This window comes from Wolffia australiana, chromosome 3, assembly GCF_029677425.1.
Source record: "Wolffia australiana isolate 7733 chromosome 3, ASM2967742v1".
NCBI lineage: Eukaryota > Viridiplantae > Streptophyta > Magnoliopsida > Alismatales > Araceae > Wolffia > Wolffia australiana.
This window is the reverse complement of record NC_135837.1, coordinates 5289277-5361365: the sequence shown is the minus strand read 5'-3', so window position 1 is coordinate 5361365 and position 72089 is coordinate 5289277. Positions and strand designations below refer to the sequence as shown.

Here is a 72089-nt window from a genome sequence, read left to right as displayed (position 1 = left end):
AAAAAAACCGTCCAGTCCAATAACCTCAGGATGGTTTTTCGTCCCGTCCAGTCCTCCCGAGATAAATTTTTGTCCCAAAATTCGTACCGAATGAAAAAAATAAATTTTATATGTTTAATATATTACAAAATATTATAATATGTTATAAATTGACCTAACGAGACCACGTGGCAGCATCTCAACCATTGGATGTGAATCCGTTAGTTTTCCGTCCAGATTCGTCCGTCCATCGTCCGAGCCATCCAGACGGACAGTTTTTTTGTCCCCCTGGATGAAAGCCGTCCCATCCAATGGTCCCTGGGATGAATTTTTGTCCAGGACTTCGTCTGTGCCCCGGACGAGATGATTTTTTCTTCCTGGGACGAAAAAACTATTCCATCTGCATCCCGGATCTATAGTATGGGGGCACGACACTCTGTGAATGATTCCCTGCTTTTTTAAGATTGAGTGGAGAGACTGGTACTCTCTTCCCCAATCCGACATGAAACTTTTAGTTTTAGTGGAAATTTGATTTTCCACTAATTTCTGAAATTCTAGAAACTTATCTATCACTTCATTCTTCCTTTTTAAAAGATATGACCAGGTATATTTACTGTAATCATCTATGAACACCACATAATATGAAAAAACAAGATTGATAAAACTGGAGAAGGACCCCATAAATCAGAATGAACAAGTTCGAGTGAATTTTTAGCACAATTTTGGGTAGAATGAAGTGGTAGTCTATGTGACTTTGAAACTCTACAAGCATCGCAATCAAAATTGTTTTAAACTATCTGAAAAGAGGATTCCAAATTTTTTGATAATTTTACTCAAGACTTGAAACTAAGGATGACCGAACCTTGAGTACCATGTTTCCGGATTTGCGTTTTCCCCAATTAATGCCAAGGGTTGATTCTTCTGCGATTCCAGACTGTACAACCCTTCCCTAATTGTTCCCCTTAGCGAAATGTTGTTGGTTTTCTTGTCCTTCACAAGATAACAAGAGGGATGAAATTCAACCAAAATGTTATTGTCTAAAGTAAGTTTGTGAATAGACAATAAATTTTTAGTAATTCCAAGTACGTGTAAAACATCATTGAGAAATAACCTTTTATTATAAGTTGAAATTTTAGATGAACCAATAGATAAAATTTTCAAACATGTTCCATTACCCATTTGTAGATGCTCGCTTCCCTGATAGCTTGTTGGATTTGAGACCAGGCTTGAGTCAGATGTGACATGATGTGTTGCACCACTGTCTAGAAACCACAAATTATTTTTAGAGGAACTTATAGTGCAAGCTTGTGCAGTCAGTTGGTGGCTAATTCTGCTCCCAATTTGTAGCTTTGTGAACTCTTGGCATTCTAAGGCTCTATGTCCATATTGAGACCAAATCTGGCACCTGGGTTGAATTTTTTTGTTCCTTCCTCTCCCTCCTCGACGGTTGTAATGTGATCCTTTTGATCGATAGTTGTCTCTGCGTTGATTCTGTTCTGAACTTTTCTGGAATTTGCTATAGTTAGCCATCGGAGGGAAGCCACCTGAGCTCGCCTTTTCTTGATAATCAAGATAACTTAAGGTTAATTACAATCTCTTCAAACTCCATATGAGCAAGATTAGCACTAACACAGAGAATGAATTTACTGTATTCAGTTTCAAGTCCTCTAAGAAATGTATAATTCTTTGTGTCCTCATAAATCTTGGCTCCAGCAGATTCTAATGAATCCACAATAAATCTAAAATGTTTCACATATTCATTTATTATTTTTGTACCTTTTGAGATAGTGTGGAATTGTCGATGAAGATCCATGACTCTAGCTTTGCTCGTGCTGGAAAAAGTGACTTCGAGCAAATTCCAGGCTTCCTTTGTGGTCGTGGCTCAGCTGATACACGGAACTACTGATTCGGACAGAGTAGAAAGTAAAAATCCAAGCGCCTTTTGATCATTCCTCCACCAAAGTTTGTAATCCGAATTCTCCACAGAATTACCCTATGAGTCGACTATAGACAAGGAAGGAGGATCATCTTGAACAAAAGAAATCAAGTCATAGTCATTCAGAATTAGGACGACCAAGCTCTTCCATGCTTGGTACTTTTCATCATTAAGCCTAACAAGAACTGAGGATCCTTGCGGAATATTCACCGGGACTTGTCCTTCGGTGATGGCGATTCTTGCAGCAGGGGGTAAGGCTAAGGTTGACCCTCCAGCAGAAGCATTCTCGGCCCTAGTGATCACTTTCTCTAATACCATGTTAAAGTTCATGGTGCCTTGAAAGAAGGAGAAAGAAGAGAAAGAGTAGGAAGAGAAGGAAGAAGAAGAAGACACAAGAAGAAGAAGAAGAAGATCATTATTTATTCTGCAAGATTTTCCAATGTTACATTGGTTGTATTTATATTACATATAGAGTAGTTTTAAAAAGAAGTGCCGTTTCATATATCCATTGTAGCAGTTCTGCAGCGGATCTAAAATGTAGTTTTAATCCCAACCGTTATAACAAGTTGGGTGCACCTATCACAGCCGTCGATCGGTGCTGTAGACCCATCTGTTATAATGGATACCCTATGTTTAAATCTAACCGTTATAACAAGTTGGGTGCACCGATCACAGCCGTCGATCGCTGCCGTAGACCCATCTGTTATAATGGATATCCTATGATATAATCTCAACCGCTATAATTCTTGATGGTTCCATCCTTGCCGTCTATGTTGAATCCTAATCTATCTTTGATCCTAACCATCTGTGTTTAATCCTAATATATATTTGAACCTATATTTAATCCTATCTTCTAAGCCTCGAACGAGTCTATAATATTCATTCATTTTACTACCTAATCTTGTTTATGTCCCTAACAGGAAGTCAATGGCGAGGTCAATGGTGAGATCCTAGCCGAATAAAACTCCTCTTTAACAGTTCTCTCTCTCCCCCTCTCCCGTTGTCTCTCTCGCACGCTCTCCCTCTCCCGTTCTCTCTCTCTGGCACGCTCTCTCTCTCTCTCTCGCACGCTCTCGCTCCCCAGATCTCTCTCTCCCTCTCCTGTTGTCTCTCTCTCTCGCTCTCCCGTTGTCTCTCTCGCACGCTCTCTCTCCCGTTCTCTCTCTCTTGAACACTCTCTCTCGCCCGTACTCTCTATCTCGCGCGCGCTCTCTCTCTCTTCCGTACACTCTCTCGCTCACACTCTCCGTCTCCCGTTCCTTCTCTCTCTCATGCTTGTTTTCTCTCCCGTTCTCTCTCTCGCTCGCGCTTTCTCTTTCACTCTCTCTCTACCGTTCTCTCGTGCTCATGCTCTCTCCCTCTCACGCTCTCTCTCTCTTCCATCTCTTTCTCTCCCATTCTTTCTCCAGTGCACGCCCGCTCACTCTCCGTCTCATGTCCTCTCTTTCTCTCCCACTCTCTGAGTCCCTCTTTCTTGCTCAACCTTGAGAATGTTTAGTTTATCCTTGTTTCTTTCTCTTCTCCAACTCTGTTAAGTTTAGTTCATTGCATTTCAAGCTATGTTAGGTTTCTCCACTCTACGCTCTACTCTGTCAAGTTTTCTTTATTTATTTTAGTCTTCTTCTCTTTTTATTTTATTCTTTCTTTTCATCATCCTTTTTCTTTTATTTTATTTTTCTCCACTATTTTATTATTCTTCTCTTCTCATTTTGTTATTTTTTCCATCTTCTTTTCTTTTTACTTTATTCCTATTTCTTCGTCTTTCCATTTATTTTCTTCTTATTTTATTCTTCTTCTTCTCCTCCGTTTCCAGACTTTTTTTACTTTTTCTTCTTCGTCACCTTTTTCCTGTACTTTCCTTATTCCTCTTTTTCCTGATTTCTTATTTCTCATTATGTTTCTTTATATTCTTCCGTTTCATCTTCCTTTCTTCTTCTTTAATTGTTCTTTTATTGTTCAATTATTGTTATCAGCTACAACATTACTTAGTGGAACAGCATGGTAATGGTGAAAATATCATTAAAAAATGTTACCATGCATCATTAGCATGATCATTATGGATGAAATATCGTGAACTTTAATACAAATGAATGCACAAGATGCATGTTATCAGCTACCACATTACTTTTACCTTCTTTGTAGTCAAATAAAATGTAAGTTAAATGTGCATTAACCATATGGCTCTTCTAGCTTATTTTGGCTGAAGATATCTTTAATATTGTACTGGTCCTAGTGGATGATAAAAGGCATAGATGTTAAATATGGACAGCATTTCTTTTCCTAACAAGACACTACTAGTTAATTTAAACTTATTAGCAGACTTAACTTGATACTTTTAGGGAGAGCGAGGTATAATATGGTACGGTTTTTCCATTCTGATGGAGAACAGCCCCTACATTGATATCAGATGTATCAGTTATAAAAGGTAAGGGAACATTGAAATTTAGTAATGGAAGTACTGATGTAAAGCTTATCTTTATTTATACCAAATGATGTTTGTGTAACAACATTTCATGCGAAAACATTATTTTTAGCCATACAATTCATGGTGCAGCTTTCAAGGAGTAATGTTTGACAAACCCTTACATTTGGTTAGTCCCAGAAACTCATACAATGTGTTTTAGTTTTTGTGGAGCTCAAAAACTCTACATTCATGCCGGGAATGCTTTATGAGAAATCTAGTTTGCCAGGAATTCTAACTATTAACGTCCAATGTGATACTTCTTTAGATTTCACAAAGATCGTGCCCAGTAAGAACATCCATTTTGATTTTATCTACCATTACCTTGATTAAAATCAAATTCCAAAGGTTCACACATGATCTGACATGTATTTAGGTTAACATGAAATTCTAAGTGCCTATGTTTCTTCTCAAGATCCCCCATGATTGATTAAAAAATAATATATCATCCAAATTACTAATAATACTGTTTGTGAAAAAGGATGTAAAAAATTTGATTCATCAAACATTGAAATATAGCTGGGATATTCCTCAACCTAAAAGCTGATGGATATTATGTGGTCGTCAAGCCAAGCACAATTTCATGTTCATTTAAGTTCATTGAATAAAATATTTACGTTCATTATTATTCTGTGTGATGTTTATAATGAAGTCCCTGAATACGTGCAATGACTTAGTGAATTATGATGAGATCATAATACATTGATCACTGGTCTTTAAACATGTATTCTGAATATTCATATTTGATAGATAGTTGAGATGGACATCAAATTATCTGGATAGAATAGCACTAGCTGATCCTACTTATACGATAAGTATAGCTGGTCATGCGGTTATTAGTTTGGCAACACTAAGGACAATAATGGGTGCTCTTTGGAGAAAGAGTTCACTGAATTGATCCGTATGAATCCTTGAATGGTACTATACCTAAACATCAATCAGGTTGATTCAAGTCTTGGTTGTATAAGTGATCCACTGTCCTAAGACACAAAGGTCATCTCATGAGTGGACGACAACATTTTGGCTATGACTTACAAGCCTCTAATCATGTGATTCAAATAATTTATAGATCGGATATAGTAAGAAGCTTACTGAGATAATTGAGTGGTCACGATGGGATCATTTGCCCTTGATATAAGAGGAGATTGACTCAAGGAAGACGATGCAGAAAAAATCCCTGGCCAGGGTAGTAAGGATATTGGATAAGGCGTTCTCTAATGATATTTGTAGCGCATCAGTACTAATCGAATGATGAATTAGGGTTTGACGACAAACCATACCCTAAGTTGTTCAAGAGTCCCGCGCAGATGATGGATTATACATATAGGGTAATCGATGATGGTAAAGGTTCCATGAGAGAGTTACACACTACTCGGTATCTTCTAGAGCACGAGGTGTAGCTTGGCACCCCATGGGCTGGAAACTGAACCTATCGATTGGGTAAAATCAATCCTTATTTATTTTAATCTGTATGTTGATATAGTTAATTAATAAGTTTGGTCAATAAATGTTATTGGACCATTAAAGTTGTTAACTAGAACGATACATGGGCCTAGAGGGTCACACGCATAAGGCCATAAGGGCATCGGTGGATATATTTTACTTAGGAGGGTTTTTGAGAAAAATCTTAAGTGAAATATAAAGAGGGAAAGGGTCTCATTTTAAGCACCCATACAAGCCTAATTTGAGAGCCTCTCCCCTTCTCCACTCTCTTCTCCACTCATCCAAGGAAGAGTGTCTTCATGTTGAGGAGATCTTCTAGATTTTAAAGAAGAGTTGAAGAAGATGACGGGGAGATCCAAGCGCCGAGTGATCGCGTGCATACTTCTAGAGGCCGGACGCATGAACGGCTTCTAAATGATCTCGGAATGGTAAAGTCAAGGGTGGAAAGAGTTCCCCAAAAGGTACTTTCAATTTTTGTTTTAAAGATCGATTGAGAATTGATCTACCATGCTTCCGCATCCAGGGAAACGTGATTACCATGGACGAACCAAAGCATCGAACCCAACAAAAGCATAACCTTGAACTCAGAATGCCCTGCATGGGTTGTAAATATTGACTTATAGACCTCTTATTACTTTGTCCTTAGGTTACTACAACCTCGTATCTCTTATAGCTTTGAGAAGAAAGATGCACTGTGTAGTTTTTCCAAGTATTCTTCCAGTGTATGAGTTGGGTAGTGGCTAGGTACTTTTATTATATTCAGTGATATACAATCAACACATAATCCCTACACACTATCGTTTTCTTTACCACAGATTCTAGGTTGGCAAATGAGCTTTGCAATCGTTTGGATAACTCTGACTACAAGATCTCATTGAAAATATATTAATCTTGTCGTTCTGGACATATGAAGATTGACAAGAAATAAGAGTTACCAATTCTGACTGTTATAACAAAGAATTTTGGTAACTTTTTCTTGAGTCTCACACTAGCTCTGATGTAACAGGACGAACGTCGAGATTGAACAGCTCGTGTTACACCACATGAAGGGTGGGGCAGTCATGTTATGTAGCGGAAATGAATAATCTTGGTGATAATGCAAATGATAATGTGACGATGAAATCGATAACGAATATAAAACCAGGCGCTGATCCACACCAACAATAATTAAGTCACAAAAAAGCCAGACCTAGGAATGCCACTTGGCTCTCGATGACCCGAACAACAGGTTGAAGGCCAACGGTGCGAGCATGGCTATTATCCTTAGTGCGTGCACCTGTGATAGACCAACCAAGGTCATACCGATAGAAACCTATCCAACTGTATGTTACTCCTATCTATCACTAACCTAACCCAGCGATGAAAAGTGTTCAGAGGCATTCAATGAAATAATCTAACGCCGAAAGGATGATTATGGGTTTATCTGTACCGGCGGGGCACGAGTCCATGCATGACTCGGTAGTAGTGGAAGGTGAGCAGCAGGTAGGTGTGATGGTGGCACAGGTAAGCGCAGCAATGCGGGAAGGCCCAGTGACGCGGGTAGGCGCAACAACAGTCGCCGCAGTGTGAGTAGGCATAGCCGCGGTTACAGCGACGAGCATGGTGGCGGACATTGTAGTAGGCATGGAAATGGGTGCCATGGTAGGCATGGCAGCGTTAAGGCAATGGCCGCTGCGATGGGCCTGGCAGCGGGCAAGCCAATGCGTGGCAACAAGGCACGGTGATGACAGGGTGTGGCGGCAACAAGGCACGGCGGCGCGGCCGCAACTAGGCACGGGTGGCAGAGGCAGCGCGGGCAGCTGTGGGATGGGGTGAAGGGGCAGGCAAAAGCTTCGGCGGTTCAGATGGCCGCCATGGGGGTGCGGGCGGGGCTGTGGCCATGAGGGTAGTGGCTGCAGGCTGGTCCGCGACTGCGAGGGCAGCGGCCGATGGTAGGGCCGCGTGGTTGGCTGATGTAATACACTAGAAGCCTGAATCGTTGGCGCGTATTACACCACAAATGACGTCAAATGTAAGGGCTTTATCTAGATTGTATGATGCAAATTTGGAAATTTAACCACAAGTATGAGGAATTTAACTAACAGAGTTGGAGGATCAACTAAATTGGTGAAGTGATTAGACACGATCGACTTCCTAATGTCCCTTTGGACCAACTAGACGTGTAAGATGAGGGGTAGTCGGACTACCCGTCGGCGTCCAATTATCCAGTAAACAAATTGATGCTTTACCACAAAAAGAATCTTTTATCTCTCTCTGCTAGGAATGAGTCGGGTTAACGAGGGGTTCCAATCTCTCAAGGCTTGGAATATAAACCGACAAGATACTCCAAGGAAAATAAGAGAGTATAATGGAAGGGAACAGTAGAACCTTATGGGGTGATCCCCATTGACTCGCGCAATGGCCCCAAGCAGATATTCAGATTACGGGATGCCACGTCAGAAGAACAAGTGCACGAGCCAATCACTTGGTAGGCTGGGCGTAGACCAATCGATCGCCTACAGGGCTGAGCGGTGCTGCATGTCTGGTCGGCATTGACGTGCATGAAATAGCACACGCATGTCAGGTGGCACGGGCGAATGGAGGGAGTCGTTCACACAGTCGACTCAAAGGGCACCCAAGACAGGGTGTGGAAGCGCCGAATCCCAGCAAAGAACTTCTTCAATTCCTAGACAGAAACTCAAGAATTATTTTTCTTGTTCTTTCTTGCACTCGGAGATACCAAGAAAGGGTGTCTTGTTCCTTCCAAGAGCAAAGATGGATGGCCAATCGATGATCCAGTGACATCAAAAATGAGTGGAGGTGGAGAATTATCAACGTCACAGGCCTATATCAATATGGTAGTCGACAAAGGATTCCACCAGGCATTCCAAGAAAAGGTTTCTTGAACGCAACTCTGAGTAGTGATCTTGATCAGGAGAGGAGTTCCTGGCTCCAATACAATAGAGATGAGCACCAATTGGAAGGCTGAAGAGGTCGACCATGTTCCTTATTGTGGGCGAGGACCACGTACTCCCACATTCGCCATTTCAAACTGCTAAGCCTATCTGAACTTTCTAAAACTAGACACTAAGACTACAATAAAAGAAAAAAAACAACACTTTGATGTCCAAATTCCAGTCTCCTTGTCCTCTTGGGCATGATGTCCTTATATAGGGCCATGGGCATGCCCAATTGGGCGTAACTGGAGGGAACCATCTCGAGACGAGCGGTTCTCTCAAAATGACGAGGAATTAAAAATTGTTCAAAATGGACAAGGCCAAAACACGAAAGGCCCGGTCCATTTCCATATTTTATTCAAAAATCTTCTTCTACCTCTTCCGAATTAATACACCCCCCCAACCTTTTTATAGGGGTTAAATATGGTCCTTCACCCTTAGAAATAAAGGGGGGACACCCAATTAAACGGTCCTAGGGGCCCCTTTTAGGAGAGAGGCCCACTAACATGCCCACACACTGGCCAACACATGCACAAATATGTAGGTCTGTACAGAGGCCCAAACACATGCAAACAAACAAACAAAAACACATAAGCGGCCCTTATGCAAGGCCTAGAAAATAAGGAAAAATAAGTGAAAGATAACGACAAGCCTTTAGGGCTCAGTGAGAAGGCCGAGTGCTTTGAAGGAGAGATGTGTGGGACTAACTGGTCGAGACAAGATCTTCGAAGCTAGATGGTCCCCTGTCATGTCCTTACCATGAATGGACTTGAGCAGGATGATACTCTTATCAAAGTGATGTGATTCTAACATCATGGGTGAAATTTTCTTCACCTCCATATCACCCTAATTCATGTTCATGTTTGACCTGGAAATTTATATGTCTTTCTAGGTCACTACTTCACCTTTTATACACTTTAGAAATGTACCATTCAAAGGGATGTAAGTCTGTGATAATGAATATAAGCATTTGATCCCTAGTATCCAGGCCATTCTTCCCAATTGAAATGGTAAAAATTCAAAGATCAATTCAATGCACTGGAGTGAATATTTCACTCTCACACATAATCCCTGACCTGATGAACGTCTCCATGGCCCAATGTAACCTCAAAAAGTACACATGGATTTCTGATGAACTAAAATTCTTCCACGAGTTATGAACAAAACAATTTATGCAAAGAACCACTATGAATTTACATTCTAATTTCCTTTTACCTACAACTCTCCTTTCAGCTTGATGGATCTTGGGTGTGTGAGAAATATGTGCTAAAAATACTTCTACTCCCAGTGGAATACATGTTCTAATAATAATTGTGATAATCCAGCATTCACATATCTCTCTTTTGTATGTCTTCCTTTATTCTTCACACACATTCAAGGTCTTCAGAGTCTTCCTACATACATGCCTTTGACTAAATTTGTGATTACAATGGTAAAATAATTATTTCTCTCTACTTCCACTGAATTATTCAATGGATGACGATGATATTTCATGTTAATGACACTCAATCTTTCATTGATTTGAAACATGAAATGGTTCCAGTCTTCAAAGTATTGAAATATGGAGTCCACAAAAGCCAATGTAGGCCCGGCTCTTCTACGTAGGGTATCACTGATGTGACATAATCTTCAGCTGATATGGTATATGCCTTGAAATAATTATCCATTCATCTGATCCACCATTCAACATCTTCCATTTTGCGATCAATATGATATATTTAATCTTATCCTTTGACTTTCTAGTAAGTTTCTCCACATGTATTTTCTCCTTTAATTTGAGTTAGGTTTTGACCTCTGTTGTGTATCCCTTTGCTTAAAAATAATTTCCGTAATTGAGAGGGCCAATGCATGTAGAGATTTTTTACATCATGTTTTTGCTAAATGCTTCATTTGTTGGGTTCTTTGGCACTGATCTTGATGAAACAAAATGTTTTCATGCAATGGAAGACTTGGACAAGAATCAAAACAAAATCTACAAAATATTTTCTCAAAACACCTTGGCACATATCATATTCATGATTTCTTGGATTCTAGCATGAGATGTGATGACCAGTGCAAGTGGGTTGCCTCTAGACATCTATATGAACCCCAACATTTTGAATTCCCTCCTTCCCCTTAGTGAGCCTCATTCATGTCCACCTGTTACGCCCTCCTGACAACATTGGGAGCAGAGAGGATCCATGGGAAGAAGTGGTAAGAAAGAGAAGAGCACTTAACATGCTGCCCCTTTGTGTGCAATCTAGAGGATTCATGTATTTTGAAACCCAACCAAATTTCAATTAATGAGCCCAGCATGTGATCCCAAAAAGGAAATGATGTATTTTAATTTGATGTATCCAGCCGCACAATGTTATATGTTTATAAATTTCACTATTTTTTAATGCTTTTATTCAGAACCTCTTACAGGGTGGAGGAGGGAATAAATTGATATTGCCTATGGCTTTTAAGGAGGTCCGCCTCCTATAAAGCTTGTCTTTATGTGGACACTGTTGTTTTGGGCACTGTTGAGTTCTGGGTCATGCTTCCATTATAGAAAACTTGTTTCTATAAAGCAAAAGCGATTAATGGATTCCAACAAACCTTTAAATTGGCACATTATATGTAGCTTTTGGAGAACTTGTTCCACCCTTGACTTGCTCACTCTGAAATTATTCTGAAGCCATTCATGTGCCCGATGTCTAGGAGTATCCACACGATCACGCTGCTCTTGGATGTCCACTTCTTCTTCATCTCCAACCCTTTTAGAAAATATTGACGATCATCTTTCTATGAAGACTGTCTCCTTTGTAGACTGAATAAGTGCACAAATAGAAAAACAAGGGAGGGGACAGGGGGGAGGGTGCAGCTCTGGCTGGTTTGGGAGCCTAAAATGGGTGCCCTTCCCCCGTTTATGTCTTACTTAAGTTTTTCTCAAAAATACCATAAAGTAAAATATAGTCACCAATGCCCCTAGGATCTTATGCGAGTGACCATCTAGGCAATCTATCATTCTATGCATTATAATAACTCTAGTGGCCCAATAAAAATCATACGCCAACCTAATTAATTAACTATGTAATTAGGTACCAAGCTAGAACTCGTACTCTAGAAGATACCAAGTAATGTTCCAACTCTCACATGTAACCCTTACCTTCATCTGTTACTATATATATAATCCTTCAATCGAGTGAGACTCTCAAACAACTTAGGGTTTGGTTCATTACCAAACCCGAATCTGTCATTCCATTAGTACTGATGCATATCAGGGATCATTCGAGAATGGTGGCTCCAATATCTTCGCTACCCTGGCTAAGGATTGATTTGCAACATCTTCCTTGAGTTAATCTCCTCTTACACTGAGGGTGATGATCCCCTCTCAACAACTAAATCATCTCCGCCAGCTTCTTACTATATCTGAATAATGACTTTTTTTACTCTTGTAGTTAGAGACTTGAAAGTCATCATCAAAATATAGTCGTCCATTAAAGAGATGTCCTTGGTGTCTCAAGTTAATGCATCACTCATACAATCGTGACATGAATCAACTTGATTGATGTCTAGGTATAATACCATTCAAGGATTCTCCAAAGAGCACCCACTATATATCCCCTGTGTCGTCACACTAATAGCCACAGGATCAGAAAGTTTATTCTATCCGAATAATTCAATGTCTGTTCGACTATCCATTGGATTGGAATATTTATTATACATGTTTACTGACTTATTATTACTGTATTATGATGTCACCATAATTCATTATGTTATTTTATATATTCATGGACTTCACTGTAAACATCACACTAGAATAATAATGAACGAAATTTTTTATTCAATGAAGTTAAATAAAACATGGTGGTGCGATTTGGCTAGAAGGTGACATAATATCCATCAGGCACAATATTCAAATAAAAATGTTGATTTATCCTGTTGATTAAATTTCTCAATAAAAAATAGAATTATGATTTATGATGGCATAAATCTTTAAGGACTGATTCTTTTATAAATGCATCTTCATGAACCGGTTACATTGTTCTCAATATCTAGTTACTACTTAATCGTATAAGGATTTTTTGTTCCATGTCCCCATTCAAACAATAACATCGCGTTATTTGTTTAAAAGTATAATCAGATTTTTATCAATATACCCTAAAGGATTATTATTTGCAAGAATCTTGATGATCGTGGATTGTTTAAAGATTACGATATTAAATCTTTTTAGTATGCTCTTGACCTCGTGGAAAAGAACTATGTATGGTATTTGTGTGTCTTGACCAAGATATCAGATGTCAATATTGGGACTAGATATGAGAAAAAGGAAATTCAATAACTATCCTCACTTTCATTTGGATACCAGTTGCTGCAGTTGCAATATTTAATCGGGATATCAGCATATGTTTTCATTTCAAGGGCCGGATAGCTAAATTAGATATTAGTGTCAGATCTTAAATTTTTTATAATTAAATATACAAGTTGATGAATTCAAATTAATAGTATGTGTTTGAATAATAGAAAATCAAAAATACTCAGATAGTGTTTAATTGGAGTTTAAGAATTTGTTTTCCTGTCTGACATGTTCTATGTTCAATTATTATTTTCATCCATGAACACTCAGTTCTATTCCTAATTTGGGATAAAATTTTAATCTAGCTTTGGACTCAACTGGCTTGGTTCCATATTTAATTTCTAAAGATATTTGTATAGACTCTTGAACGATATTTAGCCCTTAAGTTATTACCTTTAAAGCTTCATATTTAATTTCTATTCCTTTCACTCTTTTTGTACAATACTATCATGACATTTATTTGGAAATTAAACCTTTGCCTTTTTTCACTTTGAGTCCTCTATGCTGTTAACCAATCCTTCTGTCCTGATATTACAGTTCTTTAAGATTTTATGTCTCTAGTCCTCAATTGAGAACTCATGAGATAGATATTCCACACCTTAGTGGTTCAACTTTCAATGTAACTAAGATAGTCCCTATCCACACTTAAGATTCATTCTCACCTGAATGCTGGAAGAACTTTTTTCAGAATATCGTAATTTAAATGTACATAAATGTTTTTATATATGGTTCTAATACTTCAAATTCAGAAATATTCGAGGTGATACTGTTGAAAACCTAAAAACATGATAAGTACAATACAAACATCATGAATCATACATAAATATCTGCACAAAAATTATTATGTGTTCATATTATCATGTTTATAAAGTTGTTCATATAGCATATGTGTAATTTCCAAATGTGTTAGATTTTTGGTATTTTACCAATTTTTGTGACTTGAGATTTGGGATAGAATTAGTTCTACGTGTAATATTTACATGTGTCAGAGTATTAAAGGTATTGATTAGTTTTTTCTATTTTTCTACATTTTCTTATATTTTTGCAGCAATGAAATTGAATAGGAAAGTAAAATTTTAGGCGTGAAATATTATTTCTTCATAAAAACTAATGGGTGACGGGGCCCCACGAAACAATGTCACTTTTTTTTCAAATAAATTCTGGCAGATGAATTAAGATTAAGTGAATCCTGTTTGTCTTCCGATGAGAGAAATGAAACTGAGGGCGTCTGCTTATTGAACTATAAATCATGTTATCACAGGATCCCAGTACTAAACTGAAGTAAAACTCTCAAGGTAGCTTCACTTTTTCACCGTACCTCCATTCACTAGAAGAATTGTATTAGGTCATGCAAACATGGGGTGAAAATCACTTTAGTCCTGCTCTAATGTGTTTTTGCTAAAAAGCCTATTGAATGGTCTGGAGGTCACATTTTACTGCAGCCCTCAGATTTATTGCGTATATTTCTTCATCATATTATTGTTCTTCGCTTGATTCTTTTCTTCTCTTCTGCCAAAATAATGGACATGGGAAACATAACCAGGGTATAGAATATATCACGAAGTGAGAGCATCATCATCAATAATGACTATGTCAAAAAAATTCAAAATATTAGCTACTTATTGCAGATTGATTGGAAAAACTTTAGTTATTTTATTCCTCTGGTTGATTTGTTTTTTCTAATTTATTCCATTGATCTTCAGGTTATTGGTTCCCACATGTGGAGAAAGATTAATAGATGTCCATCCATCAAACCTTTCCTCCCATCTCCGTCTTTGATCTTTTGAGATTAATCAAATCTTAGCTTCTCTTCAGCATTCTCAAGATGAGTTGCAGCTCCGCTGGAAGCCCCCATCTTATGGTACATTTTTCTTCTCCATCTAAAAGATTGTCTGTTTTAGCTAAAATTATATATACTATATTCATAAAAAATTCAACATTTTATATCTACTTCACCCTAGGGATCCCGGCCATTCTCACCCTAGATTACCTATAACTTAACAAAGGGAAATCTTAGAATCTTAGAATCCATTGTCTACCTCAATTGTTCTCATAATCATATAATCATAGAATACAATGTCACAATTAAATTGAAGGTTTCAAAAATTAACTTTATGCCTACCTCAATCATTCAAAAAAAAATATAGTCTATGATAAGCAAAAAAGAGGGGTAAATTTTGCAATTTTATAATCCATTGTTGTTGTCAATTTTAGCTTATACAATAAAATTTCTAAAACCCTAACTTAAGATGTATAGTAATAAATAAAGGGCATCGTCCGAGGGAAGCTAGTAAGTTAATTCAATTGACGATCCACTTGAATAATTTGACACTAATTAAAGTTAATTTGATCTTCAATGAAGATCAAATCACCCTATTTAAATGAGGGATCTAGAAAGGGGGTAGGAGAGATGACAGGAATAGAAGAAATATGGGCTCTAAATTGAATTATTTGATCCAATTTAAAGGATCAGAGTAGTCAATTAGAGGGATTCAGAAGGAAATTTGATTGTTTTTTGGTTAGTTTTGTAGGTTTGATAATTCAGAAATAACTACACTATTAGATAATAAAAGGGGGTAATGTAATCTCCTAAAAATTAAATATTTTTTAATATATTTTTTTTATGGGTACTTGTAATAGCTAGGTAAATCTCTCAGTCTGTCCTCTCAATCTCAGTAAGGGCTTTTACATTTTGGTCAAGCCTGGAGGTTTAGAAGTTCAGACCAAGTTCAAGAAGAATGATAAAGGAATTTATCAAAAAAATTATCCAAATACACCAAATATTCAAATACAAAGAACAAAAAGGCACCAAACAGGTTGGTCCAAGCTGGAGCTCCTCTCTGTCTTGCAGTTGTGATAGAGCACCATCAAGAATCACCCCCTCCTCTCAAAATTCTGCTTTTATACTTGGGTTATATGGTAAAAATTACCATTATACCCCTTACTAGTAATTAATTTTTATCCATAACTGTAGGCTTCATCTGAATGATCAAACTGTACAGATTGAAAGAGGGGATCAAGACGAGCAAATCCATAAAAAACCATCTCAATCAAACTTTGGGATTAAAAAGTTATTAATAAATGAATTTAAACCAATTTTAACCATTGGATCTAAATCCATTTATTTAATTATTTTCTTTTGAAACACACAATGACGTGTCAATTCTTTCATTGGATGATGTCGTTTCTTTATCTTCTTTTGGGTTGAATTTTCAGCCGCCACGTACCCCCTGGCAAAAATAAAATCCAAAGGAAAAGATTTCATAACACGCATCTAAGCATGCGCTCTTCACAGAACGTGCCAGTAAAATGATGGCACGTCACCACCCACGCGTGCACGTTGCATGCGCCGAGCTGGCGGTGAACTTACCTCCCGGTGGTCCTCTTCGTCAAGCGCCATTGAATTCTAATCCGACGGCTGAAATGAAGCCACGTCCACCCCCAGAAAATTTCTCTGCCTGTTTTGCATTAAAGTCCTTAAAAATAGAAAATTGCCGCCTCATGCCGCCAGAAACTAATTGAGTATATACTCCTTCCGCATTCTCTCTCCTCTGATTGGTGGAGATTGCACGATGAAGATTGCACCTTCATGGCGGTTGGAGTAGCAACCGCTGGCACCCTCTTCTTTCCCCCACGATTCCCACTTTCTTCTTTCCCTCTATGGATCTATAAGATCCCAAATCTTTCAATGTTTTGGAGGGCGATTTTAATTTGAAGAAAAGATTACTTCAGGAAATCTCGCCCATCGGTTTCTCCTCAGCAGCCGCTGTCGCCGCCGGAAGTGCCGCTGCCGCCGTCGTTGAGGGGAAGCCCTCCTGCTGCCATCTTCATTGATCTTTAGCTCTATCGGGCCGTTCTTTCTCCTCCGACGGACTGTTTCTCCCTCTCAATCGATCTCTCTTTCCCCGTTAACTCTCTCAATCCTCCCTCTTTCTGGGTCCCCCTCTCATTCACATTCTTATTTCCCGTCTATCTCAAAGTCGTCTTTCTTCATAGTTCTTTCTTGTTCGTCCTCTCCTTTCTGCTCTCTCTCTCAATCTCTCTCTCTTTTCCCGTTGTCTCTCTCAATCGCTCTCTCTCTTTTCCCGTTCTCTCTCTTATTCGCTCTCTCCCTCTTTCCCGTTCTCCCTCTCAATCACTCTCTCTTTTCCCGCTCTCTCTCTCAATCGTCTCTCCTTCTAGTTATTTCCCAATCGCTCTCAATTTCCCGTTATCTCTATCAATCGCATCCCGTTCGAGTTGCCCTCATTTATATCGTTATTTCTCCCGTACGTTCCCTTCTTGAATCACGCTCTCTCTCTCTCTCTTTACCGTTCTCTCTCTTCTTCCCTACGATACTTTTTGTTTGCTTTCTCTCTTCTTTGTTTCTCTTTCTCTACCGGGCTCTCTCTTAATTTCCGTCTCACTCCTTTATCTATCGGCAATCTCCTTCCCTCTCTCCATCATTCATTCGCTCTGTCATACCCCCTCTCTGAATTGTTTCTCTCTTACTCCAGTTATTTCTCTCAATCTTCTCTCTTTCTAGTTCTCTTTAGATCTCTCTGTCCCTCTCGGCGAGTTCCCTCTCTGACGTTATCTCTCTATCACGCACCCCTTCTCTCTCTCTCTCCGCTTGCTCCCTCTCCTTCTGTCGCCTAATTCTTCTCTCGACCACACGCCTATCATTCACACTCTCCTTTATTCTCTCTCTTTCTATCTTCTCTATTTTCCATCATTCTATCTTCTCTATTTCTCTCGTTATCTCCCACATCCACGCTTGTTATAACCAGACCTCTCTCTCTTTTCATTTTTTTCTTTTTTTTCCCCCTCTCTCATTAATGCCTTCTTTCTTCTTCTCACAGTAGCACTACTATTCCTCTGATTCTATCTTTCTTTCTCTCCTCTTTCCCTCCTCTTTCTCTCTCTCGGGGCCACGTCTGCGGTCCGTCCTGCATCACTGATTTTTCCTGAATCACAAAAATATGCAGCCAATTTTCAAATAAATCCCTGCCACTTTGACATTATGTGTCTATGACACTACCGAGAGCTGTTTTTAGGGATATGGTTGCAACACAAATTTATGAAAAGCCCCTAAAAGTTCACAAACTACTTCAAAACTCATTTTTACCTTACAAATATATCCTTTTGCTCTTTAAAAATTTATTTCTTCCTCAAATAAATCGTGGAAAATCTTAGAAAATTTAGAAAATTCTTGAAAATTCAGTAATTCATCCCCACACTAACTAATCTAAAAATTAAATTTTAAACCTGCCATTTTCATTTAAAAATAATTGTTTCAAGCTTAAATAAATCCCAGAAAATTCATAAATGTAACAAAAAAATTAGGGAAAGATCAGACATCACTTGGAAACATTAATTGCATAAAATATATGATACCAACCACATTTAAAACTCTTTAAATGCATTAAATTGTGCTAACAACATGAAATAAAGACCAAATTTAGGGTGTTATCATATGCCCCCCTACATAGACATTGCTATTCCCTAAGCAACATCTAGGCATTTTGCCAAATTATCATTTTTTCATCCTGTTGGTCAATGAAACGAGTGTTAGAAGTGGTAAATGTATCAATCACAAGTTGAGACAAGACACGAACTGACAGTTTGAGCGTTAACCCTTTTCAGGAATGTGGAGTTCCTCTCTCATTGGTTTGTATGCCTCACGTTGATGAAAAGGAGTGTACTTACTGCTAGGTATGACAGTATACTCCTCAGGTAATCTCAATTCACTCATTTGATACTCGCCTCACATCTCTCGCAAGCAAGATCACTGTCTCCCGGGGTGGCGGCCACCTAGTACTTGTCTCTCCATTAGCTTTCCTCCTACCCAAGAATAGAAGAAGCCAATTTCCTCCTCCTGTTGAGCACATAATATGGATGATAACAAGAAGATTATATGGCAGAATTGCTGGGATTGTGATACGACAGATGGATATAACATGAAGGGTATGGAGTAGGTGTTAACAATGGGATGAGTTTATGGTCAAAGGGAGACGTTGCTACCAAACATAACTTACTCCCAAGATTTTAGAAGAAACGGGGGAGATAGAGAAGATGGGACCATTATGATGATACAACAATGTAGAACAACATGACCATAAAGGGAAATTTAACATAAGAAACTCGTACACGTTTAAGCTCGTCCTTCTTCTTCTATTTATTCTTCTTCTGCTTCTTCTTCTTCTCATTCTTTTCTAAATTTTCTTATATGTTTTTTTTTTCAATGTTAACAGTTTTTTTCCTTCTTCTTCTTCTTTTTTATTTTCGAATAGAAGAGCTTTCCAAGCATCTCATCACAACTAGCATGAATGACATATCAATCATGTTGGTCAAGAAATAATGGACAGAAGAAAAAGATTGAGATAATGCAGAGCGAATCCTAGACAGAAAAAGAGGTGAAGAGACGATATCCCAATGATACCGTGGAAAGGAAGATAGACGTACTTGGTAGATAGGCGTATCCGGTAGTGGAATCAAGGTGATGATCGGTAGATAATTGTATTAAATTATAGTTAAATTTATTTTAATCAGATAATTAGATTTTTAAAAGTGAAATATGAATAAATGGGACTTATGTTAAAAGTTATTATTGTATAACACCCTGATTCTTTCTTGTCATTGTATAAAAGATTGAGAGAAGAATATCATAATAAAAGGAAGCTACAGAAACTTGCAGAAATCATGGTTTTGTTATCACTAGAAAATGATTATGATTGTATCATGATCAAAAGCATTGTAGAAATCAGATTGTATCACAGTCAAGAATTACAAAACTTAGAACATATCACGATATGTTAATGAATGTGATGTTTTCAAAAAATAATCAAAATCATATCACCATCTTATAAATGTTAGAACCAGGGATGTATCAATAGAATGTTATTGCCTCTCATGTAATCTATCAAATGAAGAGACATTAATATCATTTGCACTGACTGGAGAAGCATCCATATGAATTCTTGATTTTCCCCCTTACCCGATCAAATTTTTATAAAATATGAAATTGTTGGATGTTTTATGCAAGTTGAGCTATTGTGTCTTTAAAGGCTATATTGGTTCTCACTAATTTAATAACCACTTATATTCTATATTCAAATGGTTAAGTAAACCTAAAAAAACTTTCGATTAACTTGACTCAAGTAAATATATCTTCATGCCATATTGTTCATGTTTTATTGAAGAAAATATTAATCAAAAATATTTTTCACAGTATGGACTAATTTATACAATACGCATACTCAAAATTAAAATATAGTAATAAAGACCCATAATATCTTGAAACTTCAGTAGATTAAACTTTTGAAGCTCTGAAACCTTTAAATACAAAATCTACTTGTTTTTTGTCTTCAACCATGTACGGAGTATTAAATTTTGCAAAACTCTGATTGCCCCATCAAAAATCCAGATCTTCCTCATTCCAATGACAACGACCTTGCAAGGACCATTGCTCCCCATAGAAACCACTCCTGAAGCACTCGAATAAGAGTCAAACTAGTCAGTGTGAAGGCATGAATGATAAGAGCAACCAGAATCCAAAATGCACAAGTCTACTAATTAATCAGCCACAACCAAGGCAGAATAGACATCTCCATCGCTATCATGTGCAACCCTTGTGATGTTAGTACTCGTCTCACTAACAGCCGTCTTCCCATCACTCAACTTCGAACAATCTATCCTTAGATATCCTTTCTCATGACGCTTGTGAAATGTCACATTCTTCAACCAATTGGTCCAAGACTTTGGCCAATGGTTCTTCTCTCCTAACTTCCTGATAACTTGCAAATTAACATGATTAAATTGATGAATTTTACATTATATTTATGTGCTTTAATGGCCATATTTGCATGTATCATATAAAAATGAAGATAAATGACTTACACTTTGATTTTACAAATATTTCTAATTTTTTTTAATTTTTTACATGGTATTTAACCTCATTTCATTGAAGAAATATTTTTTACAGGGCCTTAAATGCTTAGCTTAAGGTTGGTAAGAGCGTTCCTAATTTTTATGGAATTTTTCCATATTTTTATATAATTTTTTGAACAATATTTAGCCAAGAAATTATTTTTTTCTTATTTAAATAATACATATTATATTTATATGGCATTTTAGAAAGCCTTTTTAATACGTTTATATATATATTAAGTGGCACCCACGTCATTCACCTGAAAGTCAGGCGAAGTGGATGAATAATATTTAAATAAGATTAAGAAAGAAAAAAAAGAGCATTATTGGCTCATTATGGCATCGCGAATCGCGATGCCATAATGAGTGAATGATTGCTCTACAGACAGTGTGGCACGGGCAGCGAGGTAAAGGTAAGAATTTATGTTTTCTTTTTTAGTTATTTTCATGCAATAAATGCACGCGGAGAATCGATCTCCGCGTGCATTTATTAAATAATAGTCTACCTCGTACATTGTCGTTTAGCCGCGTGCATTCAATGCACGCAGCTACCGACACACGTTTATTTAGAAAAAAAGAAACTTTTTGTTGGCACACGTAATTGATTCGCCGCATGCATTTAATGCACGCGGCGGTCAAAAAATGTGTGCGCTAATGATTAATGAATGATTACGCATTTTTTCTTTTTTAAAAAAACTGCAGGGCGACGTGGCTTCTTTTTAGCCGTTTAAAGAGAGGAATCACTCTCCAATGATTGTGCACCATGGACGCGCACAAGGACATGTCAGAGTGGGATTGGAGAAGGCGGAAAACGAGAAAAAAATGCCATTTTTTGAGATATTTTGAAGAGAGATAAAAGATCCAACGATTGAAATTAAGCGCCAGTAAAACCTTCATATCTTGAGATCTAGACGTCCAATTGGGGTGAAATTTTGAGGGCATGTTTTTCTTTTCCCCCTCTACATTCCCTACGTTTGGATCTTTAAATAGACGTCTGGAAAAGGGCAAAATTTACGTTTTGAAGCTCTCCCCAAGGAATTGGCCAGAAGGACACAAGAGCTTCTTTGGAAGTCGACACATCTTGATCCTGCATTCAAAGTTGGAAGTTTCTGATTTGTATTTTGAACTTCTTCTTGAACGATTCTTAAATGCCAAGGCATGGGTGAAATGTACATGCCCTAGAAGTGGTTTTGAATGAAATTAACATTGCATTTTTTATTCTGATTCAAGATCTGGCTTTGAATCTCTTGTTCTACATCAATTTTTAACATTTCTACATTTTTAGAATTTTAATTTAGGATCAGATTTCCCTCTTTTCACAAAATTCTTCACTTTCTCTCTCTAGGTTTGATCTCTTACTTTCTCTCTCTAGATTTCAATTTTTATTGATTGGAAATTTAATTCAATATAAATAAAATCTAAATATAAAATTTCATAAAAATTTTCGTTCATATTGAAGCCCAATTTCAAAATCTCTTTTTTATTATTATTAATACCCAATTTTAATGCATAAAAAAAATTAAAATTTAAAATAATTGGGAAATTATTAATCCGAATTAATTTGATCTGATAATTAAAAATATCCTATCTTGAATATTTTTACAGAAATATGAAAAATCAAAATTAAGTTTTTACTTAATGTTGATTAATTATAACATTGTTAGGTATAATTAAGGTATATTAATTGCAAAATTAATTCATCCTTGAATTAATTCATTAAAAATTGGACAAAAATTCTTACTTGCTGCCTCCCTGTGGTTCGACCCCTTATTGCTCTGTACTCTGTATTTAGTGATTCAGGGTATTTATAAATTTTATTGTATAAGTCTAAATGCTCAATCAACGGCATATATATAGACACATTTTTAGGCTTATCACTTCCCCTTCTCCTTTTTGTTCTTCACGTAGACTGCTTCACCAAGAGTATCTTCTGCTCCTTTCTTCTGCTGATAATATTGTATCAAGGTTCTAATAAACTTCCTCAAGACGTTTATTAAATGCATCAAGACGTTTATCAAGGTGCTTTGCTTCCATGCAACAAGGTCGTCTATATTCATCAAAGGGGTAATCAACTGATTCATCAAATGTGTAATCAACTGATTAAAAAAATCAATATGAACATATAAATCAGTACCTTCGCCATATGTAGCCATTGCTTGATGTAGCTCATGACATCCTGTGTGCCCATGGTGGACCCTACAAAATGAGAAGAGTTTCATCCTTTCCATATCTCACGTTGTAAGTATGATATGGTAATCTGTAGATAGGGGCTAAGCTTAGAGCATGTTAACGAGATAAAGATATTATCAAAACACTCTAGCAGTGTTAGTGTATGGGAATGGAAAATTGGATGCCAATGATAAGAAAATTGGCACCAACATTTTGTAGCTAACTCTATAGTTTTGGATCGTCCCGGACGTGGATGATGGATGGGACGGGATGAATTTTGTCACGTCCAACGTCCGGAGTCAGTTCAGGGATGAAGGACGGGATGGTTTTTTCGTCCGATGATTTTAAAAACTGTCCCATCCAGTCCTCCCGGGATGATTTTTCTTCCATCCAGGAAAAAAGAGTCCCATCCCTTGTTCCGGATGAATAAAAACCGGTTATATTTTATTAATTTAGTAAAATGTCTTTTGAAACAAGGTCGAGGGACGCCCGCCTTAGTTGTTTCTTCCTTTTCAATGGAAGAACAAGACCAACAGCAGTTTGCAGCCATCCTCCTCCACTTCCTCCGATGCTACCAGTGTACCACTGGAGGTCCTTGTCGGCGGCAATCGTTTCTCCGACGCCTTCCTCGCCCGTTCTTCATCGTCAGAGATTGCTTCCCTGATGGACGACTCGAAGACAGCCGAGGTATGTGCATTATCGCATTCTGGTGTGATTCTCGCATTCATTACAGCATGATTAAATGTGCATTTCTATGTCATATGGACATCTGTCTTAATCTCTCAATCTCCAATTCTCTTGTTATGTTTCTTATTTTTCTCAATCTTTCCACTCTCTCACTCTCCATCATTCCCACTCTCTTAGTATATGATTCTCTTGCATTCTATCTCTCTTATATTTTTTGATATTTCCTTCTTCACTCTTCATATTTATGAATATCTCTTTCTCTTGATTTCTATCTTTCTTGATCTCTTTTTTTATTTGCTTATTCTCCATTCCTTCCCATCTCTCAATAATGTCTTTATTTTGCTTTCTAAACTGTGAATTTTCTCAATCATTGCTTCATTCACTCGCCGTCTTTCTAAATATCTCTTTCTGTTGCTTCCTATCTTTCTTAAATCACTTGATCCTTCCTTCTCTTACTCTTCATCCCTCCCAATATTGTAATCTCTTGTTATCCTGCTTTCTACTTCTCTGAATCTTCTCAATCTTTCCTTATCTCACTCTTCATCTGTCTTATTTTCTCTTTCTCTTGCTTTTTACCTCTTTTGATTTTCTCCCTATTTTCTTCTCTCACTGTCCATCTGTCCCAGTATATCAATATCTCTTTCTTTTGATTTTTACTTCTTCGGATTTTCTCAATATTTCCTTCTCTCACTCTCCATCTCGTTCAATCTCTCTTTCTCTTGCTTTCTATCTTTATCAATCTCTCAATCTTTCCCTCTCTCCCTCGCTCCCTCTCCATTGCTCCTAACAGCACAACATCTTATTATCTTGCTTGCTACCTCTCTGAATTTCTCAATATATCATGTTCTCACTCTCCATCTCTCTAAATCTCTGCCTCGTGCTTTCTATATTTCTCTATCTCTCAATCTTTCCTTATCTGACTCTCAATTGGTTCCAATCTCTCACTCTCTTGCTTGCTATCTCTCCAAATTTTCTCAATCTTTCCTTCTCTCACTCTCCATCATGCTCAATCTCTCTTTAATTTGCTTTCTATCTTCCTCAATATGTCTGGAATTGTTCATATATATAATTTTACCTCAACATTATTGGATTTTAGAGAAATCCACCCCGCATCACTGAGCATGTCCCTACTGCCACTACTGAGCAGGTCAAAATATAACTCGAGTGTAGGCACCTGATCTCGTCCGTCTTTGTCGTCGACCCAAAAGAGGTACATTGTGTTAATTAGATATATCTCAATTTGGTGTATGTGTTATGTGATTAATGTGTAAGAGTCAATCATAATTGTTTTGAATCTGTCAATCTATAGTTAGTTCAATCGTTCAAAAATGTTTTCTTGATTATCAATGGTCATCACTAAATGGAATCGAGAATACAGAGAACAAGAAATGGGTTCTGTCCACCCATCTTCCTTGTCATATGCACTATAATGGATCCATCAGTCCATTCTACTTAGTGGCCTAGGATTCGATCAGTCCATGGAGTAAATGTGATTGATGGATGGTTTGAACCAATTGATTTTTAGTTTTCGTGAAAGAAAACTGTGCATCACACGCACTGTAAGAATGATTGCATCTTGTGAATTAATTTGGTAGAGTAATAGAGTCCACATCCTTTACTACTCCAAAATCGACGGCTAGAGCTACACCGTCAGTGTCCGCGGAGTACTCCATGTAGAGGTTGATGCTTCAAAATCTTGTGCCATGAAAAAACAAATGATTTTCAGATCAGCATGTTTCCTATCAGAAGTCTATACGCATGCTGCTCAGATCAGAGTTTCTCAGGAGCTGGAGAAAAGTATACTGGGTTTGGCGTAGATTTCTACAATTTTGTGTGAAACATGCATGTTTTTTGTATGATTTTGTGTAGACTGATCGTTCATTTTTCTTAAACTGGTCATTCTCTCTCTTTATTTATCTCCGTCGATTTTTTTTCTGTGTGCCAATATTTTTTTAATGGGTGATGTCTGCCCCCTTTTACGTATTCATTTAACCAATGTTAGAACGTTTCTTTTCATGTCGGTTCTTTTTCTATAATTTTCTCTTTATGGTTGGTGTGAAAGAGAGCTCAGTTTAAAATTGCATGATTTTACTGAAGCCCAACTCCATATACATATTATCACAAGGTAGAGTCCATTTGTCTTGAGATTTATCTTAACTCCATCTATGTTTCAATCAAATGGATGAGGTTATCTAGTTATTGATAAATTTTGGGAGGTGAGATCTCAACGGAAACTTTGATTACACTGAGATTGATTTTGATGGTTGTTGAATAATGACAGCAGGCGGTTGATATGCTTTGGGTTTTTTTGTTTTTCATTTTAGACGTTGACATTCCCCAAGATCCAATTTGGGTCACCAATCCAGCACATCAGAAGTCTTATAATTCCATGAAATTGATTTTATCCAGCACTCCAGAAACCCTGAGTAGAAAATTCCTTCACATATTTTTTAAATATGTGTGCTTAAGTGGTTGAGAGAAATAGTTTAGCCCTAAATTAATCACCTTCTATTTTGGATTAGATAAAGAAAGTAACTAGTAGTATGTAGATGACTATACATGTAACAGTAACTACATATGAACTAAACTGTATCTATAATCAAAGTAACAAAGGATAAATGGGATATAAAATCTGATTATACCCTAGTTATCGGTTAAATTATTCATTTAGCGTGATTAATTTAAGCATGGAAATACTATAATAGGATGGTAATGGCATGCATAAAAATAAAGTATATTCTTCCATAATAAGGGATTAAATATTTATTTCTCCTCATTCTCTTGGAAATCCACTGAATTTTATGGCAATTTAATCTACGGATTAAAAAAACTTAATTATCTGATTTTCCCCATTATCTGTTACATTATTCATTTTACGCGTTGAGTTTTGAGTTAGTATTCTAAAGTGATAATTGCATGTCTACAAAAAACATTAAAGTGGTATTTAATGTGGGGATTGATTAGTCAGTTTGTACATTTTTTTACAAATCTATTGATTTCTTTTAATTCAAATCTGATTGCATTTCTCTGGAATTGTATTGCATTTTAAGCAAATTTAATCAAAGGATAAATGGGATATATTGCATTCTTTTATGGAAATATACATTTCTGTGGAATCTTATTGTATTGTTTCCAGATTTAATCAAATGGTAAATGGGATATAATTCATTTTTCTCTGGAAATCTACATTTTTATGGAAATTTAGTGCCTTTTTTTTGGAATTTAGTCAAAGGATAAATGGGATATAAAAATCTGATTTTACCCTAATTATTTGTTAAATTATTCATTTCAAGCAATAAATTGAATCATGGAAATTAATTTCACATAATTAATTTAAGTATGGAAATTCATTTCATGTAATTATTTTATGCATGGCATTTTTAACCCACTATTTGTCCCTCCATCCTCTGTGACCTCCGGATGAAAACCGTCCCTTCCGGTCGTCCACGGGACAAATTTTTGTCCCGTCTTTTGCCTATACCCTTGGCGGGATGGTTTTTTCGTCCTCGGATGAAAAAACCGTCCCGTCCAGGTCCCTGCATTATAGCCATCTTACTATAGAAGAGGAGGTGTTCCATAGTCTTAACTTGAAGAGAGACAAGGTAACAATGGCAGCGGAAACGACTGGAGTGGCCAATACAAGTCACCCAATCATTATTAGGTAGAACATGGTGCATGAATCTCCAAAGGAAGAATGAGGCGAGGGTGATAATCGATGGGTGCCAAATGCGTCAACCCCAAGCATGCGTATGGAATCTCTCTCGAAAGTTATTCCAAGAGTGTCAGCAGGACAACCTCTCATTATGGGCAAGTATCCGAATGGATGATCAGGGAAGAGCCCTATCTCAATGGCCATAGCCTTCAGTAGGAAGTCTAACAGAAGTCCATGTTGCTCCCATAGGAGTCTCGTGATCCTTGTCAACAATTGAGCCATAGTCAAATGAAGTCAGTTATGTAGAAAAGTAGTGTGGGGAGCTAAAGCAGTATCAGAAAACCAAATATCATACCAGGCATTAGTTGTCACCATGGATATCTCAAGCCATCGCAATTGAGCAACAAAAACTATGAGATGAGATGGGAAATATTGGGGAGGAAATACAAGAAGTTCAGAATGATGAAAAGGGGAACCTTTTAGAGCAGCCAAAGGTCAGCTTAAATGAAATAACACAACAACATGAGCTCTTTCTTAAGCAAAAGCAAAAAACTGCATTATCCATACAAGTTGACGAGAAAGGAGTAGGTGGTGGTATTCAAAAAAGTAAGGACCAAGGGTATCCCTGGAGCAAATAACGTCGGCAAAATGGTGAAGAAATCAAAATAGAGAATATAGAGGATTACCCAAATCATTGGTTTTAATATATATGCTGAGGCTTTCCTTCCAATAAAAATCTGCCATGTGGAATGGAAAAAATAAACGAAAACATATTTCAGCACATTTAATTGGAAAAATTTTCTCGTTCACCTCGCACATGTCAGATTACATTTATCGTCATTTCAATATGTCCTTTCTTTTTGTTTTGCCTATAACCAAAGTCAAATTTGTATTAAATGCATTGATTGGCATCACAAATCAATGGTTTCACTGATTTATTAGCCATAATTGAAATGAATCGGATTGCAACAGATTGTACTGCATATTTAATGAAAATAAATGTATTTACTGCCATTGTTATAATGAGACAATCAACAAAAATAAAACTTGACTAGTATTAATCTAAATTAGTTTTATGTTGTAATAATCTTTCAAAATTTCAGATCACTTAGAAAATCAGAATATTGTTTTTAAAATTGTAATAATTTGGTTTAGCTAAAAATTCATCCATTGACGCTAATTTTAATGAAACAACCTAAAATGTGTGATATTGTTGATAGCGTATTACTTGTGAGTCTTGCTTAACTTTAGTTTTGAATTGAAGATTGCACAATTTGATCGACTAAAGTGTGGAAATAGTTAGAATATCTGGAAGCTCTGAGCTGAGTATGACTTTGTGGGAAGCCATAAATCTATCAAAAAAGGATCAATCCAATGAAAATTTTGGTTATTTAATGATTTTGAACTGCTTTTAGATTATTTAAGATTAGTCATTAGAATAGAAACTAGTGCGGATTAAAGATCAATCCTAATTTATCGCAATGTTATATGATTTCTCAAAACTCTGGTAACCCAATCTTTAACTAAAATATGATTTTTTAGTTGGATTTTCTCCTGAGCCCATCCAAGAAAATTTCCAATAAAAATATGGCTGAAAATAATTATTTTAGGAATCTCTTTAAAATAATATCAAACTTATTTGCTAAGCAAAATTTGAAACTTTTTGCATTGAATATGAATAAGCCTCTGTGTATAACTGGATTGATTTGATGGAACAACAATGATTATATGGATTTTATCCTCTACCCATGATGTCCCATATCTGTCGACTAATGGTTATGGAGGCCAGATCATCAATGCTGAGAATTTTTCCATTTGTATATGATTCAACTGTTATCTCAAAACCTCTTTGTATGATAAGACATCTATAAATTTGGTGCCTATCCTACACTCTCTTCTTTTATTACAATACCCAAAATAAATATCCATTATGCCACTTATTCACTACCTCTCATATTTATAAAAGATATGAGAGTGTAGGATAGGCACCAAATTTATGGCTATCTTACCTCTAGATTTCCTACTTCTTCCTAACTCTTACCTCTCATTTGTGTTTATTTCTTATTTTCCACCTTTTCACTATCTTATTTATGATCACTTCATTTTTATTTCATTATATTATATAACTATTTCATCTTATTATCCTTATTATCATTTTATTCTTCTAAATCCCAACTCATGCATTACATCTATCTCGAAAGAACAGTCCTAGTGGAGACGACCACACTCCCACTATACATATTTGAGTGAGTTTATATGATTACAAGTTTTATTTGACCTAAGGCAATTTGAATTTACAACACCCTAGTTTGCCTTCATCATGGCCACATAATATCCATAATCAACTTTATTTACAATTATGTATAAGACCATTTAGATATTCATACAGATTGAGTCAGTGAACTCTTTCCCCAAATAGAATCCATTCTTTTGTCTGTCGTGTTTTTGTGCAAATGGTATGAGGTCGGACATACTTATCATATGAACATGACTAGACATTTTTCTTTTTCTAAATATTTTAATGTCAATCTTGAGTATCATTTCAATATGAACATTTAAAATACGCTTAAAGACAAGTGATCAACATAGTATCATCTCATCATAATTCACTAATCCATTCCATGTATTCATTGATTTCATTTATAAGTTTCACACCTGCAGGATAATGAATATATTGCAAAACTGAATATGACCAAGATATGGATTGTTTGATTAGCTTGTAGATTGCGTATGTTTATAATATTATTGCCATACTTGAAGACGTGACTGCATCAAAGCAAGCCTAAGAACACAGAGAGCTTCACACACAATATCTTGTATCCCATCCCTTTGCTCAATGGGCGACAATGTGTCTATGTTATTTATATCCCCATGTAGGTGGGTTTAAGTGTGCCTACCTATACAATGAGCTATGTGATTGGTAAAGTCTTGGTTGAGCGAACAAAATCCAAACATAATGGATAAAGGATGTTGGGCCTCATAATGAATGGTTATATTGTTGTGTAATGGGGAAATCACATCATTACATTGTTGTGTAATGACCACTCACCTTTGGAAGCAATTAATGCAAGTGTCTTCTCAAGCTGCATGACATACAGGCCTAGAGTGTGTGCAGTAAGGAAAGGGATCACCGAGCAGAAAGAGAACAAGAGGCAGAGTAGGACTATAGGAAAAACAGTAGTCATGGTAAGAGAGACAAAACAAGTCCATGATTGAGCTAGGCCGAACAGTGTGACCTAAACCTTTGTAGTGAGCTGGAATGGGTTAAAAATGCCCTAGAAGTCTAGATTTTTTCTTTTGTCCCAGAAATTGGACGGTATCGGGACATCATGGCTAGACAAAATCCAGAGGGTACAGTTCTTGGACAGACAGTTTTGGATAATCCAAAAGATGGGATGTGGGAAAAGTGTGATAACTATCCCAAACCCTGCTGTTGTCCTGTCCCAGATGATCTCGCATTACATTCTGGATGGCAATTTTTTTGCTCTATGACATGAAAACTATCCTGTCTGTCATCCATTATACCAAACGATGGTCTCCTCCATTGTCTGAGTTTAGCATTAACAATGGTGACGATAACTGAACTATTATAACAATATGATTTGGAAATGATGGTGAGTTCTTGAAAACAGTTAATATCGACAAGCTGCAAAAAATGACTATATGATGATGATGATGAAAATAGTGTTGGCAGTGATAAATCATGGTAATCCATACATCAAGGATGTACTTTTTTATCATCCATTAACCCTTTTACACATCGCCCGTCACAATGACCAGTGGTCAATGACATTACATCATTGTCATTGTCACCCGCTTGCAACGACTCATCATTGTCGTCATCACCATCATCATCATCCAACTGTAAGCCTTGATGTGGCCATCATGATCCTCATTCCTCCTAGTCACCAATGGGAAATAATGAAAAGAACGTCATGAAGGGATGATGATGAGGAATATAGTAAATGTAGCACACCTGCTCATCATCACAGAGTTTCTTCATCGTCATCGTCACCCTTCTACACCAACCAAAACCCTAGTCCAATGCTATTTTCTTAAAGGGGGGCCCCACAGTCCAACAATGAATTCACCACAGCTACTCATCATCAAAGAGTTTCGTCATCGTACACGAGTTCCTTTGTCGTCATCGGCATCCTCCAACCCCAATCAGAGTCCTAGTCCAATCCATTTGTCTTAAAGTGGGCCCCACACTGATAGTCCAACTGTCCCTGCCGGACCCACCAATCTGAGTATAATTCCGGATTGTCCGGGACGTGGACGATGGATGAGACAGGACAAAATTTGTCTTGTCCTACGTCCCAATATTTAGAGTTTTGTCTTAATCATCCCGTCCAGGGTCTGTCCCGTCGCATTTTTTTTTTCGTCCACGTCTCATCCTGTCCAAAACTGTTCTGTCCAAAACTGTTTCGTCCACGTCTCATCCTGGGACGAAAAAGGATGTGCGTCAGCATTAGACCACTCAGAAATTGACACGTCCCGCAGCACGTGCGTCGGCCAGCTGGACCTGTCAGGCGCATACTATACTCCCACAGGACGCAGAAACTGTCCCGTCCCCCATCCAAGGCCCCAGATGGGACGGTTATTTGTCCATGGACGAAGCAATCATCCCCTCTAGGGACGGGCAAAATTAGGCAAAATTAAGCAATCTTCGTGCCGTCAATCATCCAAGACCCTGGAGGGGACGATTTTTTCGTCCACGGCCAAAATTAGGCAAAGCAATCGTCCCGTCCGGGTACGGGTGGATGATTCTTCATGTCGTCAGTCCGAAGTCCTGGACCGGACATTTTTTCGTCCACGTCCGAAATTACACGAAGCAATCGTCCCGTCCGGTGACGAGCGGATGGTTCTTCGTGCCGTCAATCGTCCGAAGTCCTGGACGGGGCGATTTTTTCGTCCACGGCCAAAATTAGGCAAAGCAATCGTCCCGTCCGGGTACGGGTGGATGATTCTTCATGTCGTCAGTCCGAAGTCCTGGACCGGACATTTTTTCGTCCACGTCCGAAATTACACGAAGCAATCGTCCCGTCCGGTGACGAGCGGATGGTTCTTCGTGCCGTCAATCGTCCGAAGTCCTGGACGGGGCGATTTTTTCGTCCACGGCCAAAATTAGGCAAAGCAATCGTCCCGTCCGGGTACGGGTGGATGATTCTTCATGTCGTCAGTCCGAAGTCCTGGACCGGACATTTTTTCGTCCACGTCCGAAATTACACGAAGCAATCGTCCCGTCCGGTGACGAGCGGATGGTTCTTCGTGCCGTCAATCGTCCGAAGTCCTGGACGGGGCGATTTTTTCGTCCACGGCCAAAATTAGCAAAGCAATCGTCCCGTCCGGGTACGGGTGGATGATTCTTCATGTCGTCAGTCCGAAGTCCTGGACCGGACATTTTTTCGTCCACGTCCGAAATTACACGAAGCAATCGTCCCGTCCGGTGACGAGCGGATGGTTCTTCGTGCCGTCAATCGTCCGAAGTCCTGGACGGGGCGATTTTTCGTCCACGGCCAAAATTAGGCAAAGCAATCGTCCCGTCCGGGTACGGGTGGATGATTCTTCATGTCGTCAGTCCGAAGTCCTGGACCGGACATTTTTTCGTCCACGTCCGAAATTACACGAAGCAATCGTCCCGTCCGGTGACGAGCGGATGGTTCTTCGTGCGGTCAATCGTCCGAAGTCCTGGACGGAGCGATATTTCGTCCACGGCCAAAATTAGGCAAAGCAATCGTCCCGTCCGGGTACGGGTGGATGATTCTTCATGTCGTCAGTCCGAAGTCCTGGACCGGACATTTTTTCGTCCACGTCCGAAATTACACGAAGCAATCGTCCCGTCCGGTGACGAGCGGATGGTTCTTCGTGCCGTCAATCGTCCGAAGTCCTGGACGGGGCGATTTTTTCGTCCACGGCCAAAATTAGGCAAAGCAATCGTCCCGTCCGGGTACGGGTGGATGATTCTTCATGTCGTCAGTCCGAAGTCCTGGACCGGACATTTTTTCGTCCACGTCCGAAATTACACGAAGCAATCGTCCCGTCCGGTGACGAGCGGATGGTTCTTCGTGCCGTCAATCGTCCGAAGTCCTGGACGGGGCGATTTTTTCGTCCGCGGCCGAAATTACCGTCCCGTCTGTGTCCCTGCGCAGTATTATCCCAGTCACCCTTATTATGCATGCCACGTAAGCCGGGCAGTTGATGCGCTTAAGGGTGACGTGGCGGTACACCGTTATCTCTAACTCTCTTTCTATATATATATATCCTCTGATCTAATCAGACTGGCTTTTCACAGATTTTCTATCTGTTTAGCGACTCGCGAGCTCTGCTCTTCTCGGCTATGGCGAGCGGAGATTTGCAGGAGAAGATGGAGATTTCTCAGAGAAGGATTGCTTGTATCGCAGGTCATCTTCTCTCTATCCCTTCTCCGCAGGCTCCGTTGCTTCGGCGATCTGTCACCTCGGCCAATGTCGACAGCTATCGCCGCGTCCATGGCGAGGTATCGAGCCACGACGCCGTGTGGAGGCCTGCCGAGGATGATGCTGGAAGGCCTTTCGTGGACATCATCTACGAGAAGGCCGTCGGCGAGGGCATCGCCAAGGTATACATAGATCGGCAAATGTGTTAATGTGTTGGTTTATAGATTGGCCTGCAGATCGATATGAATGTAGGTGGATAAACAATTCGATAGATTTTTTAATAGACCGATAGGTAGACATATTGATAGATTGATAGAAATCAGTAAATAAGTTGATAGATGGATAAAGATAAGTAAATGAGTGGATAGATTGACAGAGATAAGAGAATAAATGGATATTGATGTATTTAGATTAGTAATAAATGGATTGATTGATTGATTGATTGAAAGATAGAGATTTATGGAGATGAATAAATAAATGGTGCTTTCTTAAAGATTGAATTGGGGTTTTGCGATAGGTCACAATCAACCGTCCTGAAAGAAGGAACGCATTCCGACCACAGACAGTCAAGGAGCTTATAAGAGCGTTTACTGATGCTAGAGAGGATTCTTCAATTGGGGTTATCATTTTGACTGGGAAGGTAAAACATATTATTTACGGCTGTTTCCCCTAACTTTACTCGGATACACTCTTCTATAGTTGTTATGTAATTTGTTTGACAAGTAATATCTGCAGAAAATAAAATATAGATTTACCCATGGATTTGGGGAATGTATTGATCGTTTCTTTTAAGAAATGGATCTAATGATCATCATAGGTGATAAATCGATGGATAAGTGAACTGAGAGCTGTTTCTGACAGGGAACAAAGCGTTTTGCAGTGGGGTGACCAGGCACGGAGGAACAAAGATGGATACGTTGATGATCATGGGAATAGCAACCTCAACGTTTTGGATTTTCAGGTTTTTACACTGAGCTCAAATATGGCAGAATGTTATAATATTGACTTCTTTTTAGACTAACGTTTACAAATGTTATTAAAGAAGCCCAGAATATAGCAAACGCAGAGGAAATCTCACTAATTTTCACTGTAGTTAATCGTCCCATGCTTTTATAAAATCATACCGGACTCGTTAAATCAATAAGAAACAGCCTATATTTGGGCTTTTTAGAAGTATTGATTTATTTAACTGGAGGAATCCAATAGTGTTTATGGCTGAAATGAAAATCTCAGCTATCCAAAGTGATGATGAATCGAGTTAAAGAAAACTCTGATGAGGTTGAAAAATTAATACTACACCTGGTCTCACTTGGAATAAATAATATGAGAATTTTCTTGAGAATTAAGTTATTCGTTTACGCTCTTTGTTTTACTTCGCATAAAGGAGGACTAGTTTTTATGATCCTTATTGTTTGCAAATAACATAGGACCGTCTTTAATGATCCTAATTTATCATGTGTTCTTGAAACATTCAGATACTGATTCGCCGAATACCAAAGCCTGTGATAGCGATGGTATGCTCTCTTTTCCTTCATTATTTAAATGGGTTTTTTATTTTCCGATTCATTTTTTATTCCTTTTTTAAGGTTGCTGGGTATGCTGTTGGAGGTGGGCACGTGCTTCATATGGTCTGTGATCTTACTATAGCAGCTGACAATGCTGTTTTTGGCCAGACAGGTCCAAAGGTATTGCCGCTGAGCCTCCTGATTTTTGAATTTTCTTTTAATGTACATTATACTTAGAGGAATGACATAAAATTTTATCTCAAAATGTATCTGCGTTAATGAAATATGAAAACAAATTAATAACAATGTACTTCGGCGTTCTCTCTCCTTTGATTTTATATCTGCTTTCTGGGGTTGACAATATAATCAAAATACAAGGGTAACTCAAAGCACACAACCAAGACTCTAAATGAAACTGGTTTTGGTTATAAATCAACCAAGAAAATGTCAAAATTAACCCGAAAATGCACCAATGCACTTTCAAGATGTTTGTTTGGTCTGAAACTAGCCAAGAGGAAAAAATAAAGAAAAATGGCCACTTAAAATAATTATACATTACAAGTAAGTAAAGTTGCCTTTACTTTAGTTTAGCCATCGTTTAATAGTTTCAATGATTCTCCTGTTGTCTAATGAAAATTATTTTCCATGGAAGAGCTCAAAAATACTCTAGGGTCAAGAAAGATGTCTGTTATCTTTCTTTTCAACAATTCTCATGGGAAAATTCATAGGTTACTTGAAAAGTTTATCATTATAATATTTATTTTTTTGGGTCTTTCGTAGGTGGGAAGTTTTGATGCAGGCTATGGGAGCTCCATCATGTCTCGCTTGGTAAGATAATTGCACATGAGTATTTATTTAATCAAGAAAAATGCTTTTTTTTCGGAACCCACTAATTACCAGTGACAAATTTGTTATTTCAGCCCAAAAAAATAGTTACATAACGCTTTTGCAAGAACATAAATTTGGTTGGGAAGTCCAATTAGTTATTTCTTTGGATTTCCCCAACGGTTGCTGGTAAAATAAATATGGGAGTTTTGAGGATAAAGAAAGAACGAAAAAAAAGATCTTATAAAACTTGAACATTCCGACAAGAAATTCTGTATTTTAGCGTGAAAATTTAATTAATCAATGATTTATGCAAGAATATATCTGATTGGTGAATCTTATTGGATTTACCCGAATGAAGTTTGTTACGACTGATAGGATTTACCCCTGGTCGAGGGTACAAACACTAATATGAAATATTCAAGCATAGAGAAATTTAGACCAATAGAGATATTAACAAACTTGCATATTCCGAAAATTCATTTGTTATTTTTGGCATGAAAAAAAGCTGGCATAATGTTTTCCTGAGACATTTTTTTCTACAGATTGGGCCCAAGAAAGCCCGAGAAATGTGGTTCCTGGCACGATTCTATGATGCCCACGAAGCGGAACGAATGGGCCTCATCAACACTGTAGTTCCTGTAAGTCAACGGTAGAAGTCAACAAGATCTCTTCAATGAAAAAGAGGAGATAATTCCAACAAATAAATAGGAACATTGATATGTGGCTTTGCTTCAAATATAATAAAGTGTTATTTGAGCAGCTGAGAATTTTCTTTCATTTTTCTGTCTTATTTTTCCCTTTTCTCTCTGTACAGCTGGAAAATCTGGAGAGAGAAACTGTGAAGTGGTGCCGAGAGATCCTGAGGAACAGCCCTACAGCAGTCCGCCTGCTGAAATCAGCCATAAATGCCGCAGATGATGGTCATGCTGGTCATCAGGTCTCTCTCTCTCTCTCTCTCTCTCTCTCTTTCTCTTTTTCTACCTATCTATCTTGCTATTTAATCTCTCCAAGTGTAATTGGGATATTTATGCTTGCTCCATGCTTATAAACGCTGATAAACAATCCACTTCATATATTAAATACCCCCTGGGTGGCATCCAGGGCACGGCTGGATCGGCACAACCGCAAGGTTGGACGTGCCCGACACCGTGTATTTTACCATTCAAAAAAAAACTCTGTATAAATGCATATCAGCATGTCTCTATCCTTTTGTATCTATCACGTCATTGTCTGTCTCCAAATCTCAATATGCGGACATCTCTTTATCTATTTCTCAATCTATAAATAGCTCCATCTCTCTTGATACAAGTACCAGATTCTGTATTCATAATGCACAAAATATACTTGTACAGAGAAATATGGAGATTTTTGCCTGCTGCATCCCTTCCCTGGAGTTGTAATGGAATGTCTATATCTCTCTCTCTCTCATGTATCTCTGCACCGACCTTTCCCTCTCTATGAGTCTCACATCATGTGCACATCTCTCTCTATATATATATGTCTAACTCAGTTTGCATTTGCAGGATTTTGGGGGCCAAGCTACGTTGTTGTTCTACGGGTCGGAGGAGGCGAATGAGGGGAACAAGGCGTACCTGGAAGGCCGCCGCCCAGACTTCTCCAAATTCCCCCGCAGGCCTTGAAAATCCATTTCAAGGTATATATATATTGTCAATGGCCATTTCTGCATAGTCTTCCTCTAGAGAGAGAACGATAGCGCCTGGTCTAATCATTACTTTAAACCAGCGTTTCTTCTCTCTCTATTCTGAAGATGACCTCTAGAAAGCACGTTAGATTATCGGTGAACAAGAGAACCTCAATTGCCGGATTTTCTGTTATTTTCCAGTTGGGCTACCTACTTCGCTCTTTCTTGATTTATCTCTCTTCTCAGAAGATGTATGTAAGATGACATGTTGTATCATCACCAAATAAGGAATGGCTGCACAAAAATTGGAATAGCTGCAATTTTTCCTCATGGTTCATTCTTGTTTTGCTGTCCATCTCTCTCTCTTCTTAAAAGATTAATTGAGATAGCAAGTTGGATCAGCTGCACAATCGGCATAACATTAGCACTTTTTCCTCAAGCTTCATTCTTGTTTTGTTTCTCTCTCTGTCTCTCCCAATGTCTCGCTCTGTCTCTCTCTCTCTCTATCTCTCTCACGCTCTCTCTATCTTCTCCATATTTTTTCCGTCTCATTCTTGCCCACCAAGGGTTTATTAGAGAAGAGTGGAGGTGTTCTGTGCCCTTGGAGGTTATCATCAGCTTTGAAAACATAGTATCCCAGTGTTATTAGGCGATAATTAAAGTGCACACGCCCTAATGAAAGATGTCTTACGACCACAATAACTTGGACATTCAGGATTGTTACAGCTTCAGTCAGGCGACTTGGTGTAGTTGCGGAATTGAAGCATGCGTGTGTCTTCTATACACTTGGACACATGAAGGCTATGGGATCGTCAGAGGTTTGTCTGACGTGTTCGGTGGACGGTAGAAGTCATATGTTGTCTTGGTGACATAGAATGCCGCATAGCATTGTAAAGTCCTACAGTTAAAAGGTTGACGAGCATGTGTTGTTCCAACTTATTGAGTCTGCAAAGTTTGAAGTATAAGGGAGATTTGGCAAGGCCAATGGAGAAGTCTCAAGCTAATGATCTTCTTACCCACCAGGAGCAAGAAGCGGTTCCTGTGATACATCCTCGGATTCCTATGTTCGCAAAATATACCTTGCGGAATCTTCGTCATTGCAGAAAATTTGTTGATATGATTCAGGAAAAAGCAAGGCTGGGTCATCACTTGATAGGTGTTGGATATATGTAAAAATACATGTATAAAAGACTGATAGTTACAGGTCATATCGTATTGGGCCAACTAGCCCATTACCCGATCTGTTCAGATAACAGATCGGGTCAGTAATGGCTAGTCAAACTAGCCATTACTAGCTGTTGAACTAGCCGTTACAGGCAAGGCTATTTAAATGTACACATATCGCAGAAGCATGTATGTATGTTTTTTGCTTTCCATTCTTCTTATTCAATCTCTGAGCCTTCTCTTCTCTAAGAAATCAGTACATTTGACAATAGGGAAGGTGAAACCATCCAGTTCACAATATGCAATGTCGAAGGCAGAGGATACCACCGTCAGAAATTGGGATCTCAGCAGTATCCCAAGAGATATGATTTCTGAATATCCTTTGCTGAATAGTGTAAAACAGGTTCGGCACAAGATACATAAAAGTTGTTCAAAGATGAACAATGATTGGCCTATTTAGGAGTTGATTACTGAGGTGACACTTCTTCAACAATGAGACAAGACCATTCAGGATTCTGTTTGTGACCTCAAAGGACATTTAGGCCTCTGGAATCAAATGGACATTTAGGCCTCTGGCTGGTAGGAATTTCTAGTGTCAACATTATACTATGAAAGATGAATGGTATAGGTTCCTTGTGAGACTCAGTGCATAGTATGATTCATTGTGGTGCCAAATAATTCATCACTTGGATCATGCAAACAAGCAGTACTAAAAGAAGAGTGATGTATACAACATCCATCTAGTGAATCGGCTGACGTGATTTGCACTGTCCTTGTCGCAGCTACCAATAACAAGAACTCAAAGGCTCATCAAAAAGAAGCAAGCAACTATAAACAACAAAGGGAACTCCACACGGCAGGTCAAGGGACCGATTATATTTTCTCACACTGTAAGAGGAAGGGGCACAAGGAGAATTATTGGGATCTCCATAGTTTTCCACCCAGATAAGCCCGAGCTCAAGTCCCAAATACTCAGGAAATAGCTGAAGTAGACCAGGTGTCTATGAGTACAGGTGAGATTTCTCATTCTATGCTATACCAGGAGCAGTAAGAAAACATGAAACGCATGGTCAGTATCAAAGTAGTTCCATGGTCAGCAACAGTAAGAAAACATGAAACGCATGGTCAGTATCAAAAGTAGTTCCATGGTCTGCAACAGTGTGTAAACCTTTCTCGGTACCCATAGTTTATACCAATGGCCAGATTTGATCATTGTCTCTGGAGCAACAAAACGCATAACCCCATTTCTCACAAATGGGGTAGACAAGTACTGACTGCAACGGGGAAAATGCTTCCAGTTCCCGGTGAAAAAATAAAGAATGGAAAGAGGCGCAAGCCTTGTAATCCACTTTGGGATTCATTATATCCCATAAGAAGTCCCGGTCAATATTTATCATGCGACGACTGCACCATTGATCAATTGTCGTACAGGATTAGAGGTAGATTGGAAATGACCTACCAGGTCGCTGATCACCTCCCCGAGCCGGTTGGCTAAGACCTTGGCGATGATAAGATATATTGAGTTGGATACTGCGATAGGCCAGAAATCTCCCACTCTGGTCACCCCTTGACATTTTGGGAGAAGTACCAACTAAGCACAGTTTATTTTTCCTAGCCCAAAATTTCCTAGTCAAAATTCCTCCCAAAAGACATTACAAAAGAAGACATGAGGTCGTCAGGCCTCGGGGCTCCTTCACCGTTTAGTCCCTTGATTGTGGCTAGGACTCCCCATTGTGCCTCACTTAATCTAGTTACTCCTCTTCTGCTCCACCTCCACTGGTGTCTAGCCTCTTGCTGTGAGAAGCTCCTCAAGTGATCTGTCAGCGCTCTGCCAACAGCTTGGGCACCGACATAGTCTAGCCTTCCTGCGTGCACTCTCAATATCTAATTGTTTCGCCTCCTCCAGTTTTCCATGAGATGAAAGAATCTTGCGTTAGCATCTTCCTCCTTTAGCCATAGTTCTCTCGACCTCTGCCTCCAATCGATCTCCACTTTCTTATCCTCCTTTACTACTGCCTCTATGTTTATGACGCTCGCTTGTTTCCTCTTGTGATAAACATCTGACATCTTCTAGGTCATCCAAGACCCTGATTTTGGCTAAAGCTTCGAATCTCCTTCTATTTCGCTAATGTTTTCTCATTTCCAAGAGGTGGTTGTGTAGGCCTCCAATTTTGTTAGATAGGCTTACTGTGGCCGACACCTGCTGTAGATCTGCTCCACCATCTTGCTATTTCCTCCTTGAAGCCCTCCTCCTGACGCCAAGATCTGTCCATTTTAAAGTATGTGGATCACGAGGTTCTCTCTTGTGAATACCAAATTATTGGAGCGTAGTCTAACAAAAGTCGAGGAAGCGACCGCACATCCGCCAGCGGGAATTGTTGAAGGCGTTCCTCTGAGCATAGAAATCGGTCCAGCCACAATAGAGTTGTAGGGCCCGCCAAGCTCCTCCATGTGTATGTTGAGACCTGATATTGCATTCAAAGTTGGAATGTTAAGCAGGTTCATGAACTGTCAGCTTTTTCAGCTGATCAGTGAGGAGAAGAATATGCAGGGAAGACTCCTCATAACCCTTGCCACCAAGAGAGAAAGGGACTCAACCAAAGAATATGACTTGTTTTCATTTAAGAGGAGTTTCCCAGTACTTATACGAGATTACATTGATTGGGTTTCCGTGAACCTGACATGGCGGATCTGATTAAATGAACCTCATAAGGGGACTTACGATGAACTGAATACAAGGTTTAGTAACAAAAAAGTATATAAAAGAAGGAAAGGGTGCCTGCTAACATGGACAGTCCCAGAAAGCCTCACTTGGATGCTGTCTAAAACATATGGGCATAATTGAAGGGTTCTGCAGCTCATGGGATGCTGTATAGTTTTCAAAGGGGAGTTGATGTTGAAGTATACATAGATGCGCATTGGAGAGAGTCATTGATAGATCAAAGGTCGACATCAGGCTATTGCTCATTTCTAGGAGGAAATTTGATCACATGGAGTAAGAAACAATCTGAAATTTCATTCTTGAGCGCTGAGGCAGAATTAGATCATTGGTAAAGGGCATTTGTGAATCAGAGTGTAATAGAGGTATCCTCACAAAGCTTGGACTGGAACAGAACAAGCCTACAGTTATATACTGTGAGAGTAAAGCGGCAAATGATATTCCTAATAATCCTGTTCTACATGACAGAACAAAACACATTGAGCTGAACAAGCAATGGATCAGGGATTAAGATTGATCAGAGGTATGGCATGAACACATGCACCAACTCAGCAAACCAAATTGCTGACATTTTCACCAAGGGATTGGTGAGGACATTATTCAACCAGCGATTGAGTAAGCTGGGAATCAGAAGCATCTGTTCACCAGCTTGAGGGGGGGTGTCAGCCAGAGAGCCTCATCATACATGTATCATATTGTACCAGTTTTATTTTTTGTTATTTCTTTTTATTCTGTATAATTCGCCTGTTTACACTGGGCCCATTTTGTAACCACATAAAAAACTTGGAATTTCAAGGCACCATAAATATCTATACAATGAAAGTTGCATCTCAGCCATAATAGGAACAATTCATCAATATAAACTGACAAAAATCTTTAAAAATATTGTGACTCTGAAGGCCGACGAAATCAACTCACTGAAGAGAATATTGGTAGCAAGCTACTTTAAGAAATGTAAATGATCCTGCATCTCCCAACCAACCTCAAGTTAGGCTATTTGGAGTAAAAAATAAACCCGTCTATAACTGTTGAACCAGAAATTGGCACAGGTCCATAAAAAACTTACACTTACCCAAGGAAGGTGTTTTCTGAGAGGATGAGAAAATTAAAAAGAGAGATATTCAGAAAGAAGCCTGCTTGTGATCTGGTGAAGGAGAGATGATCACTGGAGGGAGAGAGCTATCCAAGACAAACCAGGGGTTGATCAAGGGCCAAGCCAATTCGATATCTGGCCAAGAAGGGAATTTCCAATGGTTGAGGGAGAGAAACACATGGATGGGCCAAGGCAAGCCGAAAACTTCAACACTTCGTCCTTGTGCCTTTCTAAAGGGGGATCGACATCTATACAAAGGAAAACACCATAGACATGAAAAAGGAATAATGCCCCCAATCAGCAGAACGATGAAGTACCTTGTTACAAACCTTGATTGACGTTCATATCAGGGAAGAAGGGGAAATGACAGATCAATGGAAGAGGCAGGGATGGACCAGAGACAAAGCACCAGGGAACATGGTGAAGTAGAGACAATCACAGGGGGAGAGTTGGGACTTCAACTTCATTGCAACTTCTTGGCTGGCCTCTTAAGATAATGCTGCCCTAATGAAAGGAATACATATAAAAGGGGAAATGACCAAAAAATGCTCCTAATTAACTAAAATGGTGAAACAAATCCTAGACACAACATGGATCATATCACAACCTAGGGTATAGGATCATATCATAATCACATCAAAGCCTTAGTATAATCAGTGGTTGAATATTATACACCATCTTTGCCAACAAACCTTTGAACTCAAGCGATAATAGCCACAATTACTTATTCCTGGAAGACAATCAGCTTAATGTGGGAGGACCTCTATTTCTAATCACAGAAGACTCATGAGGCTGGCCTTGGAAATTCTTAGATTAACGTTGGGATGACTCTCTTCCAATACCATGGCTTTGGGCCCCAACATATGATAGCACATGAACTTGGCTGTGAGAACAAGTAGAAACAGATACAATTGTTTCTTATGAAAGGAAACAGAAACAGAAAGAGTATTGACTTGTTGAACAGAGCATTCAAATTCAAATTTTAAAGGGAGTTTCTCACCTTGAAACAAGAGTCATACGGTTAGTCAGCATGCTGATGGGGATGGATGATCTTGCTGAAGAACACCTTCTCTCGGTTAAATCTGAAACCAAAATTTGAGTGAGGTGAACTCGAAGGGTCAAAAGACATCGAATCTGTCATGTGATGGTCAAGGAACTGGAGGAGAAGAATGAAAGCCAGGGTACCGGTCGCATATTGCAATGGATGAAGCAGGAGAGTGAGATAGAAAGGGAAACCAGAGATTCACAGAGAAAGAACCAGCTAGACCAAAAAACATTGAACTTGGCCACAGAGAGTGAGAGAGAGAAACAGACAGATAGAAGAAAATTGAAGAGTGGGTCGCAGAGATAGAAGCTTTGAAGTAGATCAAAGAGAAAAAGATACCCAGACGGAAATAGGTTGAAATGGATCGCAGAGAATGATAGAGTGAGAAAGAGAAAGAGAGAAAGGGGGAAAGAGAGGGAGAAAGAGAAGGAGAGAGAGATAGAGAGCCAGACAAAAACGTTGAATCACAAAGAGAGAGGAAGAGAAAAAACAGACAAAAACATCGAAGCGGATCACAAATAGAGAGGAAGGGTGAGAAAGAGAAACACCCATAAAAAACGTTGAAGTGGATCACAAATAGAGAGGAAGCGTGAGAAAGAGAAACACCCAGAAAAAACGTTGAAGTGGATCACAAAGAGAAAGAGCAAGAGTGAGAGAAACACCCAGACAGAAAAAAGTTGAAGGGGGTCACCTAAACAGAGAGAGATCTCCAGAGAGCGCAAGTGAGTGAGTTACAGAGGGAAGGTTAGCCAAAGTGACAGATGAAATGAGTCAAACAGAGAAGAGACATACATATAGATGATGGAGATACAGAAACAGGCAACTCCGATGGAGAAGTGAAGGAGGAGGGTAGACCAGAAATTTTCCCGATTCAGAATAAGTCTCTCTGAAGCCATAGTTATGGCGCTTGAAGCAATTAATATCTGCCAACCCGACGGCAAGCATCGATGAAATGAAAAGGTCAACGAACCCTGCAAGCGATCAAAACAGAAAAATTTTCATGAGCCACTTTTCTTGAGGAAATGCAAAGAACACCCCGCGATTCCGAGATTTATTACCTGGAAATATCGCTTGATGAATATAGCTGAATAGATAATCCGCAACATCATACCTTTAACGTGCAGTCAAGAAGAAAAATACTCAGTATGATTTGGGAAGCAAGCAGTAAATAAGGCCTCTGATGCTCGGCGTCTAAAAATCACTTTTGAGCAATCTCTTTCTCACTCTCTCTCTCTCTCTAGCTTCCTTTTTCTCTTCCCTCTCCCTCTCTCTTTCTCTCTCCCTCTTTCACAATCGCTCCCTCTATATCTTTCCCTCTCGCTCTCACTCGCTCCCTCTCTATATCATTCCCCCTCTTTTTCTTTCTCTCTTTCCATCTCCATCTCACTTCCCCTCTTTTCCTCTCCCTCTCTTTGTCGTCTTCCCCTCTCCGTCTCCCTCTCTCAATGCTTCAAACTGTTGAGTCTATGTAACTCCATATCTCTTCTCTTTCCCCCAAACCTCTCTTTATCTCTCTATCTGTAAGAAAAAAATTATGGAGGATACTTATTGAGTTGGCGAGAATTAGTCCAGTGGCTCCCGCATTTTGGACCAACACAAAATTGAGGGCAATGTAGATGACAGAAAACACGACCAATGAGTTATTTGATTTCTTCAGTTGATTTTTGTCAGCAACTGCATGCACGAATGCTTCTGAGGTCCCTGCATTTAGATATTTGATGAAACTTCTGTCAAGGAAAACATAATCTTTTTTGGAAAAATGCTTCTAATTTAGTATTTGCCTAAATAAGAGATCAACCATTTATACAGCGGGATACAAAGGAATAAAATTACTCTGTGTGTTTCTTCAAAAAAAATTACTGAGTGTGAATACTTCTGCAGGCGCGGGATTGATATTGTGAGGACTCATAAACCCTTTCAAGGGCATTTTAGTCATTTTTCTTGGGGTTAGTTTCCCTTTACAAAAAGGTTGCCCCTAAGGAGGGCAGACAAGAAGTAGTGAATGGGCATTCCTGAGTATTGAAGTAAAGGCTTTCTTTTTCCTTCTTAAAACTAATAGACACATCTAGGTGACACTTATAATTCAATGAGGCTTTTTCTTTTCTTAAATAGTAGAGCTCTCTGGCAGCAGCTGTGCGACACACTGCCAGCACAGTGTAATACTCCCTCTTTCTCTCTCTCTCTCTCTGGAGACCAACCCGAGGTCCCAACAAGATATCTTTCATGAAATTTTCAACCCAAAATGACAATTCAAATGGAAATTTACTTTTTATGAAATATCCTCCTTAATTCAGTCATTTACTCTCTGAATGAGTTATCTATAATTATGATTTTGCGGATTTATTCTAGGAATAAAAAGCCAACGATAAAATATGCCTTGAATACATCAAAACTGAAAGGAAATCAATATGTAACGAAATGGGAAAACTCACCATTCATAGCCAAAAGAATTACATAAAGACAGTAACAGCGGAGTGCACTGGGGGCTTCTCCATCGCTCCACCTCCTCCCATAAAGTATCCGTACAAAGGAGTACGAGTAACTAGGACCAAACGTTATGACAACTAGACCTGAAAATAAGCCAGTTTTGAAACACTCTCAATAGAGTCATTCAATCAGCAAAATGTCAATCTAGTTACACAATCTTGGCGCCGCAAGAAAAGGGCCCTACTGGTCGAAGTTTACTTTTTACTCGGACACCTTGGGAATATCTTAAGGGTTTTTCCAATTATGTCTTCAAATTTCTTTTCTAGGGTTTCTTTCAATGTTCAAGATTCTTTATCCTATTTTGCTCTGATGCCTCTTCTTCGAAAAAGGACCAGATAGTTAATGAAAGATACAATGATCATTCCTGAAGCATACCAATCAAGATAATGAGCTTGAAGGCATCGGCAAGGGCATTTGCTAGTCTCGGAAGCATAGTAGGTGACTTCGCTGCAACAACAAAGACAGACATTTATTGAGCAATATAGTTACCAGACCACCTCAATACTAGGAAATAAACAGCATCTTAGAAGGAAAAAAAAGTGTCAAGATATATGTCAAAGTAGATGTTACCATAGATCGAGAGTGATATGAATAGAAAGCATGAAACAGGTATACATATTCAAGAGTAACCCTGTCTGTCCAGACTCGGAAGAAAATTTGCTCCCAATGGTAAGATAACATTAAATTGGGAGCCTTTCAAACGTGTGGACTTACATGTGCATCGTCTTGACATATATCTATGATATTTTGAAACATATATGAATGAGAAACACTCTGATTTTGTACCTGATACGCTACCCTCCTTCGTATCCGAATTTGTAACAAAACCGGTAGTTGAGAGACTTATGAAAACAACACCAAGAAAAGATAAACTCACTCCTTAAACAACAGCCAGTTCGTTGACCCAGAAAGGGACAACGACGGAAAAAGACCGGTAGAAGATAAAATAGCCAAAGGGAATAGACTCTAGACGTGGCTGAATCAGCAGGTTGCCCGCGCGGAGAAGAACCGGATCGGTCCTCCCCTCAGTCTTGGAGGATCTCCTCGACTGGTCGACTGAACTCCAAGTCTCCAAAAACCAAAAAAACCGTTGTCCCTTGAGGGTGCACCCTCTTATTTAATATATCGAGCCACTCTACTTTTAGACAGGATCTAAACAAGCCTTTCCACCTGCCTTTTATGTTTATATTTCCTGATTTGGCTCGTATCAGGACCCCAGTGAAGTGAGAGAGAAAGTTCTATCAATCTGTATGTAGTTTCACAAATAAATTTATAATCAAAAGGCCAACACAAGTTGTCATAACCAAAAGATCGAATTGACATTTATTTCAGATAAATTATGCTATGGTCCCCCTCGTATCTAGGTCTACTTCATTACTCCATCCCCATAGGGGCACTTTAGTCATGTGGCCTTTATGTTATCTCTTTAGGAGGGAACCAATAAGTATTGATTGATATGTTTGGCTCCCTGGCAAGGTCCATCCCGCCGTTATCTTCTCCCCAGCGACGTCCACCCCATCAGTCTTGCTCCTAGGCGACATCCATTCTGCCGGCCCCTCTTCGTGCTGAAGTCCACCCCCACATTCCCCGTCCCTGCGCCGATGATCATTCTGGTGTCTTCTCCCTCCCTTCCCATCCTCTCTCCAATATGAACTTGCAGGTCCGTATCAGATAATCTATTAAAATAAATAAATAAAACTTATACCAACTATTTTTTCGTCTATCTGCAATTTATTCCTTTCTGATGAACATTACCCTTTCATTCCTTACGAATTCTCGATTGTCTACAGGATACACCAATAATCAGTACGAGAGGACATATTATAGAGAGAGAGAGAGAGATGGGTTTAGGTCCAATCGTCCAATATAGATAAACAGAACCAGAAGCATTGCCCAAATGCAAAGAAGCCCTCTGCAGGGATTCAATATATATTATTCCCTTAAATTAAATTTATTATAATTGACCAAATCTGCATAAAAAAGAGGCATTTGGGTTGGAAAAGCTCACCTGAGGAATATTTCCCGAATGTCAGGTAAGCACTTTCTTCAAAAGGTAGAAATATCATTCTCACAACTATGCTTCCTGAGGCAACAAGAAACATGGTCAAAGAAAGCATGTAAGAAATGATGAATTTATTTCGTACCTTATCCAGATTTGCAAATACAGTTAAAGTTAGAATATAGACTAACCAAGTTTTTCCACGAGCCCATAAATTGCTTGATCATAGGATACGTCGAACCACATGAGAACCAATTTTTCACCTTCCTGAAGAAAAAACTTTTGTAGGGACTGCCAGGTAAACAAGAAACACATGAACCAGAGATGCCTAACATTATCGCTAACCCTTTCAGCTCTGCAAGAATGTAGAAAAATTAGCCATCACATGACAAGCCCATTTAAATTCATGGGACTAATGCAAGGAAAAATAGCCCCAGTGACACTATATTTAAATTTGACCAGAGACTCATAATATGCACATGTTTGGAGAAACGTAAATACAGAATAGTCCAGGCTAGTGTTTGCCTCCCCCCATAAAGTTGACATCGTCATCCCGTAATATCATTCTCACAAGCTCATGTGATGATGAAAATGATGATTTCACCATTGTCATCCTAATGGAGGACTAGTGACGATGACGATGATGATTCTGTCATCATCTTCATCATCTCGAACCAGAATGAGAAGCTTACTGCAGCGAGCAGAGAGGATTAGGATCATCATCACCCTCATTATCAACTGCTGCTTAAAGGACGATGAAGACAATTCTTTCATTGTCCTAGTTGAGGACAAGTTATGATGACGATGATTGATGATGATGATGACAATTCGTCACTGTACACTTGTCATCTTCATTGAGAGGTCCCACTCGTATAGATGAAGCATAACAATAACAGTTTCAACATGGCAAATGCTTTGAATTAATAAACTCAAAACAATTAAAATTACCGGGATGGGAAAATGGGATGATTTTGATCGACGTGGAACAAAATATAATAACCCCAGTAGCCTAAGAATATACAGGCACCATATGCAACCTGAGAGAAGGCGAACAAGATCCCTTTTTCCTGAAAATTAATATCGCATTTAAAAAATGAAGAGACCAGCATTTCTGTCTCTACAGAAGAATACAATGATAGCACTATAGAGCATCCTAAGATCAGCGACAGGTTACATCATTGTGTAAGAAAACACAGGACAAATAAGGCCACGTTTTCAAATGAACATAGTAAAAGGAAGCTCAGGGAGACTTTGTCAATTATTAGGGAGAAAATCAATAAAGCAGCTCCTCGTTGGATATTTGCACGAAATAAAGACTGAAATGAGCAATACCAGATAGTCAAGGTGGAATGCCAAAACTCATAATGCATCTTAAGGAAGAGAAGTCATTGTGTGAAAACCTAGAAACTTGGTATCATAAAATCAACGACCAATATGGTCACACGAGGCAGAAACAATTTCTACATCATATAGCTGATTAGTTGAGATATCCGATTCCCCCCCAAAGAAGATGAGGCCCAAATAGACATTAAAGAAGGGAAGTTAAGGGCAAAGATGGACCACAAATAAGAGTTCCACATGCCAGCAGGCAAAGGTGAAATTGGTGAATGAAATGTTCATCATGAGGGATTAACCCAGAACAACGGGTTGGTTATCATTGATTCTATAAATTTTAACCCATTATATTAAAAGCTTAACGGTACGAAAATAATAGTACATATCTACCACAGATGACGCAAAGATATGTTACGGCAACCAAGGATATTTATACCACATCAGTTGTTCTCATTATGAGAACATATGTTGTCAAGCAACGTACAAAAGTAGCCACCGTCTCAACTCTCAGCCGCAGCTTCAGAAGAAGCAAGTTCTGAGAAAGAATGTAAAGGGGCTCCGCCAAAAGCTCCAACATGCAACCAAATCCTACAAGATTTTGAGGAATCCAAAAAAAACTCAAACTTTGCTCAGGAGAAGGCCAAAAGTCGACAGTATCTCTTATTTTTCAGTATATCCTCCAGTCAAAATTATAACCATTCCTTTTTTTGGAGGGTAAGATCTGTTATTGATAGGAGAAAGGACAGTAAACAGATGCCCAATCAACTCATCAACCAAAAATCAGTTCATGTAGCAACTGCCGGTCATATTTTGACTCTCAGCTACTTAATCTCTCGAAAAATAGTGATGTTAATCATTTATTCATGAAAAAGGAGAGTCAAAACATGTTCATCGAGCACACTTCTGATTTAATGACTGGATTACTTAAAAAAGGATGAAGTTTCACTAAAATATAATGATGACCAGCTATACTAAGTTGTATTAGTTTCTGCTCATTCATAGGAACTAGTCATTTTCAGACGGGTAATACATTGCAGAGTAGCTTACCATGAATGATGATTGCCCATCCAAACGAATCTGAAAAGCTGAGGCCTTGGAATTTCAAGAAAAAAATGACAACTGAAATAATGTACAGTAATCCGACTGGAGGAGTCCACCATGCTAGTCTCATTAGCACAGAGGCATTAGTCTTCACCTCCTGCGCTTCACTACATCAGGGTCAAACAATTTTTAATATGAGTTAACAGGTCAATCAAGCCATGGAAACAAAGTCTTAAAAGTCATCAAATACTTGAAATAAAAATGAAGCAGCCACAATATTCAAGCTGTCATTAGTGACCTAAACTTCATCTCATAGCACTATTGCTTTATATTTAAGCAAATGTTCTTTCCAATTTTGAAACGAAAGTGTAAACAAGAAAAGAACTATTCTTCATAGCAAATGAAAGAGATTACAGGGTTTTATAGGAAGCCCTAATGGGCTGACTAGAGAGGGCCCTTAATGGGCTAACAAGAGAGAGAAAATAAAGACATTTAATACTCAGATCAACACTCCCCCTCAAGCTGGAGCGTGGATGTTATCCACACCCAGCTTGGAACAGAGCTCCTCAAACCTAGGGGCATGAAGCCCTTTGGTGAAGATATCTGCATGCTGTTCAGCGGACGGAACATAAGGCGTGCAAAAATCTCCCGATTCAAGCTTCTCTTTGATGAAATGGCGATCGATCTCGATGTGCTTTGTACGGTCATGCTGAACGGGGTCATGAGCAATGCTAATCGCCGATTTGTTGTCGCAGAACAGCTGGACAGGAGAGGGAACTGGACACCGTAGCTCACGAAGAAGCTGGGTAATCCAAAGTGCTTCACACACACCATGCGCAAGGGCACGGAACTCCGCTTCAGCACTCGATCGAGAGACCACTTTCTGCTTCTTGCTCCTCCAAGTAATCAGATTGCCGCCCAAGAAGGTGCAATACCCAGATGTGGACCGACGATCAACCACAGAGCCGGCATAATCTGCATCGGTGTAGACTTCAAGACGCAGGCCGGTATGGCGACGAAACAATAATCCACGGCCAATGGTGCCCTTCAGGAAACGGAGGAGACGATGAGCAGCATGAAAATGGCTCATGCAAGGAGTCTGCATGAACTGACTCAGAACACCCACTGAATATGCAATGTCCGGGCGAGTGTGGGTGAGATAAAGCAGTTTTCCCACAAGTCTTCTATATGGGCCAGGCTCAGCAAGCTCCTCATCCGCATCGGCACCAAGTCGATGGTTCGCATCAATCGGTGTCGAAGCAGGCTTGGCGTCCTCCTTTCCAAGCTCACAGAGAAGGTCCACCGTATACTTTCTCTGACAAATAAAGATCCCGCTGGAAGAATAGGCCACCTCTATGCCAAGAAAGTACCTCAACGGGCCAAGATGGCGAATAGCAAATTCCGACGAGAGATACATAGCCAACTCAGTAATGGTCGTCGTATCATCACCCGTAATAATGATGTCATCCACGTACACAAGAAGAATAGCGACTCCCCCTGACGTGGAATGGCGGTAGAAAAGGGTGTGATCACCATTACACTGACGGTATCCACGACGCTGCATGGCCGTCGTGAAACGACCAAACCAGGCACGAGGAGATTGCTTCAAGCCATATAATGCTTTCTTCAGGCGCAGACAACAGACTGCGGAGACGATGGCACTAAGGAAGTGTAGCCAGGAGGTAATGCCATGTAGATCTCCTCAGTCAACTCTCCATGCAGAAAAGCATTCTTCACATCATATTGTTGCAAAAATCCAGCCCGATCCGCAGCAAGGGCCAATAAGATCCGCACAGTATTCAGCTTGGCGACGGAGCAAAGGTCTCCTGATAATCAATGCCATGTTTCTGAGTGAACCCTTGTGCCACAACCCGGGCTTTGTGGCGCTCAATAGAACCGTCAGAATTATGCTTCACAGCATACACCCAAAGGCTACCCACGAGATGCTTCCCGGCCGGTAGAGGAACCAGATCCCACGGTTCATAGTGAGCAAGAGCCTGTAGTTCTTCCGCCATGGCCTGACGCCAATGCAGAAATGAAAGGGCAATGTCCACCGTCTTGGGAAGGAAGTGGCATCAAGGGAGGTGAGAAGGGCATGATAAGAGGGTGAGAGGCGATGAGAGGAGATAGATTCCGCCAACGGATAGAGGGGAGAGGAACGGGAAGAGGGCAGCACGGCTAATGAGGAGGTGGCAGGAGGGGTGGAGGTTGAGGGAGACGGGGCAGAAGGAGAAGGAAGCCGAGGCTTGCGACGAGCAAGGGTAATACCATAGCGTTTTCAGGCGGGCAGCGACGGATAGGAGCGGAGGAATCAAGAAGGTGCAGCAGAAGGGTCGGCGCAGGAGCAGATATCGAGGAGGCTCCATAGGAGGGACTGAGACGGCGGCCGAGGCGGGTCGGGAGGCACAATTGCTGGAGGAGCAACAGGCGGAGACACGTCGGGCGGGGCCGGTGAAGAGGGGCGAGGGACGAGGATGAGGAATTCGAGTGGATCGGAGGGAGATGGGGACGATGAGGGTTCAGGAGAGGAGGAGGAATAGTAGGGAAGCAATTCATCAAACGTGGCATCTTTGGTGACGACGAACCGACGAGAGGGTGGATGATAGCATAAATAGCCTTTTTGGGTGGAAGAATAGCCAACAAACACACACTTGATAGCACGGGGATCCAGTTTATCACGACCAAGTTGGTGGTTGGGCGCATAGCATACACATCCAAATACACGAGGAGTAAGATGAGTTCGGAGAGAGAGAGTTGGAAAGGAATGCTGAAGACGGTCAATGGGAGTGGAGTAGTCAAGCACTCGAGATGGAAGGCGATTAAGAAGATGGATGGCGGTGGAGACGGCTTCCCCCCAAAAATACTTGGGCACATGCATATGGAAGAGAAGGCTCCGAGTCATTTCAAAGATGTGACGGAATTTTCTTTCGGCAACGCCATTTTGCTGTGGTGTATAGGGACAAGAAGTTTCATGGATAATGCCTTTGTCTTGGAAGAAGGTGCTTAACGTGGTGTTAACGTAGTCTTTAGCATTGTCGGAGCGGCGAAATGGATATAGAGAATTGAGTTTGGATAAGGGAGTAAAATTGAGGAATGACACGAGATATCTCCGATTTGTTCTTCAAGAAATATGCCCACGTGAATCGAGTAGCGTCGTCAATAAAGATGCATAACCACCGAGAACCGGAAGTACTATGAATAGGGGAAGGCCCCCACACATCGGTGTGAATAAGGGAGAATGGGGTCGAAGAATGAGAAGACGAGATAGGATACGTGGTACGATGATGTTTGGCAATTCGACAAGCAGTACAAACAAAACGGTCCACAGAATGGCCTTGAAAGAGTTTAGGAAAGAGACGATAAAGAGTAGCAAAGAAGGATGGCCGACGTCGATGAAGAAGCCACAAACGCCGTGGGAAGCCGAAGGAAACTGCCGCAGCAGCAAAAGCAAGAGAACTCGAACAAGGACGAACAAGATAGAGCCCTCATGCTCCTCAGCAATGGAAATCGTCCTCCCGACACCCTATCACGATAAAAACATGAATTAGGAGAGAAGGTAAGGTCTTGTTTCAAGTCGCGAACAAGGCTAGATAGGGAGAGAAGATGATGAGTAAGGCGAGGAACATGAAGAACTTTAGATAGATGCATAGAAGAGGAAAGGGCCACACGACCAATACCCGCCACGGTGAGAAGATCGCCGAAGGTTGTTTTAACTTTGGAGGAGCCAGAAACGGGTGCATAAGTTTGAAAGGCTCGAGGATTTGGGGTCATGTGGGCGGTGGCACCGGAATCAAGAAGCCAAGTGGAAGAGGAAAAAGAATGGCCAGGAGGGGATGTAGGTGTGGGAAGACTGGTGGACATACCTGCGTGGGCCAAGGAGCATGAGCCCACGACTGGAGGATCAAGCAAGCGGCGTAGACGCTCCATCTCTTCCGGAGTGAAGCTAGCGGGCGAGGCACTAGTCGGGAGAAGACCGTACAGCATAGGCACTTGACCCGGGGGGGGCACGGACGAGGCGGCTGCAGCAAGGTTGCTTGGTTGTGCGCGTTTCCGTTGAAGCTTGTAGCACGTCTCCTTAGAGTGACCTCGCTTCTTGCAGTAATTGCAAAACAGCGAAGGATCACCCTTTGGAGAATCCTCCGTCCGAGCCGTCGGACCACGTGGCAAAGAGCCGGGTGGTGGAGTCGACGATGGGCGTGTAGACGAAGAGGAATGAGCTACAAGTGCCGAAGCCGAGTTCTGGGCTTGCTGAAAGCGGGATTCTTCAACCCGCACACTGTGGAGCGCATCCTTGAAGGTAGGACCAGTCTCCCGATGAATAAGCTGAGCCGCATACAACTTCATATTCGGTTCAGTCCCATAAGAAACTGGAAAACCCGAAGTTGAAGAGTATATTGGCGGTCCACCGAATGGGGGTCGGGCGGCATGTAGTAGTCAATTTCATTCCACAACGAAATGAGCTCCGTACTGTACTCCATGATAGACCGGTCCCCTTGACGCAGGTTAGCGGCCCGATGTACCAATTGCACAGAGTCGCAATGTTGTGCTTCTTGGAGTGGCTCTCAAGTGCTGCTTCCCAGACCGCCGAGCCGACTCTAGAGACATGAATTCACCTTCAACACGAGGTGAAATACTGTCCAAGAGCCAACGATCAACTACCCCCTCAACGTCCAGCCAGTCATAATACTTGGGGTCGGTCCGGGAAGGTCCGTCTTCTAGAAGATGGCGCATGAGACGTCCGTTTCAAGTTATCTGGACGTACTGGCGCCATTGCAGGAGATTGAATCTAGTAAACATACCATTCGAAGGCATCCGAGGCAAAGAGGATGGTCCAGAGGAGGACGACCAATTCCCGGGCTCGAGAGGCACCGCAGATGCATGTGGCGTAGATACCGGTATCGAGTCTGGCGTAACAGTAGAGGTCTGGGCTTCAACCGGGTTCGTCATGATGAAAGCAGAGTAGACCTCAGTCAGAAGCGGGCGCGGCGAAGCGGGACTGCGGCGCCGGGCGCCGAGCCGGCGCGCCGGGCGCGGAGCTGGACGGTGGGAGCCGGACGGCGGGCGCCGGACGTCAAGCGCCGGACGGCGGGCGCTGGACGACGGCGCTGGACGGCGAGCGCTGGCGCTGGCGCCGGGCGGCGCGAGCCGGGCGGCGCGAGCCGGGCGGCGCGAGCCGGGCGGCGCGAGCCGGGCGGCGCGAGCCGGGCGGCGAGCCGGGAGGGCGCGAGCCGGGGCGGCGCGAGCCGGAAGGGCACGAGCCGAGGCGGCGCGGGCCGGGACGGCGGGCGCCAGAGCGGAAGACGCTGGGACGGCGGACGTCAGAATGGCGAGCGCCTGGGAGGCCCGGAGCGAGACGGCGAGAGACCGGAGCGCGAGATCAGGCGGTCGTGAGAACCGCCGAAGATCGGAGCGCAAGGTCGAGCCCAGGAAACCCAGATTAGGGTTAGGGTTAGGGCTCTGATACCATGTAAACAAGAAAAGAACTATTCTTCATAGCAAATGAAAGAGATTACAGGGTTTTATAGGAAGCCCTAATGGGCTGACTAGAGAGGGCCCTTAATGGGCTAACAAGAGAGAGAAAATAAAGACATGTAATACTCAGATCAACAGAAAGTTCGTGCGTTTTACTTTCCTAGGTAACATATGTGTAGTAGACAGACCGTGCCAAATGTATATAGTGAAAAATAGAACAAGAATTTTACCCTGAGGTAGTATCGACACGCAAACAGGCTCGGCGAAAGCCATCACGACTCAGCATTATGAATGTGATAAAAACATGAAACTTGATCATGTATAGCTGCGAGGAAGACGATAACATGAGATAATTACAATACTATAACGTTAAATACAAGAGCTATATACAAAAGAAATTACTGAGAGCCAGTTATATTTGTAGGATAAACACAAAGACAGGGTTAAATATTTGTATTTATTGATTCTCAGCATTCCTTTTTATTAGTATTTCATGATATTACCTGAAAAAAGCATGATCCCACAACATAAGATAACAAAAAAAACTTAAACATCAGGAAGTCCATCTCATTTAAATACATACATTGAGGAAAATCATGATTTAAAGTTTCTGCATTGAGGAAAATCATGTTGGACCAACTTACAGCTAAATCAGCTTCAGACAAGTGTCCAATGATCCAGGTGTTAAATAAGAAGGTGATGCCTCGAGAAAGAAGTTGGGTAGCTGAACAAAGAAAATTTAATAGAAGTTGAATTAGAAACTGAATTTGCAGAAAAAATAAATAAATAACACAGCCCAAGAGAAATTTTTCTTACTGAATAAATAGCCAAAGCTGCGTGCCAAGGGATTCCCTGAAGCACTGCCATCTCTTCCTCTGCTTGACACCTTTGGTGAAGACATGGCTTGATAAGTTTAATTTCTATCAATCTGCTGCATTGGGACTTGTATAATTCATTAAAAAGAGTCATCAATAGCGCTCATGTTCTCCAAAGGATCTGCATCTAAACCATGAAACATTCAAACGTGGAGACGTCCAGAATTCAGAAAAAAGGGAGAAAACAGAGGGCAAAAACAGATCATCGCTCTTTGTGGTTAAAAAATTGTAAACGAATTTCAAAACAGTGGTTCCAATCTCAAGTCAATGTTCTCAAGTCATTGTATCATCTCGAATCTTCAAACGTGAGAAGTATGCAACAAAATTCAACTACAAAATTCATTCTGTCACGCACTTCTCGCATCTTGAGATTCGAGATGAGATAGTCAATCTTGGACATGGCCTAATATGTTCTCATGATTGGCCATATCATCTCGAACCTTCAAATGTGAGAGGTGCGCGACATCATTCAACTACAGAATTCATTTTGTCCACACTTCTCGCATTTTTAGATTCGAGAAAATACAAGTTCTCTTCATATACTGCATCATCCAAAATCTTCAAATGCGTGAAGTGTGCGACTAAATTCGCACTGTCGCACACTTTCTCGTCTGCAAAATTAGACTATAAAATTCATTTGGTCCCACCTACTAGCATTTTTAGATTCGAGATAACTCGGTCAATCATGATCATGGCCCGACAAGTTCTCCTGATTGACAGTACCATCTTGAATCTTCAAATGCGCAAAGTGTGAGACAAAATTCAATTAGTTGCACACTTCTCGCCGGCAAAGTTCAATTACAAAATTCATTTTGACGCACACTCCTAGCTTTTAAGATCCGAGATGATAAAATCAGTCAAGATCATGGCCCAACAACTTCTCCTGATTGATCGTACCGTTCGAATCTTCAAATGCGCGAAATTAAACTACAAAATTCATTAAGTCGCATACTTCTCGCGGACAAAATTCAACTACAAAATCCATTACGTCGCACACTACCAGCATTTTAAGATTCGAGATGATACATTCAAATCAAAATTCGAGATGATATTATCAGCAACACAATCAACCATTTCACCTCCCATTAATTCACCTCATTTACGGCAGGAATCGCAGCAGAGGAATCGTTTGAAATCTTGATCGCAGAAATCGACAACTGCCTGACCAGACTTCCCTCTCCTCTCTCTTCAAATACAATCATGAAAGAGAGGAAAGGAGAGTACAAGCCCTTATTGGGCCGTACAATTGGGCCCTAACTTGGCCCAGGCTTAATGCTTATTGAGAAGCCTAAGGGAAAACCAAGCCCAATAAGTAAATTAGGGTTTGAGGAAAATGATGATTTTAACTTTTTAAATACAACAAAGTTTTAAATCTTATTCCGTGCTTTTAAATACAATAAAGTTTTAAATCTTATTCTATGCTTTTAAATACAATTATGTTATTCCATGCTTTTAAATACAATAAAGTTTAAAATATTATTTTATGCCTTTAAATACAATAATTTTTTAAATATTATTATGTACTTTTGAATTTTTTTAATTTAGACAGCGTTGTAATTGACTTTTTAGTTTTAGCCTTGCTTTAATTATTCCATCCCATTATTGATACATGAACTAAATTTAAATGCAATAAAGTTTTTTTTGAGCATGGATAAAAAAAATTAGTAGCTTGTTTCACAAGAAAAATGCACATTTCAATATCTCATGAATTGTTCCAAAAAAATCTTCTTTGACAAAGGCTTGATATTTACCTCAAAAGTGCATAATAATTATTCCAAGACAAGGAGAGACCAGGAGAAGAGAAGGGGAAGATGATTATGATGTATTTAGGCGGAAAGAAGAGAGAAGTAGAAAAGGAGAATAGAGAGGACTATAACGCTGGTGGAAGCCTTCTATGGCCACAAGGGAACGGCCGTGGTCATTAAAATGGGTTTGTCTATAAGTGGAACCTGCAACATTCAAATATGGGTTACAACACTCCCCATTCGAGATGTGATGTTAACCTTCATCTTGATCACATATATTGACCAAAAAATGAAGGATCATTAGGATGTAATCTTGATTCATGGTGGATGAAGATACCGTGTAGTTTCATTTGTTGCACATAAATGTAAATAGATGTGATCTTACTCATTTGGCTATAATATCAAGAATATAGTTTATTTATCCCACAAGTGCATAGCATCCTAGAGTTGGGGTCTCCTTTATAAAATAATAATCAATCTATATATATTCTTGGTAATATCATGTTGAGTGGGGTTGTCGAAAATGTCAATGGAAGCTTTGTTATCATAATATGTCAGCAATGCAAATGAGCTTAGAAGGTTGAAGCCGGAGGTCGTTAGTGACGTCATCCAATCGGGTATCGAGACGATGCTCTGATTCCAAGATAATGCCGGACGGCGTCGGTGACGTCATCCGGTCGGGTATCGAGACAATGCTCTGATACCAAGATGATGCCGGACATTGTCAGTGACGTCTACGAGACGGGTAATTCCCTAAAGGGATATGTAACTACGTGATGTGATGAACCCTAGGTAGATGTACGTGCAGGCCTCGACTCATGGGGATTCGCCGAGCTCTGAGCTCTGGGTGGACGACCAGTGATGGTGATGGTGACCTTCTGACCCTCGTCGGAGCGACAACGGTAACTACAATGTCGAACGAAATAATTTTGTTGGTGCTCACACGTAACGTACGGGCTCGACCCATACCAAAGAATTCACTCAATTTGTAGTTTTCTTGATATATTCTCTCACCTAAACTAACCCGTCCGTGGTGGAGCACAGTCGGAAATATACTAAAAGATGTAATATAACTGACGAGCAAGGGGAACGATGTAGCTCATTGGTGGTGGCATTTGCCGTCAGTGTCTTCGTCGGTGCACGACTGATGCGAGCAGGTAGGTGGGGAGGCGCACCTTTGATGGGCACGGCTTGGCTCAACAGGTGGCAGTGTCGCGGCACCAGAGTGTGATGTTTGAGGTTGGAGGCGAGGAAGAAGAGGCGAAGAGTGGCAACGACAATGCACTCAAGCGTTGACGATTCTCAACAGGCACAATCAGAGATTCACTCTAGGCAGCTAGCGAACCGAGTGCACGCTAGGCGTCGGGTGCACACTCCGTTGACCGGTGATGCAATTGGACAGAGGAGGACACGGTTCGTTCCTTGGAGACACTTGCGGCGGCCGGGCATGCGTCTAGCACATTCTGAATGGCACAATTTGAAGTGGTACCGCAATAATCCCTGTCGGATCTCAGGCCGTCGTCCGTTGGTGTTGGCGGCCTCGTCATTCCTCGAGTCTGGCGTGCGACCGGAACACGCCAAAAGTCAAAGCGCACAGGGAGGGGGGGGGGAAGGAATCCATAGACTCGCGCGAGGGGTGTAGCGGTACAGCTTGTTGTAAATCGATGGTGTCGTCCAGGCACCGCCGTAGATAAGAAAGCACCCAAGTGCACGTCGCAGGCGCCTGCGAGGTATTCTCAAAACCAGCGCATGAAGACTGGACACACAAACGGTGCAACGTCTGTCGCACGTCGCAGATGTCGTCCGCGGCTCGGCAGAAATCCATGCTCTAGCAACAATTGCATCAAGGAAGTTTGCTTCAATGCACGAGGGATGGGACACGTATTGCATTTCGCGGTTAAGAGATACCTGATCACGTCCCACAGGTCAAGGGGAGACCGAACGTAGCCGATCAAGAATGTGACAGCTCAATGGACGGGCTGATGGGCGCCAAGGGTTGCCAATGCAGAAGTGAAGAGAGAAGGGGGGGGGGGGGAAGGGGAGGTTGATGACAACCCATTCCCCTCCAATGTTCTTCTTCCTCTCTCCCTTCTACTTTTCCTCCTTCCTTTCCTCTTCTTCTTCTTCCTCCTCCTCCTATCCTTCTCTTCTCTCGTGAGACCAAGTTCTAAAAGATAACTTCCACAATGATAAAACCAGATCTGAAACTGTCAGATGCCCATCATGGCCTTATAGGGCCATGATGGACCCTTACAAGACGGGCTATTAGCCCTTTCTAAAAGGGTCCAACATGGAGGGTTCATTAACACAAGGACCCTGATTAAAACAACAATTGAAAAAATGATTCAAACGATAGATAGACGGTGACGACGAAGATGAAAAACGACGAAGGCGATGATAAAGACAAAACCGATATAGACGATGCGAAATCAAAATGCGAGAGAGATACGGACATGCTTTCACCTGGGGTATTTGAACCAGGGCACCTTTACTTGCGCCTTGGCATGCCGGTCGGGCTGGACGCGGACCAGTGGGGCTTTCGATGACAACGTTGGTGGCTCCGAAGACATCTCTGGTGGATCGGACTGGCACGCTCCATCAAAGGTCTAACTCAAAAATAAATATTTGGAGCAACAAGTTTCACACACCTCAAGGGCCATTGGACTATACCTCAATGAACATGAAAAATGGAAATCAAAATGAACATGAAAACCAAAATATTTAGATGATCTTATCACTTTACGTGGAGAGATGGTAGTCATGTTGACCAATGAGCTCTGATTTAAATATGAATTATTTTAATATTTAATTCATCATTGACTAGTCCGCTATTGTGGCACTACGGACATGTCGCAAGACACATGACATGTGTGTGTCTCAGTATCATTCCCTTTTAAAGAGGCACTCTGAAGTGGTGTGCTCTGACGCACCACCAAATCGAATGTGTATTCCCTTTTTAATGTCTAATATAATAAAAAATGTTGTTAAATCTTTTTTTAGTCTTTTCCTTGCATTATGGCATTATTTGAGGATGACTCAGGGAAATACGAGCCAATAATTTAATTTAATGTTATGATGAGACAAAACCCTAAAAAAACATGATGGTGCTAATGAGGATGAGGAGATAGAAATATTTTGGGTTAAGTCGACACCTAGAAATTATCCAACTTCAAGGCTGATATCTGACAAAGGATTGTTTGACTACTTGGTGATGAGAAAGGATTGTCTCCATAAGGAACAGATCTTTGGAAATATCTTTATCTGTAGCGTGATTTTAATAAAATGAGAGGGATACACATGTCATAAGAGTTAGCTGTAGGACGAATTATCAATCATGTTAGATCATTTCACACTAATTAATATATATTTAGGACATAGTTAGTGAATTAGGTTGTCCTACGAAAGGACTTCAGAGTTATGAACTTACCAAGTATATCACCTAGAGGGTCACACACAATTGTTTTATAAGAAAGCACGAGATATACTTAAAATTTTATATTTTAATGGAGACGAAAAAAGAAGTATAAATAGGAGAAGTCCATATACAAAATTCACTGACCTATCCATCTTATCCAATTCTTTCCTTGAGTCCTTCCCCTCCTAGTACGACTAAATCATGAGGAGATTAATGAGGATCCATGGTCATGTGTTACCAGTTGCAGAAGAGGGTTTCGGTACACATCTAGAGCCTAGACATTTGAATGAGTCAAATGGGTCACCGGAGGAACCAAAAAATTTGTGGATTTGATTAATGAATCATTTTTTTATCATCTATCACAGCCACCAGAGCCCAGCAAATACAACATCTGATTAAGAAGATACAACAGTAATCTACATATGACCTTTCATAAATTGTTGAAACTTTTTGATTATGAAATGAATAATTTTAATCTATCTATAAGATAACCATTAAAATATAGCATGAATACATAGTAGTTTTATGATTTCATTTGTATGTTTGATGCTCCGCACGTACATTTAAAATATAAAATGATTAAAAAAACAACAAGTTTTAATGGAAAACACCAAATTCATACAAAAATGGACATAAAATACCCCCCATTTCTAATATTGTAGGATTTGTGCTTCAAAGATTTATATATTTGTAAGGAGAGTTAAAATTTGGGATAATGATGGAAATTCAAATAATGTGACGCATTTACTTATTATTTAACTTATTCTAATTCCCATTCAAGGGTTATGACTTTTCTGGTAACATAACATGTTAAAGAGTTAAAATTTGGATTATTACACCTTACTTGTCATGAGGCCCTTTAGTTTCCATGGAATTGTTCGAAGGGATGAAAAAAAAATTATATTTGAATGAAAGATATATGAATAATGATATTTCTAGAAGGCCAATTCATAGTACTATATAGGTGAATTTATCCTCAGGTCTTAGGGATTATAAATATCTCATTATTCAGAACCAAATAGAAAATAAAAAAATATTTATGGTTAATTAATATTTGATTTGAACATAATTCCTATCATTCTATTGGGAAGATAAAACATGGATTGATAAGTTATTGTAAGTAAACATAAAGATTCACCAGTCCGGGACGTGATTATATATGACTTGCAAGTCCAGATTAAGTAAATGTGAAAGGATATGTCTACCTCGTGTTCATCATTCACCAATAAAATTCATGTTCACTATGATAAACGTGTGAAGAATATGATAAAGTCCTAGGATATGTGGAATGATAAGTGAATTATGATGAGATCATTATAATGATTACTTATTTATAAATATGTGTCCTAAATATTCATATTCATAAGATATCCAAGAAGGATACTGAAGTATCCAAATCAAGTAGCACTGTCTATTCTTGCTTGTATGATAAGGATGGTTGGTGCATGACCATTTGTATGGAGACATAAGGGAGATATAGATAATGAGTACTCTTTAGGAGAACATGTCAGTTCTTTGTACTGTTGCATATCTTGTCTAGAAAATTGAGACACCGAATCCATCTTGTGTATGGCTATCCTTGCGGATGCACGGGTGTGTTTTGACTATAATGTGTGAGTTCCTTATCAGGGATTACATGGCTTCATAGCTCAAATATATCGATAAGTCTATAAAGATTATTGGCAAATCTGGGATCATCTACCCTTGGTATAAGATGATATTTACTCTTGGACGATGATGTCATGAAGTCTTTCGGTAATGCAGCTGAAATATCAGAGAAAAAAATTCTTTGATGATTTCCCAATGGATGTCCTTACAAGGATGACTTATTAGGGTTTGAACATGGATCATACCATAAGTTTTTCATGGAATGTAACCCGAATATGGTTATACATACATGATGATTAATGAGAAAAAGTTTTCATGCATACATGATCGGACTTGGTGAATTATGATGAGATCATAATACAGAGATCAATAGTCTTTAAGCATATGTCCTAAATATTCCTATTCGAAGGATACTCAAGAAGGGCATTAAAGTATCCATATAGAATAGCACTATATAGCCTCACTCATATTATGAGTATGGCCGGTCCCGTAGCCATTAGTGTGAAGACACTAAGGATAGATAGTGCGCGTTCTTTAATGGAAAGAGATCACTTAATTTATTTGTATGAATCCTTGAATGGTATTATACCAAATTGTCAATCAGGTTGATTCACATCACATTGTGTAAGCGGTCTTTAGACTTGAGACACCGAACACGTCTTAAGGATGGACAATTGTACTTTGACTATGACATACAAGTCTCTAATCGTGGGATTCTTAACAGTCTTATTTCCAGAGTATAAAGAGGTTAACGAAGATCATTGAGTGGTCAAGATGGGATCGTCCACCCTCAATGTAAGAGGAAACAACTCAAAGACAATGATGTGATGAATTCCTTGGCCAAGGTAGTGAAATATCGAAAAAGAGTTTTCCCATAATTTCCAAACGCATCAGTGCTAACTCAGATGACCAATAAGGAGCGTCAAGTGGATGACAAATTATACATACACGATAACCAATTACAAACATATTCCATAAGCGAGTCGATTAACACTCCATTATATCTTCTAGAGCATGAGGTATAGCTTGGCACCCCACGTGGTGAAGACTCAACCTATAATTGGGCTAATCGATCCGACATTAACTAATCTATATGATGACATATTTAATGAATTTTTATGGCCAATAAAGGTTATTGGGCTGTAGGATTCGTTGACTAAAATCTTTTAGACATAGAACGTATACTTATGTTTTGAGAGTTTTTATGAAAGATATTGACTTAGTATAAATAGGGGAAGGCCCAGAATTTTTCTAAGGCCTTCCTTTTCTTCTCCCTTCTCTCCACAACTCCACTCCACTCCGATGTGAAACATAACAACGTTAATGGAGGTTGAACGGAGCTCGTCAATGCAAAGGAGGAGATTTGACTTGCCATGGACCATGTGGATACGTCTAGAGGCTGCACACATGAGCAGCTCCACTAGTCTCGCTTGAAGATCCACGAAATCATGGATGTGATCCATGAACAGGTGATTCATTTCAATGTTTTATTGATGCCGCAATGTTTCCTTTAAGTCTTCCGCATCAAATCATTTGAAGTTCATCCATATCCAGGCCTCGAGGTCCCAACAGCTAACTCGGAAGAAAATGAGGAGATCTAATGTGTTGAGAGCTTTTGGATAAGTCTAGAAGCCAAAAATTTACGAATTGACCTCCCTCATTCGAGTAACCAAATAGTAGTGGATTCAAATCTACACAATGTAACTCAATCATTGATGTGTTCTAGTATATGCATCCATTACCTTGTTGTTGACCTTCTTATTTAGGTGGGCTAATGAAGGGAGTGCCAGACATTATTTTTAAGGCATTAGGCATCATTACTCCAAGATGAACTAGAATTTGTGAATAGACATTTTATTGTGATTTGCACAACATTCCTATCACCACATTGTCTCCTCGTTCTCCTCATTCTCCTTGCCACACTATTCTCATCTGCTTCATTAAAAACTTCTCTTCAATTCACCACTCTTTCCCTTCTTTATTTGCCATAGTATTCTTTCCTTCTATATAAAGGTATTCTTAAGTAGTCCATAATTTAACATTTCAATCTAGTAATTTTTAACAAAAATGAGATTGCTTCAGGTCAAAGCTAATATTGAAACATCTTCCACCGGTACTACAATACTTCTATCACAGTTCATTCTTGTTTTATTTTCTATTTATTAAGTAGAAGTTAGATTGATATGAATTTTAATTTCTTTGGGAGGAGACAAATAATTTCTTTGGGAGGAGTTATCTAAGTTGCAACAATCATTTTCTGTTATTAACTTGATGATGAAATTTTCTATTAATTTTTGCAATTTTATGGAAACATACTTAAATGTTAGATACCTCTTTCTGGTTAAAAAGAATTACTGTTTCTTAAATATGAAGAAAAAACTCCATGATGAATCATTCTGAACTAAAATATATAGAGTGGGAATATGGCTATTGTTTTTCAAGTATTCTAGATGGGGTTGTGATGAAATGCGGCGTTTTAAGTGTTTGTTCAAGAAAACTAAATTTCTAGAAGTAGGGAGTGATTATAAGAGATTGCCTCTAATTATTCACTTCAAAAACAGTTTCCCACAATTATCCAGATGCATAAATATTATCAGTATCTTTTCTATTGAACTCAATATTCAGACTGACTTGTACTATTTCTAGTTAATAATCATGATTAGATCTTGCACAAAAATTCATCATAATTCATAAAAAAAGGTATCAAAGCCAAAAGGAAGAGACAGCATATTTCATCAAAGAAGCCCTCCCACATTGAATAACCAAGCCCAGGGTCATCACTCTTCCTTTTCCTGCATTTTTCTGAATTTGGCCTGCTTTTCAATAGAAGACAGAAACTACGAATATCTGCTAAGATATTGTGGAAAGACTGAAAGAAACCTCATTCAATATTAGAGACAAAATCAAAACAATTGCATCCGCAGATTTAGGCTTTGAGATCATTCAGAGAAAAAACTGAGTGGACCCCATCTAGAATACTGCAGATAATTTGCATAATTAGAAGCCTAGGGCTGCAAGTTTCACTGAAATAGGAAATGCAAATGAAGTTAGTAGAAGAAAATGTAACATGAAAAGATCACGACCAAGATAGAAAAGACAACATCATGGTCTTATTGACGCTAACCTCAGAAAGATGCACCCGTTTAAGGCCAAGAAGCTTGGCAGTAAACTCCCAAGTAACAATGGCAGCAGCATTTGCAGGGAATGCTCTCAATAGTGTTGGCCCAAGGCCGGCATAGCATCCTCTGAAGCCTACAGTTCTATAAATCTACAAAAGTATCAATTTATTAGAATAAAATTGACAAACAATTTCAAGTTTACTGAATTGGAAAAAGAACTGGCAGATTACCGCCTGGATAGTCCACAAAGGGCTTCTGCACGAATTATTCTCTGATGAGGTCTGAATGACAGTCTTCGCAACATCTATGGGAAGAACAGCGGACCAAAACTAGAGAAGGATCTTGTCATCAGAGAATAATAAATCTTACAAAGGCTGATGAAAAATATAGAAACTGGAGCACAATTCCCATTCAGTTATTTACGAGGAGATGATAGCATTTTCAAGATTTTATCACCCGAAATACCGAAAACTGAAGAGTAAGGATCATTCAAGACCGTTATATTTTTAAGGTTTTCTCTCAAGAAAAAACTAATCCTTGGAAAGGATGATGAGAACTACCAAAAAATGGAGAGTCAGGATCATTCAGTTACCTTACAGGATGATTAAAGTTTTCAAGATTACATTACCATGCAAAGTAAAGTTTCCAATTGATGATGGAAAATACCAAAACTGGAAAATCGTGATCATTCAATTATTTATGATAAGATGGTCACATTTTTCAGAGTAAGACAGGATGACGATAAATAGCGAAAATTGGATAAGCAGGATCAGTTATGAACAGATGGTTACACTTTTCAAGATTTTATCACCAGAAAACGAACAATTTAGGCAGGATGATAAGAAAACCAAAAATTAGAGAAGTAGGATAATTCAACTATTTATGAAGACATAGTTATATTTTTTCAGATGTAACACCATAAAATAGTAATCTAAAAAAAAAATGAGAAGTACCGCCATTCCTGCCAGCCCACCACTGAAAATTCCTGATCCAATATCCAAGAATAGCTTCTGTCGACTGGATGTTAATCCAAGAGAATCTGGGTTCAAATGGGAGCGCATGAAGTAACGAGTGAACTCGTACGTGCTAAAGAAGACGGCATTTCCAATGGATTCTCTTAGCAGGGTTGCTGAGCCACCACGGAAAAGCCCATGAATCTGAACAGAAAATTCTACTCAGTTCATTAAAAATCCAAAAAAATAAAGAGCCAAAAAGAAATGGTTTTAAATCAAACCAGTTTAATATGCATGCAAGATAGATAGATAGAGAGATTGAGCAAAGTGTTTTTCTCACGCCTTTCCTCTTCATTGTTGGCAAAGCACAATCAAGAGGTCCAGAAATGGGTTTAACTCAAATCAGTTTATCAAGCTTTTTTTTTAAATGAAGAAAGGAAGATCACCTGAAATCATTGATCACCCAATCAGTTAGTTAAGCATTCTAGATAGAGAGAGAGAGAGAGTGCGACAGAGTGAGAGAGAAAGATACAGCAGACTTTTTTCTTACTCTTCCTCACCATTTAAAGCACAATCAAGAGGTCCAGAAATGTGTTTCAATCAAATCACCTTATACACAGATATATAGATATATCAGATTGATAGATTTATAGATATATAGATATATAGATATTTTTCACTTGCTCCCTCACTCTTCATCGTTTATAAAGCATAATCAAGGGGACCAAAAATGCATTTCAACCAAATCAGTTTGTTAAGCATCCTAAATAGATAGATGGATAGACATTGACAGATAGAGTGAGCAAAGTTTTCACTTACTCCTTCGCTCTTCACTGTTTGTAAAGCACAGTCAAGAGGTCCATTGTAACGTGGATAACTGGGAAACGTAGCAGAACTGCATCCTTGAACTTGCATTCTACACTGAAAAAATCACTTAGTCCATAACCGATGTCTTTCGTTGTTTGGTTTCGCTGAGCAGTGAAAATACCTTTATTAGCTCCGAAGGGCACAGTATGAAGCTGATCACAGCGCCTCCAAATCCTGCCGACGGCACGATTATCTCAAGCTGAGGAGAATTTCTCTCGGTTTTCCCCTATATTTAATAAAAAATATATCAAAGAAAAATGCACATAAGGAAGAACGATTGTCATCTCAAGTAACAGAGAGGTGGACGAACCTGCAATGCATGAGTCATCTGCGAGTAAATCCCAAAAATAAGAGAACTCTCAAAAGCCATTCCAATAAATGCTGATGATGCCCCTCTGTATATCCCTTTGATCTGTTCCAAGCGACACATACCACAGTAATAAGATATTCAATGATGAAGAAAAATATTTTGAACAAGATCCCAGAAGAAATGTGTGGCAACGACAAATAAAATGAACATTTCTGATCTTGCAAATAGACAAATTCATTTCTTAGGTCTTTGATACGATTCTCCATAGAAGCTCTCATGAAATGAAGAGGAGGTGTCATTCAGCACATAAGATAAACCAGGCAAGTGCTATATTAAATTCTGGGATGGCGGGAGCAGGAAGCCAATAAATAAAGGAGGTCGGGCACTGGTCAGACATCAAATATTTCCAGGACAGCCGCAGCTTCTTGGCAGTGCAGGGAGATTTTCCTGCTCATGCGGGCAGGAGAGGAGTAGATGCGGCCGCATCTCTCGGCCACTGTTATCTCTCCTTTCATATAATCTCTCTCTATTCTTCCTCAGATCTTGGTTGGCTTAAATTCTTGAATGGCATTATTATTTACATTGTTTTCTTGGATTTTCATACTCGAGTTACTATGCAACGGCTGATCCACTCCAGGATCTTAACATTTTTCTTTTCCGGCTTGAAGCTCTGTCTGGCATGGTCACAAGAACTACCGGAGTCTTGATCTATTCCTTCCTCTTCTCTCCACTTTCATTCTGTCTTTGTCTCCATTGTATTCTCTTGATTCCAACAGAGTAATACCAGAGGATATGATTAAATTCTAAGGATTTATCTCAGGAAAAAAATAAATTTTATGAAGGATGGTGAGCAATATCAAAAAATGGAGAAAGCAACATCATTCAATAATTTATGAGGTGGTTAAATTTTTTTGAGATATTATCACCAGAAGATATACATATATTTTTAGAATGATGATGAAATATACTGGAAACTCAAGAAGCAGGATCATTGAACTATTTGTCAGAAGATGATTACATTTTTATATGTTTTAATAAAACTCATAAAGGATGATGAGAAATACCATCATCCTAGTAGGCAAGATCCTGACTCACTATTGGATAAACCATTTTTTAAATTTCCCTAAAAGAAAAGGAGCTTGTTCAGAGAGATATTCCCTCATATTCCACATTTTTAGAGAATCTAAATCTTACATCCTGTTAAAGTTATGGGGATTCAGCAATTCTCATAAATGTTTGGGGTATGTATGTACTTCCACAAATGGGTTTCCTCGTGAATGAAAGAATTACCCCTTCATTGCGTAACGTCTTGATTGCGCAATGGAAAGCATTGTTGTAAACCTTCTGCTTCCCTTTTGTGTTGTGAGCTTGCAACTTAACCTGATAAACACAGAAAAAAACTCACTCTTCAGATAGCAGTAAAGCATTTTTTCTCAAATTGAAGAATTTCTGGAAAATTAAAATTAAAGTGTTAAACTACTTCAAAGGAAGAAAATAGAACATACTTGCAGTCATTTCAGAATATTTCACACATTAATACACGCCAACGTCCTTTCACAGACTTTGATCATGGAAGAACAAAGCTTTATCTGGCTTCAGTCCCTCTTTGGGAAAACATTTTTTTGAAATTTGGAGCCTTCTCGTAATTTTACAAGAATATGACATTCAATGAACAGACTGTCAACTACATACTGGATAGAGTAAAAACATTCAATAATTCAGCAACCAAAGTGGTAGAGACCATGGGCGGGTTAGAGAGAGAGAGAGAAAGATAGAAGAAGAATGGTTACAAGGAGAATCTCCCCGCTGATTCAGCAACAAATTCTTGTTTGTTCTCCTTTGTATTTAAAAAGGAAACTACACTGAAACCAAAACACCCTTGACAGGGGTTGAGGATCCTAACGCGCACACAGATGAAGTGAACTTAACCAGGTGATAAATACCCAGTCAGATAACCCAAAGAGAGAGTACATTTCTTATTTTTTACAAGGATCTCTAACAAGAAAGGAGCTATTTCACAGAAAAATGATCAACTGCTGCGCCTTTGTGGTATACTAAATCAGAAAGTTATAACTTGGTCAAGAAAAAAAAATGTAAAATGTAAAATCTAATAGATCACACAAGGAGGAAAGATCCCACCACAACAACAAAAATACTAAAGAAAACGAGAGGGATGAAACAGCCATCCAACGAGAGTACGACGTCGGCTTTAATCAGAAACGTGAAGAAACTACAATTTGAAGAAGAGTGAATCATACTATAAAACTATTCCAGTGAGATTATCCTCCAAAAAATTCAGAAAATTTAGAAAAAAAACAACCTTGACTGTATCAAACGGATGTCCAGTGACAACGGTGGCAATACCAGCGGCGAAACCCGCCGCGTAGTCTTTGGCAGCGTCGCCAGCTCCTCCCATTCTCTAATCTCAACGATACAAGCTCCCGGATGCCCTCAATCCTTCATATTCTACTTCACCAACGCATAATTCAGACAGAAATTGGTCTGGGCAATAGTTTTTTTGTGCAGGGAATCGTCCTGAACGCATCCGCCATGGGATTTTAGCTTCGGACCTTCATTCGATCGATTTCTTGCGTACCCATTTTCAGTTCTTCATCTCTCCTCTTCAATTGGACAATTCTTCAGCAAACTCCAGAATTTGGTTTCCGTGAAGTTTTTGTGTGGGATTTTCCTCTAAAATTGAGAGTTTTTTTTTGGTTAAAATTTGAAGGTGTGGTCTTTAATAGAGGGTGGGTTCTTCTAAAGAAATTTTATTTCAAAATATTAGAGTTTGGGTAGGTTTAAATTTTAAAGAGGGTGGGTTCTTTTCTTGTGTTCTTCTCAAGATTTGTTCTCTTAACAAATCATAGTTTCTTTTTGTTAAAACTTGAAGGTGTGGTCTCTAATAGAGGGTGGGTGGGTTCTTCTCAAGAAATTTTCTTTCAAAATATTAGAGTTT

At 39.5% G+C, this 72089-nt stretch overlaps 3 protein-coding genes across 14 annotated transcripts; 1 reads left to right on the top strand and 2 right to left on the bottom strand.

Moving 5' to 3' along the window:
• Positions 1-33767: 33767 nt before the first annotated feature.
• LOC144700736 (1,4-dihydroxy-2-naphthoyl-CoA synthase, peroxisomal-like) lies at positions 33768-38199 on the top strand. The gene is given in 10 exon segments (XM_078572225.1): positions 33768-34093; positions 34429-34551; positions 34773-34792; positions 34794-34872; positions 35387-35425; positions 35498-35596; positions 36197-36244; positions 36787-36882; positions 37059-37181; positions 37768-38199. Coding segments are annotated over 10 exon segments (1005 nt in total). The 5' UTR covers positions 33768-33832; the 3' UTR covers positions 37885-38199.
• LOC144700734 (lipid transporter) lies at positions 36669-58304 on the bottom strand. 12 transcript variants are annotated; one of them, XR_013580836.1, is made up of 18 exons: positions 58211-58304; positions 57058-57243; positions 56886-56965; positions 56472-56566; positions 50776-50936; positions 50165-50316; positions 49342-49460; positions 48585-48748; positions 48403-48477; positions 46770-46841; positions 46340-46477; positions 45453-45608; positions 44966-45018; positions 44599-44878; positions 43863-43944; positions 41411-41515; positions 41239-41315; positions 36669-36880 (listed from the first exon to the last, which is right to left on the bottom strand). XR_013580836.1 is itself a non-coding variant. In XM_078572218.1 (16 exons), the coding sequence occupies exons 2-15, from the start codon at positions 57140-57142 to the stop codon at positions 43884-43886; spliced, it is 1590 nt and encodes a 529-aa protein (XP_078428344.1). In that variant the 5' UTR covers positions 57143-57243; positions 58211-58304; the 3' UTR covers positions 36669-36880; positions 43863-43883. The 12 variants fall into 12 exon arrangements, 6 of the variants coding, with proteins under 6 accessions (XP_078428344.1, XP_078428345.1, XP_078428346.1 ...); XR_013580832.1 differs by having other exon boundaries at positions 44700-44878; XR_013580833.1 differs by lacking the exon at positions 41239-41315 and having other exon boundaries at positions 44700-44878.
• An 8244-nt stretch (positions 58305-66548) lies between these two features.
• Positions 66549-71827, bottom strand: MBAC1 (Mitochondrial substrate carrier family protein). Its single transcript, XM_078572217.1, has 9 exons — positions 71454-71827; positions 70424-70513; positions 69134-69235; positions 68945-69049; positions 68776-68877; positions 67957-68160; positions 67234-67332; positions 67009-67152; positions 66549-66907 (listed from the first exon to the last, which is right to left on the bottom strand). The coding sequence occupies exons 1-9, from the start codon at positions 71547-71549 to the stop codon at positions 66905-66907; spliced, it is 945 nt and encodes a 314-aa protein (XP_078428343.1). The 5' UTR covers positions 71550-71827; the 3' UTR covers positions 66549-66904.
• Between the last annotated feature and the right edge of the window lie 262 nt (positions 71828-72089).

Excerpts from the sequence above, each read along its gene's own strand:
- MBAC1 (XM_078572217.1), bottom strand. The coding sequence starts at position 71,549 with ATGGGAGGAGCTGGCGACGCTGCCAAAGACTACGCGGCGGGTTTCGCC. Across the intron at positions 68,161-68,775 it reads AAACAGTGAAGAGCGAAGGA|ATTCATGGGCTTTTCCGTGG; the intron begins GTAAGTGAAAAC and ends TTTTCTGTTCAG. Across the intron at positions 67,153-67,233 it reads CTTTGTGGACTATCCAGGCG|ATTTATAGAACTGTAGGCTT; the intron begins GTAATCTGCCAG and ends ATACTTTTGTAG.
- LOC144700734 (XM_078572218.1), bottom strand. The coding sequence starts at position 57,142 with ATGTCTTCACCAAAGGTGTCAAGCAGAGGAAGAGATGGCAGTGCTTCA. Across the intron at positions 50,937-56,471 it reads CGTGTCGATACTACCTCAGG|TGAAGCGCAGGAGGTGAAGA; the intron begins GTAAAATTCTTG and ends ACCCTGATGTAG. Across the intron at positions 45,019-45,452 it reads AATTCTCGCCAACTCAATAA|GTATGATGTTGCGGATTATC; the intron begins GTATCCTCCATA and ends TGCACGTTAAAG.